The sequence below is a fragment of the Mesoplodon densirostris genome, chromosome 3, assembly GCF_025265405.1.
Source record: "Mesoplodon densirostris isolate mMesDen1 chromosome 3, mMesDen1 primary haplotype, whole genome shotgun sequence".
Lineage (NCBI taxonomy): Eukaryota > Metazoa > Chordata > Mammalia > Artiodactyla > Ziphiidae > Mesoplodon > Mesoplodon densirostris.
Genome location: NC_082663.1, coordinates 114,419,791 through 114,480,036, shown reverse-complemented (window position 1 = coordinate 114,480,036; position 60,246 = coordinate 114,419,791). Strand labels below are relative to the sequence as shown.

Here is a 60,246-nt window from a genome sequence, read left to right as displayed (position 1 = left end):
TGCCAACTTTTTCTTCCCCCTCCTTTTTGGCTGCCCCTCAAAGATGGTCCAATAATTTCTTCACCTCACCTTTGGCTTTGAAGGCACGTGGGTGAGTTGTGAACTGGGACAGAAACCACCTTCCCTCTCCAAGACTGAAGTTTGTTTATTCTTTCTTTTCCCTCCACCCCTTCTGTGGAAAGATAAATATTCAATTTACATAAGATGACATTTATGTGACAATTAAGAAGATCCCCCGGTGGAATGTTGTGAACACATTTGCTTATAGGAGAAATAAATCTAATAATAAACAAACTCATAATAACAGCACAAATCCTCTGACAGGGCGGATTGTCTACACAACAGAGGGAGATGATGGATGCTGAAATAAGCACTTTTGCAACAGGAAAGAAATACGAGCTCAAAGAGAGTCACTGCAACATTTCCTTGGCCTTCATTCACAAAGTCTGGGGAGGCTTGTCTGGCAAGACTGAGGGGCTAGGTATCACCTCCCAATTAGACCTGTTCTAGCTTTTAGTGGTCAGTTGGTAGGATTTTCCCACCCTCAAGCTCAGTGCCTAGAAACAGATGTTGCAGGTTGTGAGCATGTAACAAAATGGTTAAATACCTGGGCTCTAATCCTGGCTCTGCAGTTCAGAGGTTGCTTCATGTGGGCAAGTGAATTCATCTCTGGGTCTCTTTTTCCTCTTTTGTAGAATGGGGTAGTTGGAGGCTTCCCGAGGCCGTGTGTGTGTGTGTGTGTGTGTGTGTGTGCGCACACACACTATATGTGTACAGCAGGGCCTGGCTCAGAGTACGCAGTGCACATTAGCACTTTTTCCTGGTGCCTACATTTTGGAAGGGTGTGAATACACTCCCTGAAAGCTCTTAGCACTGAGAAACTGAGGGACATACACAAGATCTCCCAGTGTGGGCAAAAGGGAAGACCAGGAGAAAAAACTGTAAATGATTGTGGCCTTCATGGTCAAGATCCAGATGGTAGCCACACATATGAGGTGAGAGTGGAGGTCCCAATTTACAGTGGCCCAGTTCAAGGGGACCGCTCTTGTTGGGTCTAGATGCAGAGGGCTTACATGCAGGCGAGGACTGGACAGGCTCCTCCTCTTAGCCATCAGGATCCCATGGCAAGCAGTTATAAAATGACCTAGAGGAAGAAGAGGGAGTGGATGACCATTTTTAGGGCACCTGCTCTGTGCTGTGGACTGTTAGTCATCCCATTTCATCCTCACAAAAACCATGCTACCTATTCAGAAAGGTTTAGCAACTTACCAACAGTCACACAGCTAGCAAGTGGTGGCAGAACTGGCACCTAGTCCAGCAGACCCCATGACCTATGTGTTTTCCATTTTACCACACTGCCAGAAATAAAAAGTATTAGTATTGTTGGTTTGATCGGGGATGGGAGCCTGATCGCTATATTGGCAAGAAAGAATTTTATGAGCAGCACTTTGTTTCTGAGGTACTCCCCTGAGTTTGGGTACGATCCAGATCACCTAAAGAGTCCTTGGAAGACACTTCTTGTTTAGGATCGGGCGCTCCATCAGAATCCTTGACTTCCCACAGCTCTCTGCTACTGTTTAAGGTTAACCTTGGAAATGTAAATAGAATGATAGCATTAAAGCTAATTATAACTCCTTAATCCTTCTTAAAAGTTTCACAAATCATTCATAAACTTTTTACAGAAAAAAAAAAGAGAAGAAACATGGTGTCCTTAGAGATGTAATCATTCATTTTTTTCAACAAATATTTATTGAGTGCCTTCTGTATTCCAGGCATCATTCTGGGTGCTAGGAACACAGCACAAACATGACAGACAAAACTGCGTATTCTCATGCAACTCACTTTCTAGTTAAAGGAAATACACAGTTTTTTTTAAAGTTAAAAAAATATTATATTTGAAGGTAAGTGCTGTGGAGAAAAATTAAGTAGAAAGGGGGATAGGGAATGTGCAATTTAAATAGAGTCCTCAGGGAAGAGCTGGCTGAGAAGGTGGCTTTTGAGTAAAAGGAGGTGAAGGAATGAACTGTGAGAGTTTGTGGAGGAAGAGCATTCTAAGCTAGGGATTCTTAACCTGGAGTCATAGACACCTCCCTCCAGAGGTCTGAGTATAGAATTCAGGGGGTCTCAACCTTAGACAGGAAACAAAAACTATATTTTAATTTTCACTAGTTAAAATTTGGCGTGTTCTTTGATTATGAATGCAGACAGCAAATCACAGTGATATTAGCAGCACCTGTGACATTGTTGCCAGCAGAAATCACAAATATTTTCATATCACATTATAGTTGTTGCAAATATCTTAAAATATCATGACACTCATCACTACTTCAAACGTATGCTGCTAGCTCTTGTAATTTAATGAATTAATAAGAAACATATACATTACTATATTACACATTTTAAAAATATTTTGAGAGTTGTATTTCAGTATAGTTGGTCTTCTTTATAATTTATGAAGCTTACTTTATGGATTTAAAGATATTATACTCAGGAGTCCACAGGCATCACAGGCTGCCAAAGGGGTCCATAGCATGAAATAAAAGTTAAGAACCACTGTCTACACTGTCTAGACCAGTGAGTGCAAAACTGTAAGAACTACACTGTCTACACTGTCTAGACCAGTGAGTGCAAAAACCTTGAGGCAGGAATGTGCTTAATATGTACACGTACAAGGAAGAGACTATATAGGGCATTGTTAAGAATTTGGCTTTTGCTAGGGATAATATGGAGGGTTTTGAGCAGAAGAATGACATGTTCTGACACTGGGTTTTGCAGGTCACTCTGCTGCCAGATGAAGGACAAACTGAAGGGGAAAGGCTGAAGCAGGAAGATCAGTTGGAGGTCATAACAATAAAACAGGTGGGAGATGATGTTAACTTGGACTAGAGTAGTAGCAGTAGAAGTGGTCAAGTTCTGTATATATTTTGAAGATAGCTCTGACAGCATTTGTTGATGGGGTGTGAGAAGACAAGAAGTCAAAGATGACAATAAGAGTTTTTGCCTTGAACCAATGCAAAGAGGGAGCTGCCATTAACCTAGATGGGGGAAACTGTGGAAGGAGTAGGTTTGGGGGAAGAATAAGGAGCTCAGCATTAGACATGTTAAGCTTGAGATGCATATTAGGTATCTAAATGCAGCCATCCTGTAGGCAGCTAGAAATGGCAGCCTTAGCCCAGGGATGAGGTCTGGGGAAGATACCATTTGAGAGTCTTCAGCAGGTGCATGGTATTTAAAGCTATAGGGCTGTTTGAGATCACCAAGGAAGTGGGTGTAGAAAGAGAAGATGTCCAAGGATGGCAACCTTGGGCACTGCAAGGTTAAGAGGTCTGGAAGATGAAGAAGAATCAGCAAGATGGTGTTAAAAAAGAAGTATCCAGATGTTTCTCCAAAGAAGAGATACAAATAACCAATAAGCACAAGAAAAGATGCTCAACATCACTAATCATTAAGGAAATGCTACACTGAGGTACCGCCTTACACCCATTAGGATGGCTACTATTAATAAAAAAAAAAAAAAAAAAAAACAGAAAATAACAAGTGTTGGCAAGGATGTGGAGAAATTAGAATGACTGTACACTGTTGATGGGAATGTAAAATAGTACAACCACTGTAGAAAATAGTATGGCCATTCCTCAAAAAATTAAAAATAGAATTACCATATGATCCAGCAATTCCATTTCTGGTATGTACTCAAAAGAATTGAAAGCAGGGTCTTGAACAAGTATTTGTACTCTCGTGTTCACAGAGCATTATTCACAATAGGTAAAATGTGGAAAAAACCCAGTGTCCACTGATGGATGAATGGATAAGCAAAATGTGGTATATGTACAGAATGGAATATTTTTCAAATTTAAAAAGGAAGGGGGCTTCCCCAGTGGTGCAGTGGTTGGGAATCTGCCTGCCAATGCAGGGGACACGGGGTCGAACCCTGGGCCGGGAAGATCCCACGTGCTGTGGAGCAACTAGGCCCCTGCGCCACAACTGCTGAGCCTGCGCTCTGTAGCCTGCGATCCACAACTACTGAAGCCCGCGCGCCTAGAGCCTGTGCTCCGCAACAAGAGAAGCCACCGCAGTGAGAAACCCGCGCACCGCAATGAAGAGTAGGCCCCTCTCGCCGCAACTAGAGAGAGACCGAGCACAGCAACGAGGACCCAACGCAGCCAAAAATAAATAAAAATTTAAAAAATAATAAAATAAGTAAAATAAAAAAGAAGGGAATTCTGCAATAGGCTACAACATGGGTGGACCTTGAGGTCCTTATGCTGAGTGAAGTAAGCCAGTCACAAAAAGACAAACACTGTATGATTCCACTTGTACGAGATATCTAGAGTAGTGAAATTCATAGAGACAGAAAGTAGAATGGTGGTTGCCAGGGGCTGGGGAAAGGGGAAAATGGGGAGTTATTGTTTAACGGATATAGAGTTTCAATTTTACAAGATGAAAGAGCCCTGGAGATGGATGGTGGTGATGGTTGCACAATAATGTGAATGTGCTTAATATCACTGAACTGTACACTTAGAAAAGGTTAAGATAGTAAAATTTATGTTATGTATATTTTCCCACACTAAAAAAAAAAGTGAAAAAAAAAAAGTGAAAAAAGGAGCGACAGCATTCAGAGAGATAGAAGGAATATCCTGGAGCCAAGTGAAGAGGGTTTCAGGAGGGAGGAAAGCCCTATGTCCAAAGCTGCAAAGGCGTCAGGTAAGATAAGGACTGACAATTGATCATTAGGTTCAGCCACATGGAGGCCACTGGTGATCTTGACAACAGCCATGTCAACAGAGTGGCATGAGCACAAGTTTGAATGAGTGAAGACAGTGGGAATATTTATAGTTGTTACAGCTTATTCCAAGATACTACCTGAAAATGAGAGGTAATCTATATATATATGATTGTAGAAATGGATAATTGTATATGTGTAGAAATGCAATTGAAACTACTTTTGTTGAGGACATTCCAGTTGCCAGGCATGGTAATGGATGCTACAGATACTGAGAGAAATAAAACACATTCACTGCCTTCCAAGATTTCCTGAGTTCCCAATCTAGCAAACTTTGTGGACACATGAAATACACACAAAGTGATATATGTGGCTAAATACACACAGTCAGCCTGGGCATCAGTTTTTCCAGTATAACAGACAATATGGTTAAAACTGGACTCCAGATTCAGGCAGTTGTGGGTTTGGTCCTGTCTCCACCAGTCACCAGCTCTGTGACTTTGCACAAATCAGTTTCCTTAATTTCCTCCTCTGTAAATTAAGGATGCAATAATTTCAAAACTTTAGTGTGCCTGGGATGCTTGTTAGAAATGTAGATTTTGGGTCCTCATCCCTAAAGGGTCTCAATGGGCAGGTCTGGGGCAGGCCCTGAGGATCTGCATTTTTAACAAGCACCTAGTCATGCTTGATGCTGTTGGCCTTGAACCACACTTTTTAAAACACTTAGAACTTACCCACATGGTACCAAGAATTGGCCTGGCATTTCACTAATTGCTCATTTGATAATAGCCATTCTTCCTGGGGTTCTTATTGGAGACAAAAAAAATCTTTCTAATAACCTTCAATTTATGTCCAGAAGCAGAGGTCCAGCATACTGTAAGCACCCTAAATTGAGAAAATAGCATGATTAATTATCAAATTTATCAAATATTTATTGAGTGCCTACTATGTTCTAGACAGTATTCAAGGACTGGAGAGACAGAAAATATCTGACTCAATAATTTGTCTGAGTCATTAAGGTAGGCAGAAGCCCAGATGTAGCTAGCCATGCTCTCTAGCAGCCAACCTCTGTGCCAGGTGAGAAGTCCTATGTTCACTCACTAGCTGCTTAAGGTAGTACTTGTCCAACCATAACATGCACATAAATCACCTGGGATCTTGTTCAAATTCAGATTCTGATTCTTTAGGTCTGGGGTGGGGCCTGCGATTCTGCATCTCTAACAAGTTCCCAGATGATGCTGATGCTGCTGGTCCATGGATCATGCTTGAAGTAGCACAGGTTTAGAGGGTTAGGAAAAGTGGATCACAAAACTTAACCTAACATTAGAGTTCCTGGAGAATTCCTGGGAATCCTGAAGAGAAAAAGTGAAATCTGGGAAGATTGCATAGATATAAGTGAGGTTCACTCACACTTTCTTCTGTCTCCTCTGTTTCTGGAATCTAATCCTTACCCTCCCACATATAGTTAGTGGCATTAGGTGGCCTCCCCTAAGGGAGGGTGAACATTCATTTTGTTGGCCATTCAGTAAATATTTCCTGGCTGCCTATTCTGTGTCAAGCCCTGTGCAAAGCACATAGTTTGGCATTCAAGAGAGGACAAATTCAGCAGCTTCTGCCTCCTAGGCTCTAAACAGGGGCTGCAGTTGGGGTTTGGAACAGAAAGAAAAGCTGCCCAGGGCTGTGCCTGTGGCTGAAGACACTGACCTGGCAAGATCCAGCCTTGGCTTTTTCTGTGGTGCTACAAATGCATGCTGGGGAGAGGAACCCCTCTGGAGCCTTTGCCAGCTGGTTTAGAGATGGTATTGACCAGCCCCAGGAGATGTCTAGATGATGTGCCAGCCAGGCCACCTGTCCGTTCTCAGACTTTCAGCCCCAGCCCAGTGGCCACAGATGGCAGAAGGCAAAGAAGATCCATGGGGCCTCCAAACACCTCCCCAGAAACTGGCAGCAGGCAGTAACTCCAGCCAAGTCAGGGGCCAGCTTGACCAGAGTCAAAGTGTGAGACACCCCACTCGGAGCTGAGGGGTCTGGCCCAATCCAAGAACTGCCAAGAACCAAAGGCACTGGCTCCAAATCAAGTTGAACAGTGTAAGAAAAACCCTTTCTACTTTTCCCAGGGTTTCTCATAAATCAAAGCACCCCCCTCCAACGTGGCAGCCTTACAAAGACCCTTCCCATGCATTTACTGATGAGTTCATAGCCATACTGGAGGTAACTTGATTTTATTAGAAATAGCAAGCATTTTACAAGCACCTATACAAACAAGGCTCTGTCTTAGGGCAGTGAGTTCTAGGTCAAGATCCTGTCTTCTAGGGATCTAGGCCCATTTAGGAAGACAAGTCCTTAAGCATAGATGGGATGGTCAAGGTAAAACAAACTGTCTTGGAGCCTGTGAGGTGTAATGGTCAAGAGAGTTTCTTTAAAAGAGCCTGTAGATGGACCTACATATAGATGGCAATTCAGATGATGAGAGGATGGAGGATGTTCCAGAGAGATGGGTAGTGTCTGCTTGGTCTATAGCAGTGCAGTACGGTATACACCATGATGCTCATAGCTGGCCCCAAGATTCTTCCTGAAAAGGGAACCACCCTTTGTACAGGAAAATATACTAGTATGCTTCTTGAGGGTGAAAGGTGAGACCCTATGGTTGTCCCAAGTTGGAAGGAGGAGATGAGAATGTACAGTCTACTTCCAGGAATCTCCCCCAGAGAGATCCTCTGATGTGGGCACAAGAGGATCTGTTTAAGAGCATCATTACAGTATTGCTTATAACAGTGAAAACTTTAAATAGCTTGAATATTTGTCACTAGAGAACTCACTACATAAACCAAGAGCAAAAAGAAGAAGGCATCAAACTAAGAAGCATTGTGTGTCTGATGTAGGAAGAGCCCTAATAAAAGTGTTAAGTGAAAAGAAAGTTTCAGGGTAATATGTACAGTATGATCCAAATTACTTAAAAATTTACCTACAAAAGTCTAAATTTTAATCTGAACACAGAAACACAGATATATGTAATTTCATAGAAAAAAATGAAGTGTCTGGTGATGACCAGTTGCCTATGTTGGAGCATAAGGAGTGAGGTTGGGAAGGGGTAAGGGCCTGGGGTAGGGCTGTGGAGATGCAGAGGAAGAGGTGACCCTGTGGTTGTTGGGGAGTCTCAAGAAGCCCTTTGCACTTGGGCAGTGCTGGTTGCCCCATAGGTGCTTAGAATTCTCCAAGAACAGAAGCATCAGTGGGGTGGAGGAATGTGCTCCCCAAGCCCAACAATGGTTAGACTGTGGTCCTGGCAGGCAGGGACAAGAAGCCTGCTCTCTGGTCTAACTCCAGTGCTGACTCCTGGATGGCCTGGAGCCTGTTTGGACTTCTCCAGCTGGCCCTGTCTGAGATTCTAAGTCTATTCCAGATGCTTCCCATGGAGGTTGAGCTCCAGGAAGGGCATGGTAAAGCCCTACTTGGCCTTTGGCCTGCTGAGACTTGGGCATGAGTCAGACTGCAACTGGGAACCAGTGTGGGAAGAGAGAAGTTTCTGAGCAGCATGGCCTCTGGGAGGAGCTCCCTCCTCTGACAGGTAGAGCACGTTTTCTTCTCACCACATCTGGCGTGAGGATACCTGATCCAGCTTGTCTCCTTAGGGAACAAATGTAGGGATAATTCATTACCTGGTGGTAGCTAAACAGTTAGTGAAATCCACTGAGTGAGGGCTCTGGCTTGGGTGAGAGAAGTAGATGGTGCCTGAGGCCAGGGCTTGGGCTCTGGGCCTGTGGGATGTTGGTGTGATCTGTGCACAGGTGCACACCTGTTCTGCATACAATTCCTATGGTTGGTCTGGGCTGGCTTCAGGCTACAGGGATGTGTTACATGAGGTCCCTGACCTGAGGATACCACAGATGTAGAAGGGGCATACATAGGGCATACATAGTCATACATCGGGTTTGCATAGGGTCAAATACGGAGATAGGATTAAGGCTCAATGTGGAGCCAGAAGCAGCAAAGCCAGCTGGCTCTGAGATGCCTCACCGCAGTCAAGGCTTCATTAATGGTGTCCTGACCTTGACCAGCCTCCCATCGCCAGGAAGTATTCCAGGGTGCAAGGTGGCTACCTTAGAGCTTCCTGCAGGCACTAATGAGCAAGCTATTCCTCCTTTAGGACTATGGACAAAGTGACTTGTGAGCCTGGGGTGACCTTGGGCACTATAACTGCTGGACATCTAGGACCTACAGCTCTGGCAGATGGCGAGCTGCTTCCAAATGTGCTGGATCTCCTGCCAGGGCCCTGGGGAGAGGCTTGGACAGGAATTGGCGCTGGATGCCTGTGCAACAGAGATGCTTGGAAACAAGGGTATTCTTGTTGAGCTGCTCTCCAGCTAGCCCAGCTCCAGGCAGTTTATCCACCTAACACAGGTCCTTTAGAAGAGTTCTACAGAAGAAGGAAACCCTGCATTACCCTGGCATCCAGCTAGGGCAGGAAAGGCAGTTTCCTAGGGTGCAGGGGGAACTGTGTTTAGCAATGGGGACTCCCCTGGAGAGCTTCTGCCATTGGGCATCTAGTTCCTTATCTCCCTGATCCCCAACTGCCTTCAGAGTTCAAGGAGAGGCAAGCAGTTCTTAAGTACCCTGTCCTCTGGCTAACCAGGCAGGGAGGGTAGGCCCAGGGAAGAGCAGGTACCATCCTTGCCCCAGAAGATCTCACAACCCAGGTAAGGAGGTGAGATACCTAGAGTGGAAACAAGATGAGGCAGGACATGACTCAGTGCAGAAGTGTCTGCTTTGGCCCTGTGTGTGCGTGGGGGGAAGGAAGGAGCCGTTATGTGGGGAGAGAGGGAAGGGAGAGGGTGCACATGTGCTTATGTGTGCATTTGTGTGTACCCATGTGTATGTGTATGTGTGTGTTGTGTCATTGTGTCTGCATGTACCCACACATGCTTGATGCCACATTTCTGGAGTTCCTGTCTTTTGTGCTATTTGCCAAGACAACCTAAAAATAATTTCCACTTAACTTTAGGATTTGTTATTTGATACATAACATGCTTGCCCAGCAGATATACTTTTCTACCCACATTTTATCTAAGATCAAGTTAAAATGAGTCTGCATTATTTATGCATACACGGGATGGCTAGTGAGCAAAAGTCAGACTAGAACACCTTGGATTTGTCTGGAAAGTTCATATAAAAATGGTCCCTATGGACTTCCCTGGTGGTGCAGTGGTTAAGAATCTGCCTGCCAATGCAGGGGGCATGGGGTCGATCCCTGGTCCGGGAAGATCCCACATGCGGTGGAGCAACTAAGCCCATGTGCCACAACTACTGAGCCTGCACTCTAGAGCCTGCGAGCCACAACTACTGAGCCCACATGCCGCAACTACTGAAGCCCACGCACCTAGAGCCTGTGCTCTGCAACAAGAGAAGCCACTGCAGTGAGAAGCCCATGCACCAAAACGAACAGTAGCCACGGCTCGCAGCAACTAGAGAAAACCCGGCAGCACAGCAGCAAAGACCCTACACAGCCTAAATAAATAAATAAATAAATAAATAAATAAATAAAATTTTTAACAAAAAGTCCCTATGTGGATAACAAATTTGAACAGTGCACATGGATTGGCATTGATGGCATTGATGGTGATGATGATGGTAAAGTGAACCAAATATAGCTACTGGGGGGGTGTCATCAGCCCTTTATCTCACCGATACACAACATAAAATTGGGCACATAGCAAGCACCCAGCGAATATTCATTGAATTTATTTGCAGACGTTGAGAATGTCCACATATGTGACACATGTGCAAATATGGAGGTAGATGATTGATAATTCATCATGGACAGAGGACAACTAAATGGTAGATTGACTATTTATTTATTTATTTATTTATATGTTGGCTGTGTTGGGTCTTCATTGCTGCGCACGGGCTTTCTCTAGTTGTGGCGAGTGGGAGCTACTCTTCGTTGCGGTGCACAGGCTTCTCATTGTGGTGGCTTGTCTTTGTTGCAGAACACAGGCTCTAGGCTCATGGGCTTCAGTAGTTGTGGCACGTGGGCTCAGTAGTTGTGGCACGCGGGCTCTAGAGTGCCGGCTCAGTAGTTGTGGCACATGGCTTCACCGCATGTGGGATCTTCCCAGACCAGGGTTCAAACCTCTGGTGTCCTCTGCATTGGCAGGCAGATTCTTAACCACTGGGCCACCAGGGAAGTCCCTAGATTGACTTTAAAAGTCAGTTTATTAGATTGATGGCTGAGGGGTGATGCAATTATTAGATTGAAAGATTAAAGCCAAGGAGGAATGACAGATTGGTAAATAACTTGCTGATACCTGATAAGGGGTAGGAAGAGAGATAAATTGTGACCAGGTGACAGGTCAATAGGTCCATGGCCAGGTCCAAATAGGTAGGTAGAAAGGAAAACAGAAATGAAGTGAAAGAGTGAAAGAGACAGAGACGAGGATGAGAGAGATACTGTTAGGCAGAATAATGCCCCCTAAAGATGTCTATGCTGTGCTCCCCAGAACCTGGAATATGTTACTTATATAGCAATAGGGACTTTGCCAATATGATTAAATTAACGACCTGAGATGGAGGGAGTATCCTGGATTATCCAGATGGGCCCAATCTAATCACATGTCCTCCCACTGACCTCTCTTTCATCACGCTTCAGCCTCCCCTGCCTTCTGTTCAGTTCCTCATCATGTCAAGCTAATTCCTACCTCAGGGCCTTTGAACACACTGTTTCCTCTGCCTGCTCCTTTCTGTCACTCAGATCTCAGTTCAAATGAGAGTTGCTTCCCTGCTTCCATATTTTTGTCCTGAAGCATTGAGAACACTCCGTTCCTGGGACTGGGCTGGGGCAACGGGATGTCCAAGCTCCTAGCCTGCTCTGGTTGGCATTATCCCCAGCCCTGGGTCCCGCCCAAGGCTGCGGGATGGAGCAGTGTGCATGAGTCATCAAGCCACAGACACAGTCCCCTTGTTGGAGGGACCTGAGCAATGATGTTGCGGCAAACTCCTTGAAAGAGAAGGCTAGGAATTTCCCCAAGTTCTTCAGACTCACGTGGGACCAGGAGGGAACTGGAGAGTGGAGGAGCTGAGAGCGGTCTGCGTGGACGATGCTCTAACCTCTCTGGGCAGCTCTGTGCCCACCTGAGCTGGGCTAGGCTGTGAAGGGGCAGATGGCATGTGCCAGTCTTGATGACCCCTCTATTTACCTCACACTGATGGAGCACCCACTGTGTACCAGGCCCCTGCCCTGAAGAAGCTAACTGTCTAGTCTGGGAGGCAGGCTGGCCAGCAAACCTTACAGATCTACTGGACGAGGTCTCAGTATCAGGTGACAGAGAAGTCACATTAGACTCTGCCACGTGGAGCAGGTGGTGGCACTTGAAGCCAGTAAACAGGCTAGCTAGAAGGGCACAGACAGGATGGAAGGGTAATCCAGGCAGCAGAACCAGCCTGGTGCATTCATTTCCTGGGGCTGCTATAACCAAGTACTGAAAACTGAGTGGCTTAAAACAATGGAAATTGGTTCTCTCACAGCTCTGGAGGCTAGAAGTTAGAAATCAAGGTGTTGGCAAGGCCGGGCTCCCTCCAAAGCCTCTAAAGGAGGATTCTTCCTTCTCTCTGTTCCTTGGCTTGTGGCACCATAACTTCAATCTCTGCCTTCAACGTCACCAGGCTGTCTTCCTTCTGTGTCTAAGCATGTCTGCGTCTTCACGTGGTGTTCTTCACATGTGTCTGTGTCCAAATTTCCCTCTTCTTACAAGCGTATGCATTGTACGGGATTAGGGCCCACCCTAATGACCTCATTTTAACTAAATCTGCAGAGACCTTATTTCCAAATAAGGTCACATTCACAGGTGGGGTGGGGGGGGAGGGAGTTAGGACTTCAGTATGTCTTTTTTTATTTTATTTATTTATTTATTTATTTATGGCTGCGTTGGGTCTTTGTTGCTATGCGTGGGCTTTCTTTAGTTGCGGCGAGTAGGGGCTACTCTTCGTTGTGGTGTGCGGGCTTCTCATTGCGGTGGCTTCTCATTGCAGAGCATGGGCTCTAGGTGCGTGGGCTTCAGTAGTTGTGGCATGCGGGCTCAGTAGTTATGGCTCACGGGCTCTAGAGCTCAGGCTCAGTAGTTGTGGAGCACGGGCTTACTTGTTCCGTGGCATGTGGGATCTTCCCGGACCAGGGCTCGAGCCCATGTCCCCTGAATTGGCAGGTGGATTCTTAACCACTGTGCCACCAGGGAAGTCCCCAGTATGTCTTTCTGTGGGGACATGATTCAACCTTAACAGTGGGCAAAGGCTTGGAAGGACATGGAGCTCAGGGCCAGAGCTCTCAACTGTTTGCTGCCTCATCACCCACAACCTTTGTACACATTTCCCCCGGGTGTCTCACTGGTCCGGACACCTGCCAGGCAAGCTCCCACCGCCAGACTCTTTGCTCCCACAGCCCCCTGTCTGAACAGCTTTTCTTTCTATATTGGCACGCCCACGTCTTCAGAAAGTGCTCTCAGGCACTGACCTGGAAGTGCCAGCACCTTCCTCTGAAGTCTGAGACTCACAGTCTGAGTAAGGGCTCATTTAGTCTGTAACACAGTGCCCAGGTGAGGGCCTTGAGGCCAGCCCCTCCGCCGTTTCCAAGTTCCCTCCTCACCACCCCTCACTGTCCCCAAGACAGGGCACTCAGTACCTCTGGAGCAGAACCATCCCACACCAGCAGCCCTGATTGTGGCCGTCTCCCTTGTTCTGGTCACACGGCATCTCCCCGGAGCTCCCTTGGAGTTTTGAGGTCCTTCCACTCTCGCCACTTGGCCCCACCAGTGACCAGGGTTACAGCGGAGCCCCGGCTACCTGAGGCAAGTGGAGGGGCTTGCAAAAGGCTCTCTCTCTCTTCTTCTTCTTTTTTTTTTTTTTTACTTTTTGGCCTCACCGCACGGTATGTGGGATCTTAGTTCCCAGACCAGGGATCGAACCCACGCCCCCTGCAATGCAAGTGCAGAGCCCTAACCACTGGACCGCCAGGAAAGTCCCACAAAGCGCTCTTTGACCCAATCCCCATCTCCCTCACACACCTGACCCGGGTAAGAAATTCCACCATTGGCAAGTCTGACAGCGTTCACCCCTGATAAGGACAAATGCCTTGAAGGGGAGACTGTTTGCCAGGAGTGGCTGGGCAGGACTTGCCTCTGGAGCCTGGCAGCCTGGTGATATCTCACTCAAGTCCTACAGGAGACGTGCCACCGGAAGCAGGAGGAGCCGAAGAAGGACTGTTCTGCAGAGCTTTGTCCAGACTGCAGGGTGAGGGAAAGCCTCGGCACAGATGCACTCAGGCCCCACGATGGGCCCTGAGCTCAGCCTCTTCCTTCTCTCCAGCCCGCCCTCCTTTGCCCTGCACTTCCCTGGCTGAAGAACAGCCTCCTCCACACACGGCCCCTGGGCTGTTAGCGGCCTTTGGACTGGGAAGCACTAGGGCCTCCTGGGCCCCACACCCAGGCTGACACAGGAAGCAGGGAGAGGCCCAGAACTGTCCCTCCCAGGGCACGGTCCCACAGTGTCCTCAACCGGCCAGTCCTGTTCTGCCCTTTCTCCTGTGGGGAGGAGCTGGGGGCAGGGAAGAGGGCAGGGCCCAGACCAGGCCAGAAGCATTGTGCTGCCCCGGTCCTCAGTCCCACGTGTGCCCATGGAGCTCCGATTCTGTCTGGAGGCCCTGGATGAGGCTGGGCTGCCTGGGCTGCTACTCCATTTGTGCCAGAGGGATCGGAGGGTAGGATGAGGGCTGTGCTCACCATAAGACCCCAAGGGTCCTAAAAAGGCTCTTTGGAAGGGTGAGCCAGCCACATCTAATATGGAACTATTTCAGTTTTGCCATAATCAAGTCTAGCTCAGTGGGGCTGTCTAAAATAGCCAGGTGACAGAAGTCAAATGTCTGCAAGGAGAGTTTGGCTCCTGAGGCCTATGTGGCGGGGAGGGTGGGGGTAGTGAAAGTCCAGTACAGGTCCCAGTGTCAGGAGGGTAGCCTCAGCCCCTGCACGCAGACTCCAGACCCCCTACCTCTACACCAAGGCATCAGTCTAGGCCTGGCCCCTAGTAGGTCCTTAAGCTAATGAAGCTTCTAAAATCCCTGCTCTTACCAATCCAGTCACTGCCCACATAGCAGACATCAATAAAACCGTTTTTAGATTAAGGGATTCGTGCAGAATTTCATGGTGCCCCAGAGAGGGTAAGGTATGCTCAGAGGTTTGGCTAAGCCTAGCTTGGAACCTACTTGCTGATCAGAGAAGGCATCTCTAGGCCTGGCCTGAGCCCATGTTGGGGGTCCAGTCAGTGGCTTGGATAGCTGGGTTGGTGTCTTTCCCCAGGACTGTCTATCAGCTGGGTTACTGAGGACACCTAATTTGGGGGCTGCCTCCACTCCAGGAAGTACATCCTGTCAGTGGCCCCTCTTGGGCTTGGTCCTCTGCTATGCACGCTTAGACCTGCTGATCTCCCATTGTCCTCTTCCTTGCAGAGGAAAAGGGAAACCCAGCAAGGCATGGCATGGACCCTGTGGCCCACCATCTGAGCCCTGAGTATGGCACCCACACGCAGGCAGGGAGGGGCATACAGAGTATCCAGGGGGTGCCTTTGGAGCTGGGCCGGCTGTCTTTGTTCTTTGCTTCTGCTCTGCAGCAAACGCTGCTGTGTGTCCAATTTCCTCACCAGGCCCATGGAGACCTTCTGGAGAATCTGTGGGGTGTCATTTATCTCCTCCAGGGGCTTGATCTCCCAGCCCAGCAAACCCCAGACTTCTAAGTATTCTCTGGAGGTCCTTGTGCAGTATCAGAAAGGAAGAACACTTTCTCCCCCCACCCTACCCTAGACTTCTCTGGGAAGCTCATCCCTCCCCACTGCCATCTGTGGGCTTCCTGAGTACAGCCCACAGCCCCTGAACCTCAAAGCTTCAGTCTAACAAAGTGGTTAATGCCTGCTCCACCACTTGGCAGCTGTTTGAACATGGGCAAGGTATTTGACCTCTTTGGACCTTATTTACCTCACTTATAAAATGGAAATAATGATAGTCGTTATCTCAGAGGGTCATTGTGAGGATCAAATGAGATCATCCAGGGGCTGACACATAGTGAGTGCTTAATAAAGAACAGGTGGTAGGGCTTCCCTCATGGCGCAGTGGTTGAGAGTCCGCCTGCCGATGCAGGGGACACGGGTTCATGACCCGGTCTGGGAAGATCCCACATGCTGCGGAGCGGCTGGGCCCGTGAGCCATGGCCGCTGAGCCTGCGCATCCGGAGCCTGTGCTCCGCAACGGGAGAGGCCACGACAGTGAGAGGCCCGCGTACCGCAAAAAAAATAAAATAAAATAAAAAAGAACAGGTGGTAGAGAGTATCACTGTTATTACCTGTGGGTATCCCTCTTTAATCTGCTATTCCTTTGCCCCTCTCCTTCAGTCCCTTAAATCCAATCTTGTCACCTTCCTAAAGCCTCTACAGTCTGAACCAGGGTAGCTGGTCAGGTCCTGCTCCCAGGTGAATGGGATACAAGGATGTGTATCTGAGTATCCTTCATCCCTGGTCGTAAAGCTAGAATAAGTCCTCCAGAAACCTAGGAAGCTCTCCTAGGTCACCATCCACACTCTTAATTCAAGGGGATTTCAAGAATCAGCATTTTTGTGGTAGAAGCCAAAGCCAAGAAACAGAGAGGGTGAGAGAATAACTGAAGGTCACACAGCAAGCTCAGGCCAAAGCTGGGTGAGTGCCCCAATGGACCTGCCATCCAGCTCTCCTCCCCCACCTGATGTAACAGCTTTCTTTTCTTCAGAAACCTCACTGGAAGCCTCCTTCTAGAGCTTTCCTTTCAGAGAAAACAGCAAACAAAGTGTGGAGCCAGCCCCCTGGGCCTGGAGCCCTGAGCTCCCCAGGCCGACCCACAGGCTGACGGAGACGTTACCAGAGCTGATGATTCAACTTCCTGCCTTTTGAGAGCTCCCAGACCACAGAGGATTTCTCGCTTGGAGGAGGGGGCATCTCCCTGCTGAGGGCCAAGCAGAGTGGGACAAGGCCCCACCACAAACCGCAAGGACTAGGCAGTGCATGGGGCAGGCTCTAAGGGGCCACTCTGGAATCCTGGCCAGCTGCTTCCTGAAGCCCATCTCTTTGGGTAATTGACTACTACCTAGGATGACCAATTGTCCTGGTTTTAGCACCCAAAATCCCACATCCTGGGAAACCCCTCAGTTCTGGGTAAACCAAAGGGTTGGTCACTTTATTACTACCCATATTTCTATAGGACATGACCGCCTCAGTGACTCTGGGAGTCCGGGCCTCAGGGTGGCACATTCTAGAAGAGGGAATTGGCAAACTATGGCCTGAGGGCCTCATCTGGCCCTCTGCCTATTTTGTATAGCCCACGAGCTAAGAATTGTTTATATATATATATATATATATATATTTTTTTTTTTTTTTTTTTTGCTGTACGTGGGCCTCTCACTGTCGTGGCCTCTCCCGTTGCGGAGCACAGGCTCCGGACGCGCAGGCTCAGCGGCCATGGCTCACGGGCCTAGCCGCTCCGCAGCACGTGGGATCTTCCCGGACCAGGGCACGAACCCATGTCCCCTGCATCGGCAGGCAGACTCTCAACCAGTGTGCCACCAGGGAAGCCCTGTTTTTATATTTTTTAATGGTTGAAAACAAAATTAAAGAAGAACAATATTTCATGACAAGTAGAAATTATATGAAATTCAAATTTCAGTGTTCATAAACAAAGGAACACAGCCAAGCCCATTAATTTATGTATTGTTTCTGGCTACTTTCATATTACAAGGCAGAGTTGAGTAGCTGCAAGAGACAGTATGGACCTATGGACCACAAAGTCTAAAATATTTACTGTCTGACCCTGTACGCAAATAGTTTGTAGACCACTGTTCTAGAGGCAGGCAAAAGGTATGGATGCCTGACCTGGGCTGGGTGTGAGTGTGTGTGAGTGGGCAGTGAAGCTTTTGTGAAGAAACTTAGAACTGAAGGAGAGAGAGTCAAGGCAATGTCTCAACCCATTTCTTAGGCTACAGATACTTGCCAGCGCAATTCCAAAAGTGACTCAGAAATGATGCCCCCATACCCACAGGTCCACAAATCCTCCCCTCAGCCTGCTAACAATTCTGCGGAGCTTGGGCTTTTGGGGGGCACTGGGGCTTGCAAGGTACACGCAGTACCAAATCCTTGGCCCTAGAGGTAACAGAGTCCTTTTCAGGCCCATCAATATGGGCCCTACCATTTCAGAAGCCCAAATTGGAACATGGGGTCTGACAACTGGACAGCATATTTGAAGCTGGGACCATTCTGGGAAACCCATTTTTCTGACTGTGGGTAAGAACATTGAGATTCCATGTAGGGTTAGGCAACCCAACATTGTCATATGGTGCCATAAATACAACAGGGGCTCCACGTGCCTGATCAGGTCTTGTCCAGCTGTGTAACTGACTTAGCAGCTCAGGACTGCTAGGGGGCTGGCAGGCTGTTCTCAGAGCCTGGTGAGGAAGGTCCCCATCTGGTCCCTTACTGAGAAGTTTCTAATTCATGGGACCTCCATTCCATGCTACTGTCAACACCTTCAAGCAGGGTTTCTCAGAGGTAGATTCTGCCCTCAAGTCACACTCCCTGGTCCAGGTCTTCATTCCCTGGAATGACAGAGCTGACTGCATCTCTGAAAGAAGCCCCCCTCAGTATCTTGGGAAAGAAGGTGGCTCCCTTAAAGTTTGAGTAATGCTTTCCACGCTTTGAAGGCTGGTCGTTAAGAGCAAACGCCATAGTTAGCTTACTGCTCACTGCTCAAAGCAATGACGGTCAACCAGCCCACGTGGCTCCTTTGGGGTGGTGGTGGGGGTGCCTTGTGAGATAAAGCCCTAGAGATGTCTTTGAGAAGACCTGGACAGGTGCGGCCAGGGGCCCTCAGTTTAATTATTACCCTAATGCCAAGAAGAATTTTATAATAGACCTAGGTTAGCTTCTTGAACTCTACATAGACCATGTATGTTCTTGGTTGGATATCCTACCAACAATTGCCTCAGCCATATGATCAGCTCGTTTCTAGCTATATATCCTCAGACTGGCTTCTGAGATTTGGGGAGGTTGGGGGATGGTACCAGAGTCCCCTCATTCATAGGCCTCTAGGTTGATGCTGTGTACCCTGGGCTGTTGGTTAGTTGTCCCTCTGTGTTCCTATCTGTAAAATGGAATGATTTGGGAGACTTGCCTTATCATGGGGCTCTGAAGAACTACAGTATCAGAGAGAATGCCCTCTGTTGATTTCATTGTGGGTATTCCTAAGGAGTTGGCTCAAGGCTGGTGCTTTAGCAGAGTGTGTGTGTAGGGGGGGAATCAATTAGGACTTTTTTAGCTTTAAGTAATATGAAACTCACCCAAACTTGCTTAAGCAAAAGGGATCTATTTATTTGTTTGGTTGGTTGGTTGGTTTACATAATGGAAAAGCTCAGGGGCTTCAGGCACAGCTTGGTCCAGGGTCTCAAAAATGCCATTAGGACCAGGTTATTCTTTTTTTTTTTTTTTTTTTTTTTTTTTTTTTTTTTTTTTTGCTGTACGCGGGCCTCTCACTGCTGTGGCCTCTCCCGTTGCGGAGCACAGGCTCCGGACACACAGGCCCCGCGGCCATGGCTCGCGGGCCCAGCCGCTCCGCGGCACGCGGGATCCTCCGGGATCGGGGCACGAACCCGTGTCCCCTGCATCGGCAGGCGGACTCTCAACCACTGCGCCACCAGGGAGGCCCTCTTTTTTTTTTTTTGAAGTATAGTTGATTTACAATGTTGTGTTAGTTTCATGTGTACATCGAAGTGATTCATTTATACATATATATATTCTTTTTCAGATTCTTTTCCCTTATAGGTTATTACAAAATATTGAGTATAGTTCCCTGTGCTATACAGTAGGTCCTTGTTGAGGACCAGGCTATTCTTCATTTCTGCTTTCTTTAGAATTGACCCTGTTCTTAGACTGTGATGGCAAGACAGCTGCAAACAGCTCCAAGATGACACCCTCACATCTCCAAGTCCATGAAAGGACAACATTTTTTCTAAGCCACTCAAATACCTGGTATGGCTCCAATTAGAACTCATGGCTTGGCTTGTGTCACATCCCATCCCTAAACCAACTATTATGGAACTCTGAATAGCGCACAATGCATTAGGCTGCTGTGATTGTCCAGGCCTGATTCACATGTGACTCTCAAGACAAGGAATTAACCACCTGAAGTACCCAGGGTGAAAATGACAAGAGTAGTTCCTCAGGTGAAAGTTGGGTGGCTGTTACCAGAAGAGGAGAAATGGATACTAAGCAGGGGAACCACAACAGTTCTCAACAGGGAATAGATGTGTATAGGCAGGAATCCTTGGGCCTGGGTCTATACAAGACCTCGGGGGACTGATGCATAGCTCTAGGATACAATGAGAATATGAGATACCACCCACTTCCAAGAAAATGTTGGATTGCATCAGAAACCCCCAAATATTGTCCACTTCACTGGGACTAGGTACATCATAGTTAATCAGTGTATAATCTGGGCACCCTGAAATTCACAAGAGTTACCAGCCCCTGCCTGGAGCAGGGGTCATCTGGCCCATGCCTCCTTACTTCCTGATTGTTCTGTGTTCTCTCTGAGGGCAGAGACCACAACTTTCTCCCCTCTGTATCTGCAGAAATATTTTTAGAATGAATAATAACTTTTAGCAGGTGTGTGGAGCTTGATACCTTTTCAAGCCTCTTTAACATCTACTATCATATTTGATTCTTTGTTCTTCTTTTTGGCTACCCAGGATCTGAACCCTCTTCCTGTGATGGGGAATTCCCCTCATTCTGAGGCAGAGCCCACTTCCCACCAGAGAGGCTGAAAGTACCACGTGCATTTGTTTCCTAGCCTCCCTGTGGCTGGGGAAGGGCCCGTGACCTGGGCTCTGACAATCAGACACACAGGCTCCAGGTTGTGACCCAGGAGCTAGAGGCCCAAAGAAGCCCTTGGTTGTTGTGGGTGCAGCAGGCCCGTGTTTTGGGGTGGCGGAGATTGTGATACCCGAGGGCATGGACAGGATGTTGCAGCCCAGCCTGCACAGCCTACTGCATGGTGGTAGTTTTGACAGTGATAGCAGCAAGGTCCTGGCTGAGTACTGCAGTGTGACCTGGGGCCTTGTTCGAAGTGGTGTAGTCTGTGGAGCTGCTTCTTCGTTCTGCCCAGAGATTCTCGACTCTCTCAGCTGCTCAATATCCTTATTATTTTTTGGCTTAAATCAATTTAGCTTAAGTCAAGTAAGTTGATCTGCTCAAGTTAAGAGTCAATTTCTGTTGCTTGCAGCTAAAAAGTCTGACTGTTATAATCCTTGAGATAAGACAACTGCATGATTCCCTTTTTCCAGATGGATAACTTGAAGCTCAGAGACTGGCCCAAGCTCATGCAATGTGCCAATTTCCGTATTGAGACCAGAACCCTGGACTAAGTGGGACAGACATACAACTGGCAGGTGGGAGCCAGGCAAGGAAGAAATTTCTAAGGAGAGCTGCCTCACCTGGTAGAAGCCCCCTGTTACTGGAGGTATACAAGCAGGTCTGGGGAGAGGGAGGGAGAGGCCAAGCAAAGTAACCCCAGTTCCCTTCTTCCTCAAGGGTTACACATGTTATTATCTGCCCAACTTAGATTCCTCTTTGTGAACACAAACGTATTAAGGTGAAAACACAACTCCTGGTGCTGTAGCTTCAAATCCCCACAGTCTTTCTGCCAACCTGCCTGTTTCTGGCCCAAGACACAACAGCTGCTAGTCCTATATCCCAGAGCAAAGCCATGGCATTTATTGGCCTCCGTCACTTTAATGAAAAAGCCCCTACACCAAACAAATACAAGCACAGACATTTGCAACTAATTATGGTATTGATGATCAGTCAAATTTCATTGCAAATTGCATGTTGAAATTGATAGTGGGCAAGTCATGAATAAACTGGTTGTCTGGAAAAGTGACACGGGCACAGAGGACTAGATTAATAATTCAATTTAGACTCAGCCAGACACTCTGAAGAAGCGGAAGAAGCAGATTAGCATTGCCTCAAGATTGCTTGTTTACCCGGGTACCTCCTGCCAATGTGCCTTCTAAGGGAAGCTGATCCTCCTTTAGGATCCTCCCACTTTGGGAGACCACAGGGCGTTGAGCATTGCAGCCTTTAATTCTTGGTTTGCAAAATTGCAGCCTTGAGTAGTGTGGGGAGGAGAAGACTGCCCTATGTCTCATCCGATGTTAAGAAGCCCACTCAGGAGGCTTCTTGGAAAATGGATGCCTCCTGCTGCAGTGAACAGTGCTCTCAGCCTCCCATCTGTGGGTACTGGTCTGGGAGGACCCGTAACCCACCTTGAAAGCCCAGGTGGGGAACTTCCCTGGTGGCGCAGTGGTTAAGAATCCGCCTGCCAATGAAGGGGACACGGGTTCGATCACTGGTCTGGGAAGATCACACATGCCTTGGAGCAACTAAGCCCATGCGTCACAACTATTGAAGCCCGTGTGCCCTAGAGCCTGCGTGCTGCAACTACTGAGCCCACATGCCACAGCTACTGAAGCGTGTGCCCTCTAGGGCCTGTGTGCCACAACTACTGAGCCCACGTGCTGCAACTACTGGAGCCCACGCACCTAGAGGCCGTCCTCCACAACCAGAGAAGCCACTGCAATGAGAAGGCCGTGCACGGCAAAGCAGAGTAGCCCCTGCTCGCCACAACTAGAGAAAGCCTGTGTGCAGCAACAAAGACCCAACACAGCCAAAAATAAATTAAAAGAAAAATTAAATAAAAAAGAAAGCCCAGGTGGGTTCCCTAGGTTAGGTATGGCTCCAGAGGAGTAAGCCCAGAGAAGGTAGGAAAGGAGCCAGAGGGGTCTTACAGAGCTCCGCACTTGTCCTGGTCACCACGGGGTTCCGGAGAGCTAAGGAGTCCCAAGGTGAGACAATGCATTGAGGACACAAGGTAGATGGGCAGTGTCCTCAGGATTGGGCCTTCCTGGAAAGTCACTATGTCCCTGCACCTGGGGAGGAAGGCAGGAAGGAGACACAGAGCAGGCAGAGTGCACTGGTGTCGAGGGGCAGGCACAGGTATACTTGTAAGATGCAGCCACAGTGGCCACCTTGGCCCACCCAGGAGTGCTTCCCCCTGAGCTGCTCAGCCACTCCAACTGCCCTGGCTCCAAAGGCCCATGCAGAGGGAAAGTCTTAACTTTCATCCTCTAATGGGGTTTAAAACTCAAATGTCTACATGGGATGTGGGCGAGCTCTGGACCAGGCAGACTTGGTAAGCTTGGGCCTGATTGGAGGGGGACAGCCATGATTCAGCTTTAGGAGACTGCCTAGAGACAATATGAGTGGGAATTCAGAAAAAGATTTAGGCCAGCGATATAAATTTGGAAGTTGTCAACAACCGAATTATATTTAAAGCCAGGACACTGGGGGAGATTAACAACAGAGTGAGTGGAGATAAGGGGTCTAGGGATTGAGCCTTAGAGATGAAGAAGTGCCAGCAAAGGGGCTAGTGAAGGAGCAACCAGAGAGGCCGGAGGGAAACCAGGAGAGGGGGGTGATAACCCAGGCACCAAGGAGGGACAGATGAACTCTCACATTCTATGAAGAGGCAAGGAAAGTGAGGCTTGAGATTCAACAACATGGAGAATCCTTGACAGAGGCAGTCTTGCCGTAGCAGTGAGGGCTGATGGGAGCGGATGGGAGAAAGGAAGGGAGGAAAGGACTTGAAGGTGGCAAGAAGAGTCAGTTTCCTCCAGGAGTTGTGCCATAAATAGGAGCAGAGAAATAGGGTGACAGTTTGAGGGGGATATGAGGCCAAGAGAAGGTTTTTCTTTAAGGTAGAAAAATTACAGTATTTTTGTGTGTTGATGGGAATAATGCTGGAGAGAGGGGAATTTTGATGATGCAGGTGAGAAAGGTGAATAAATGTTGGACTGAAGTCCTTGAGAAAACAGGTAGAGATGGCATCTGGTGCACAAAAAAGGGGGCTGTCCTTAAATAGGAGCACGGAAGGTTCACCCACATTAGCGAAATGGAAGGCAGAGTTGATGAGCACAGATGCAGGTGGGTGGAGGAAGTAGTGGTGGAGCCCATGGAACTTCTCTTCTATTTTCTTAAGCTAGGAAGAGGTTGTCAGCTGAGAGTGAGGTGGAGGAGGAGATCTGAGCAATCCGCTGGGAGAGAGGGTGTGAGGAGACTTTGGGATGAAGTATGATTGCTGGGAAGCTTTTAGGTCTCACCTAGGGAGGGTTGTGGCATTAATTTAAAGTGAGGCTGTGTAACAAAAAAGAAGCAGACTCACAGATATAGAGAACAAACTAGTGGTTACCAGTGGTGGGGAGGGGCAACATAGGGGTGAGGGAGGAAGAGGTACAAACTACTGGATGTAAGACAGGCTCAAGGATGTATTGTACAACACAGGGAATATAGCCAATATTTTGTAATAACTGTAAATGGAAAGTAACCTTTTAAAATTGTATACAAATCAAAAAATAATAATTTTAAAAGGTTTTTAGGGCTTCCCTGGTGGCTCAGTGGTTGAGAGTCCGCCTGCCGATGCAGGGGACACGGGTTTGTGCCCCGGTCCGGGAAGATCCCACATGCCGCGGAGCGGCTGGGCCCGTGAGCCATGGCCGCTGAGTCTGCGCGTCCGGAGCCTGTGCTCCGCAATGGGAGAGGCCACAACAGTGAGAGGCCCGCGTACCGCAAAAAAAAAAAAAAAAAAAAAGGTTCTAAACAACTTTAATAAATAAATAAATAAATAAAGCGAGGCTGGTCAGCTCAGTTGTGGGTTTTTCTTCAGTCCTGGGCAGCCTGTGGCTGCAGGTGGAGAGTAGCTAGAGGGTTGAGTTTAACCAGGGATGTGGTTTTGCCAGGTGACTATAGTGCAGTGAGGGGCAAGGGAGAGAGTATAATACTGGATCATGAACTCTGAGCTGGGTGAGGAGGGAAGTGGGGCAATGAACACCTGCTTGGTTCCCCAAAGAACTGGCGGAGGTGGGTACTAGAAGGAGTGAGCTGGAGAGAGAGGCAGTGTTTACTGCATGAAACTGAGGTGATGAAGGGAGTGCACTGACAGATCACAACCAGTTTAAAGTCTGGGTATGGGAGTGAGAGGCTGAGGCACTGTGGAAGCCAAGATCATGAAGAGGAGGCCAAGGGGTCTGTTTATTTACATGAATGCTGAAATAAAAAACCAAGGCAGGAGTGGCCTTGGAGAGGGTGACTGTGGGCCACGAGCTACAATCTTGAAGGAATGATGGAGCGTGACAAGGAGGTCTATAAGTGACTGCAAAAAGGGGGAGAAATGGGTGGTCTTCTCTGATGACATGGCTTCCAAACATGGGTGTTTCTAAGGAGGAGGGCAAACTGTCTAGAAGTGGCACTGAGGAGCAAAATGGGCACCGCCCACTCCTAGACTCAGGGACACAAGGACCATTAGAGGGAAAACAGCCACCACTTGAGAGGCTGTAGGGAGAGCGGAGTCCTTACAGGAGAGGCAGTTTTTCATTAGAGCAAGAAAGCAAAAGGGACATTTCGAAATGAAGTTGAGGATATGGGGGAGTTTACTGATGCCAGATCAGGAGTTTCAGCGAGTCCAGTGAAAGGGTTTCTGGACATGGGGTAGGCTGGGCAATGGGGTCAAAGAGGGAAATACAGAGCCATATGGGGCTTAGAGTCCTGGGGTGAGGGATGCCCTGAGAACTCTGGGCCTCTTGTGGGGACTGATACGAACGGGGATGAAGGGACTGATGAGAGCAGCCTGAGAGGTCTGAGGCAGGGGGTTGTGGCCAGGTTGGGTTTGTCGGGAGGTGGGAGGAGACAGTAAAGGTCAGGAGCCCTCTTCACTCCTGCTGACGATGGTCTGGAGGTCTGAGGAGAGGCATTCTTCCCAGAGCAGCTGGAGCTCTGGGCTCCCTCTTTACTCCCAGGTAGGAATATTAGTCAAAACACTCTCCACAGAACTGAGAGTAAAACCACAGACATGTCAATGAAAGAGAACTGCCCAGAAATAGACTCTTATATAGGGTATAATCTGTATATAATGAACTTGGCCCTTAAAACAGTAGAGATGAAAGCATATTCCCCCCCCCCAGGGACAACTGGTTAACTGTTTGAGAAAAAACAAATCCAGATTTTAACTTTAGGTCTTATACTAAATGAATTCAGGTAAATTAAAAAGCTAGTGTAGGGGCTTCCGTGGTGGTGCAGTGGTTAAGAATCCGCCTGCCAATGCAGGAGAAACAGGTTCAATCCCTGCTCCGGGAAGATCCCACATGCCGCAGAGCAACTAAGCCCATGCACCACAACTACTGAGCCTGCGCTCTAGATCCCGTGTTCCACAACTAGAGAAGCCACCGCAGTGAGAAGCCCACACACTGCAACAGAGTAGCCCCCACTCGCCGCAGCTAGAGAAAAGCCTGCACACAGCAACGAAGACCCAACACAGCCAAGTAAATAAATAAATTAATTAATTTAAAAAAATAATAAGAAAAAAAATAAAAAGCTAGTGTAAAAAGTGAGATATTAGTGTAAAGACAGAAACAGACCCACACCATACCCGATCAATTGGTTTTCAACAGTACCCAGGCAACCCAACGGGGAACAAACAATCTTTCCACCAAATCATGCTGGAACTATTGGATAGCCATATGCAACGTAATGAATCTTGACCCTTACTCACACCATAGACCATATACAAAAATTAGCCTGATATGGATTGTAGGCCTATATGTATGAGCCATATACAAAATTACACATACAAAGATACAAAAATGATATACAACTCAATTTTAAAATGGGCAAAATAACTGAATTGAAGAAGACTTTACCAAAGAAGATATTTAGATAACAAACACATGAGAAGATGCTAAACATCATTTGTCATTAGGGAAATACTCATTAAAACTACATGCTAGAAGGATTAGAATTTAAAAAGACTGTCCAAATTAAGTATTGACAAGGATAGGATCATTGGTTGCCCTAGAATAGATGGGCCTCAAAGGTACAGGAGGAAACACTGGGGAATTATGGGTATGTTGTATGAACATAGCAGAGTTTAACCTCTCTTCAGTTGACAGACATTTAGGTTGTTGCCAGTTTGGCCTTGTGTCAGAAGCAAAGATGTGCCACCCAGATCCCTCCTCAAGGAAGGATTTGCTGTCCAGTTGCAGGGAGTGTGATCAGTCATAGCTTCTTCAGGGTCCACCTGAGCTGCAGATAGTGCCTTGCCTGTTCCCAGAGCAGACTGCATGGTGTGACTGAACAAAGGAAGGCTTATAGAGGCTGGGCCATTTTTATCCACTATAGGAGTATTCAGATGCAGAATATTTGCTCCAGAGTTCCCTAACAAGATGGCCTAGACTTCACTGAACCTGCATCACAGTTTGACTTCTTCTGCTCAGTCCTGCTTCTCTCCCTTTCTTTCATAGATGCTGATCCCTCATATCCTCAATAAACTTCTGGAACCCCAAACTCCATCTCAGCATCTGTTTCCTGGGAACCTGACCTATGACAGGGCTATTACAACACAGCTTCTATGATCATTCTTGTCCATGTTTCCTGTCCTATAAGCACTCTTTCTGTAGGATATTTGCCTAGGCATGGAATTGCTGGGCCATTAGAGTATGTTATTTTCAGCTTAACTGAATAATGCTGAACTGTTTTCCAAAGTGGTTGCACAAGTTTGTGTAGATTTACATGGATGAATATTTCTGCTGATCCTTGGTATTGTGACTTCTAAATTTTATTCAATTTGATAAGTGTGTAATGGTATCTCATCATGATTTTAATTTGCATTTCCCTGATTATCAAAGAAATTGAGCATTGTTTTTTAACATTATTGGCCTTTGAGTTTCTTATTTTTCAAAGTACCTATCTTTTGTCCATTTTTCTTTTTCTTTCTGCCAAGTTATTTTTAAATTATTATTTATTTCTTTTAAAACCACTTTATTGAGGTATGACTGATATTTTAAAAAGCTGTACATATTTAATGTATACAACTGGATGAGTTTGAATTGCCCATTTTTCTATTAGGTTGTCTTTTATTATTAATTCTAATGAGTTCTGTATATATTCTGGATAAAACCCTTTGTTAATCTTATCTTTTGCAGTTATCTTCTGCTATTCTGTAGCTTGCCTTTTAACTCCCTTAATGTCTTTGATGAATGGTAATTCTTCATTTTATTCATCTTTCTTTTGTAGTATTGCTTTTTGTGCTTTGTTTAAGAAAACTTTCCTTACCCAAGATTATGAAGCTATTCTTCTACATTATTAATTTAAAACTTTACAGGTTTCCCTTTTATATTTAGGTCCATATGCCCCTGGAGTTGATTTTGGTGTATGGTGTGAGATAGGGGTCCAGTTTCATTCTTTTTTAAATTAATTAATTAATTAATTTATTTATTATTTTTGGCTGCATTGGGTCTTCATTGCTGCGTGCGGGCTTCCTCTAGTTGTGGCAAGCAGGGGCTACTCTTAGTTGCGGTGCGCAGGCTTCTCATTGCGGTGGCTTCTCTTGCTGTGGAGCACAGGGTCTGGGCGTGCGGGCTTCAGTAGTTGTGACACATGGGCGCAGTAGCTGTTGCTCGAGGGCTCTAGAGTACAGGCTCAGTAGTTCTGGTGCACGGGCTTACTTGCTCTTCGGCATGTGGGATGTTCCCAGACAAGGGCTCAGACCTGTATCTCCTGCACTGGCAGGCGGATTCTTAACCCCTGCGCCACCAGGGAAGTTCCTCCAATTTCATTCTTTTTTGATATGGATATCAAATTGTTCCAGCCAACTTTATTGAGAGTCTGTCTTTTTGCCACTGCTACACGTGCCATCTCTGTCACAAATCAAGCATCTGGATATGCAGGTCTGTTTGCATAACTTCCTCTCTATTCCATTGAATTGTCTATCCCCCAATCAATGCCATACTCTCTTAATTACTATAAATGTATAGTAATCTGGTACAGCAATTCATTTAGCCTTGTTCTTCCTCTAGAATGACTTAGCTATTCTTGGCCTTTTGCATGTCCATATAAATTTAAGAATCATCTTGGCACGTTCCACAAAAAAATACTGTTGAGTTTTTGAGTTTTTATTAGAAATAAAATTGAATCTGTAGATCACTTTGGGAAGAACTGACAATATTTGTAATACTGAGTCTTCCAATCCGTGAACACTATATCTCCACTTATTGAGATCTTTAATATCTGTCCATAATGCTTTCATTTTTTCTGCATTGGAGATTTACTCAACTTTTATTAGGTTTATTCCTAGTGATTTGGCATTTTTAATTGATATTACAAATGCTATCCTTTTAAAATTTTCTCTTTGTTGCTGCTATTAAGTACATTGATTTTTTTAAAGTCCAGGACACTTGCTGAACTCTCTTAATAATTCTAATTATTGGTAGATTATTTTTTATTTCCTCTGTAAACTATCCTATCATCTATAAATAATGGTAGTTTTATTTCTTCCTTTTCCAGTCTTTATTCCTTTTCTTTCTTCACTGTGCTGGCCATAAGCTCCAGTATAATGTTGAAAAAAAGTGGTAGTAATGGATATCTTTGTTTTGTTCCAATTCCCAAAGGGAAAACTTTCAATGTTTCACCACTAAGTATGATGCTTGCATTATTTTTCAAAAGAAGCTTTTAGAAAATTAAGGAATTTTCTTTCCAGTTCCAGTTTGGCAAAATTTTTTTGAATTATTCATCCATTTGATTCTGTGGATGTTGAGTTTTATCAAATGCTTTTTCTGCATCTATTGAGATAACCATAAGATTTTTCTCCTTTAATCTGTTAACATGATAAATTAATGTTTTTGAATATTAAACAAAACTTGCATTCATAGAATTAATTATAACTTGATCATAAGATCCTATTTTTTTTCCTTTGGTTGTTGTAAAACACCTCAAATTTTACTCACGGTACAAAAGTATTTAATAAGCACCACGTTGGTACAGAAAAACACACAGCCTATAGTTCATCCTTTAAAAGCAGAACAGCCAAGTGAAAAGTCAGTAGAGGTTCTTATTTTCACTTGAAATAAAAAATAAAAAACAAAACAAAAAAAGCTAAGGTACACATTAGGAACTGAACCACTATAGTTTTTCTTTCTAGAGATGTGACATCCATGTTTTCTGGTCAGTAATGTTCTGTCAAACACTGTACTAAACCAGTGTACTAAATCCAAGCAGACAGATGGCCAGTAAAGCTGTTTGCTATCTCCTACTGAGCTAGACCAGTGGAACACTGTCTTGGTAGGATTATTTTGACAGCAAGAAGGAAGTGCAGAGCCCCAACCCCAACAGAAAACCTAAGGAGCTGATTTACAAAGAAAGGGTTTTAAGCAAACCTGCACAAATACTAACATGCTCTAAGAAAAGGAAACCTTTTAGACCACTTCCAGCATACATTCATTGGTGCCCGGTAAAATAGGAACACCAACATAGAAAGCATTTTTGCTTTCATAGCACTAATAGCCAAAAAGCACACAGCATATAATACTTTGATCTTGAAGTGGATAATCGTGGAAGTTCTAAGATTATATCCACTAGGTTAGCCTGAGTATTCATCTATAAAAATATTTTTCCAAAAACATGCAAATGGGCTTCCTTGGTGGTGCAGTAGTTAAGAATCCGCCTGCCAATGCAGGAGACACGGGTTCAAGCCCTGGTCCGGGAAGATCCCATATGCCACAGAGCAACTAAGCCTGTGCGCCACACCTACTGAGCCTGTGGCTCTAGAACCTGCGAGCCACAACTACTGAGCCCGTGCACCACAACTACTGAGGCTGTGTGCTGCAACTACTGAAGCCTGTGTGCCTAGAGCCTGTGCTCCACAACAAGAGAAGCCACCGCAGTGAGAAGCACGTGCACCGCAACGAAGAGTAGCCCCAGCTTGCTGCAACTAGAGAAAGCCCGTGCACGGCAATGAAGACCCAACGCAGCCAAAAATAAATAAATAAATAAATTTATTAAAAAAAAAAACATGTAAACGAGAGTTATAGAAACAATGGAACTACATCAGGAGCAGCAGAAAGCGATACAAGGACTGTACATGTAAGACTAGGAATTGATTTTCACATGTACCTTTTAGGTAAGGGAAATCTCTCTAAGTTGATTCCTACAGCCAAGATGAATTGTGATAGTAGGATTTTCAAAAATCTTGAGATGGTCAGCTAGCTTGAGTTAAACCCTAGATAAATACTCCCAGTCAAAAACCCCATTGAGACTGCAGGACTGAAACTTTGACCCATATAAAAAGCTGTGAGTGCACAAAAAGTCTCGTGGGACATGCAAGGCCTGCTGGGCCAAGACAGTTGATGATGGTGGGTTCCTCCAACATGGACACACCAACATGTATGCTGGGGAAGTGCCCCTCAGGTGGAATGCTGGACTTGGGCTTGATGCAGGAGCCATACTCAGAAGCTCCTGAGAGAGGTGTCTACTCGGGGAGGAGTACTAGGGTTACTGAGGACAAGAACGTGTCCCAGGAAAGTCAGCTAATTTTCTTCTGACCCATCAATACTTAACATTAACGAAGAGTTGCAGAACAGAGTCAGTCTTTCCAAGATGTATTCTTCTGACATCATTAGCCAAAGCCTCTCCCAGTCTATTGGGCTGGTGATATCTAGAAAGATCCCATTACCTGGAGGTGGGACCTAGGACCAGAGATTGTTCTGGGAAGCTGGCATAGAAGATGATTTGCACAATGAAGTCACCACTAAACCACTGCTTAAGTCCAGTCCCCGGCCTTCTTTTTCTGCTCAATAGTCCAGAAACATTTCTTTAAAAGCCAGAAGATCCGTAAACGTGAGCAGGATGTTGAAAATATCACCGGTCACTTCATCTATGGTGCTGTAAAGTTGTAATGAAAGCTGCCATATTAAATCCAGGAATTTGTTCCAACAGCTATTCTTCTATATAGTTTTCTACCAAAGAAATAGATTCTATAAAAATAGGTGTGTAGGTGAGCTTATTCTCTTGTGTCTTCAAACTCCTGGTAGTACTTGTCCATGAAATTCCTCTGTAATAACTGGAACTCATCATCCATGATAATGTCCTCTAAATATCCAACCACAGCATCAAATTCTGCATCAGAGGCGAAGAGATGGACAGCACGAAGCTCTCTTCCTCTAGGGCATGAATCACCGTGGCTGCATCCACCGCGCACAAGGGAGCGGTCCACTGGCCTTCTACCCCGCCCGCAGCCCAGGCGCAGCCTCCGCTCTGCTCTGAAGAGCCCCAACCGGCATCCGGAAGGCCTCGCTGCAGCTGCTGCAGCTGCCGAGGCTGTGGCCAGCTTACGGCCCAGCCCAGTAGGGCCTGTGCACGACTCCCTGGCCTCAGGTTCCCCGGCTGCTGCCAGCCAGGCCTCTAAGCCCTACCAGGCCTCACTAAGCTTGATGCTCCTAAATTTTTTAAATAACACTTTTCGTATGATCCTAAATTTTGTTTAATAATACTTTGGTTAGCATTTTTTATATCTGTGTTCATAAGTGAGATCGGGCTTTAATTTTCCTATATTGATCCTGTCAGATTTGGGGGTTAGGGTCATATTAATTCCATGAAATGAGGTGAGAAGGATAGCTTTGGTTTTCTGGGAGTAGAAACTTCTAAACTTCTAGAATAGTTTGTGTATGAATGAAATTTTATTTTCTGTGAATGTTCACTATAATTCACAGGTAAACCTATCTGGATTTGAAGTTTTCTTTGTGGGAAGATTTTAAATTACTGATTCAATAAAATATCTAGGAATAAACCTACATAAGGAGGTAAAAGCCCTGTACTTGGAAAACTATAAGATACTGATGAAAGAAATTGAAGATGACACAAACAGATGGAAAGACAGCTGTGTTCATGGACTGGAAGAATTAATATTGTTAAAGTGACCATAATAACCAGGGCAATCTACAGATTCAGTGCAATCCCTATCAAAATACCAAGGGCATTTTTCACAGAACTAGAACAAATAATTTAAAATTTGTATGGAAATGCAAAAGACCCTGAGCAGCCAAAACAATCTTGAGAAAGAAGAACAGAGATGGAGGAATCATGCTCCCTGACTTCAGACTATACTACAAAGCTACAGTAATCAAACAGTATGGTACTGGCACAAAAACAGACACACAGATCAGTGAAGCAGAATAGAGAGCCTAGAAATAAACCCATGTACTTATGGTCAGACAATCTATGACACAGGATGCCAGAATATACAATGGAGAAAAGACAGTCTGTTCAATAAGTGATGCTGGGGAAACTGGACATCTACATGTAAAACTATGAAATTAGAACATTCTCTAATACCATATACAAAAATAAACTCAAAATGGATTAAAGACCTAAATGTTAGGCCAGAAACCATAAAACTCCTAGGAGAAAACATAGGCAGAACACTCTTTGACATAAATCATAGCAATATTTTTTTGGATCAGTCTCCTAAAGCAAAGACAATAAAAGCAAAAATAAACCAATGGAACCTAGTTAAACTGAAAAGCTTTTGCATAGCAAAGGAAACCATCAATAAAACAAAAAGACAGCCTACTGAATGGGAGAAAATATTTGCAAATGATATGACTGATAAGGTGTTGATATCCAAAATATATAAACAGTTCATACAACTCAACATCCAAAAAACAAACAACTTGATTAAAAAATGGGCAGAAGACCCGAATAGACATTTTTCCAAACAAGATATGCAGATGGCCAACCTGCGCATGAAAAGATGCTCAACATCATTAATCATCAGAGAAATGCAAATCAAAACCACAATGAGATATCACCTCACACCTGTCAGAATGGCTATCATCAAAAAGAACACAAATAACAATGTTGGTGAGGATATGGAGAAAAGGGAATCCTCCTACACTGTTGGTGGGGATGCAAATTAGTGCAGCCACTTTGTAAAACAGTATGGAGGTTTCTCAAAAAACTAAAAATAGAACTACCATATGACTCGGCAATTCCACTCCTGGGTATATATACATAAAAAACAAAAACACTAAATCAAAAAGATATATGCACCTCAACGTTCATAGCAGCATTAACTACAATTGCCAAGATATGGTAGCAACCTAAATGTCCATCAACAGAAGAATGTATAAAGAAGATGTGAGATATGTACATATTTACATATACATGTATATGTACACATATACACCCAGTGAAATACCACTCAGTCATAAAAAAGGAATTAAATTTTGCCATTTGCAATAACATGGATGGACTTAGAGGATATTATGCTAAGTGAAATGTCAGACAGAGAAAGACCAATACTGTATGATATCTCTGATATGTGGAATCTAAAAAAATAAAACAAGCTAGTGAATATAACAAAAAAGAAACACACAGATATAGAGAATAAACTAGTGGTTACCAGTGGGAAGAGGGAAAGGGGGGAGGGGCAATATAGGAGTAGGGGATTAAGAGGTACAAAGTATTATGCATAAAATAAATAAGCTACAAGGATATATTGTACAATGCAAGGAATATAGTCAATATTTTGTAGTAACTATAAATGGAATATAACCTTTAAAAATTGTGATTTGTGTAACTTATGTAATATTGTGCATCAACTATACTTCACTTTAAAAAAATAAATAGAGGGCTTCCCTGGTGGCGCAGTGATTGAGAGTCCGCCTGCCGATGCAGGGGACATGGGTTCGTGCCCCGGTCCGGGAAGATCCCACATGCGGCTGGGCCTGTGAGCCATGGCCGCTGAGCCTGCGCATCGGAGCCTGAAAAAAAAAAAATAATAAAATAAATAAATAAATAAATAAATAGATAGATAAATACTGATTCAATTTCTTTAATATTTATGAGACTATTCAGATTTTCCATTTCTTCATGAGCCACCTTGGATAAATTATTATTTCTAGGGATTTTTCCATTTCACTTGAATTTTTTACATTTATTGGCATTGTTGTTCTTAATATCTTCTTAGTATCTTCTAAATGTGTATTGATCTCTAGTAATATCCCCTTCTTCATTCTTACTATTATTTATTTATTCTCTCTTTTTTCTTTATTTTCTTTTTTTCTTCATAATAGAGTTATTTCAATTTCCTTATTTTTTTTTTTTTTTTTTTTTTGCGGTATGCGGGCCTCTCACTGTTGTGGCCTCTCCCGTTGCGGAGCACAGGCTCCGGATGCGCAGGCCCAGCGGCCATGGCTCACGGGCCCAGCCGCTCCGCGGCATACGGGATCCTCCCAGACCGGGGCACGAACCCGTATCCCCTGCATCGGCAGGCGGACTCTTAACCACTGCGCCACCAGGGAGGCCCAATTTCCTTATTTTTTTGAAAAATAAATTTTAATATTAAAAATTTTATTGTATGTTTGGTTTTTATTTCATTAATTTCTTCTCTTATGTTTATTATTTCATTCTTCTACTTTGAATATAACTTCCTGAAATGCATCCTTGGCTCATATTTTCAACAATTCTTTTCAAATATATACACTTAATGCTATAGATTTTCCTCTAAATACTACCTTAGGTATACTCAAAAATTTTTATACATAGTACTTTTGCTATTACTCAGTTGTTTTTCTTATGAATTTATAGAAGTTCTTTATATACTCCGGATACAGCCATTTACTAATTATATGTTTTGCAGATATTTTCTCGGACTCTGTATCTTGCCAGTTAACTCTTGTAATATTTTAATGAACAGGAAATTTTAATTTGAGAATAATTCAATTTATGTATTAATTTTATGATTTTTTGAGTGTGTCTAGCTTAATAAAATCTTCTCTCTCCTGAAATTGTGAAGATATTCTCCTATACTATCTTATAAAACTTTATATTTTTGCCTTTTCTGGCAAAGATTTATTTAAAATATAATTGCTGAAGCTGTGTAAAAAAATTGGCAGTGAACTTGAAGAATCTTACACATGTTGATTCCTCCCTTTTGACCCAAACACTCACTTCTAGAAATCAATCCTAAGTAAATGACAACTCATTTAGGAAATAGTAACTTAGGAAATAATAACTCACTTCTAAGAAACAATTTTAAGGATATTCATTATAGCATAATATAATAATAATTTTAGATGACTTAGATATACAATAAAACAAAGTATATCTCTAATGAAATATTTGTAGCTGCTGAGAAATCATTATGGGATTCTGGGATTTCCACATAAACCTTAACTATTACTTTACTTCATAACAACAAAATATGTACATATTTTAATTTTAAAAGTCTAATAAAATATTTTAGAATCACACTTTTAAATAGCTTTAAATCACATATACTAATGCTCACAAATGTAATTTTTCTTATTGGGGTCAAATTCACATGACATGAATATAACCATTTTTTTTTTTTTTTTTTTTTTTTTGCGGTACACGGGCCTCTCACTGCTGTGGCCTCTCCCGTTGCGGAGCACAGGCTCCGGACGCGCAGGCTCAGTGGCCATGGCTCACGGGCCCAGCTGCTCCACGGCATGTGGGATCCTCCCAGACCGGGGCACGAACCCGTGTCCCCTGCATCGGCAGGCAGACTCTCAACCACTGCGCCACCAGGGAAGCCCGAAGATAACCATTTTAAAATGAACCATTCAGTGGTATTTAGTATATTCACAATGTTGTGCAACCACCACCTCTAAATAGTTCTAAACATTAGCCTCACCCGAAAAAGAAACCCTGTACTCACTAAGCATTCCATACTCTCCATTCCACATTCCCCCCACCTCCCAAACACATACACTCTCTAGCCCCTGGCAACCACCAATCTGCATTGTTTCTACGGATTTACCTTAGTTTATGGACATTTCCTATAAATGGAATCATACAATATATGACGTTTTGGGTTTGGTTTTTCACTTAGTATGATGTCTTTTTTTTTTTTTTGCGATATGCGGGCCTCTCACTGTTGTGGCCTCTCCCATTGCGGATCACAGGCTCCGGACGCGCAGGCTCAGCGGCCATGGCTCACGGGCCCAGCCACTCCGCGGCACGTGGGATCCTCCCGGACCGGGGCACGAACCCGTGTCCCCTGCATTGGCAGGCGGACCCTCAACCACTGCGCCACCAGGGAAGCCCAAGCATGATGTCTTTAAGGTTCATCTATGTTGCAGAATGTATCAGTATGTCATTCCTTTTTATGGGTGAATAATATTCCACTGTAGCTCACAAATGTTACTTTATTTTATTTTATTTATTTATTTATTTTGGCTGTGCCGGGTCTCAGTTGTGGCGTGTGGGATCTTTAGTTGCGGCATGTGGATTTCTTAGTCGTGGCATGCATGCAGGGTTTAGTTCCCTGACCAGGGATCAAACCCAGGCCCCTACACTGGGAGCATGGAGTCTTATCTACTGGACCACCACCAGTCTTATCTACTGGACCACCAGTCTTATCTACTGGACCACACAAAAAAATGTAATTTAAAAAAAATAAATTTACTTATTTATTTATTCATTTTTGGCTGCACTGGGTCTTTGTTGCTGCATGCAGGCTTTCTCCAGTTGTGGTGAGCAGGGGCTACTCTTCATGGCGGTACATGGGCTTCTCATTGTGGTGGCTTCTCTTGTTGTGGAGCACAGGCTCTAGGCACGTAAGCTTCAGTAGTTGTGGCACATGGGCTCAGTAGTTGTAGCTCGCGGGCTCTAGAGCACAGGCTCAGTAGTTGTGGCGCATGGGCTTAGTTGCTCCATGGCATGTGGGATCTTCCCAGACCAGGGCTGGAACCCGTGTCCCCTGCATTGGCAGGCGGATTCTTAACCACTGCACCACTAGGGTAGTCCCCACAAATGTAAGTTTAACATTAAAAAAAAAAAAAAAGCAAAACAGCATACCAAACTCCATATAGAGCATGATGCCAATTTTGTATTTTAACATGTATAAGCGTAGGAAAAATGGGAAGGAAATGCACTTAAATATTAACAGTGGTTACCTCTACTTAGTGGGATTATAACTAACTTTAATTTTAGTTGTACTTTTCTGTATTTTCTTATTTTTGCAATATGAAAACCAAGTCATTAAAAAATATAAACATGAGGGAACACTTCCCAACTCATTCTATGAGGTCAGTATTACTCTGGTATCAAAACCAGAAAACTATAGACCAATATATTTAATGAATATAGATATAAAAGTCCTCAACAAATACTAGAAAACCAAATCCAATATCATATAAAAAGTTTTATAAACCATGACCAAATGTGATTATTTCAGGAGCACAGGTTGGTTTAACATCTGAAAATCAATTAATGTATATATTATAGCAATAGAATAAAGGACAAAAACCACATGATAATCTCAACAACTTCTGACAAAATTCAAGAGCCCTTTATGCTAAAAACACTCAACAAACTAGGAATAGACAGGAACTTCCTCAGCCTGATAAAGAACATCTACAAAAAACCCTAATATCCTATTTAATGAGGAGATGCTGAATGCTTTCCCCTGAAGATCAGAAATAAGACAAGAATGTCCACTCTCATCACTTCTATTCAACACTGTAATGGAATTTCTAGTCAGGGCAATTAGGCAAGAAAAAGAAATAAAAGGCTGCTGGACCAGAAAGAAGTAAAACCATCTTTATTCACAGATGACACAATCTTGTATATAGAAAATCCTAAGGAATCCACTAAACATCTATTAGAACTAATAAATAAGGTCAGCAACTTTTCAGGATATAAGATTAATAACAGGGACTTCCCTGGTGGTCCAGTGGGTAAGACTCCATGCTCCCAATGCAGGGGCCCGGGTTCAGTCCCTGGTTGGGGAATTAGATCCTGCATGCATGCTGCAACTAAGAAGTCCGCATGCCACAACTAAGACCCGGCGCAGCCTAAATAAATAAATATTTAGAAAATATTATCTTAAAAAAAAGATCAATATACAAAAACCCATTGTATTTCTCTATACTAGCAACATAATCCAAAAATGAATTAAGAAAACAATTCACAAAGAATAAAATACTTAGGAATAAATTTAACCAAGGAAGTGTAAGATGTATACTGAAAAGTACAAAGCATTTTTAAAAGAAATTAAAGATCTAAATAAATGGAAAGACATCCCATGTCCATGGATCAGAAGTCTTAATGTTGTTGAGATGGTAATCTATAGATTGAATGCAATCCCCATCAAATTCCAATGGGCTTCTTTGCAGAAACTGACAAGCTGATCCTAAAATTCATGTGGCAACACAATGGAGCAAGAACAACCAAAACAAGCTGGGGGAACAAAAAAGGAGGACTAACACATCCTGCTTTCAAAACTTATTACAAAGCTACAGTAATCAAGACTGTGTGATACTGGCATAAGGATGAGACATACAGATCAACAGAATAGAACTGAAAATTCAGAAATAAACTCTTACATTTAAGGTCAACTGATTTTTTTTTTTTTTTTTTGGCCACACCACACGGCTTGCAGGACCTTAGTTCCCCAACCAGGGATTGAACCTGGGTCGTCAGCAGCAAAAGCACAGAGTCCTAACCACAGGACCACCAGGGAATTCCTAAGGTCAACTGATTTTTGACAAGGGTATCAAGACAGTTCAACAGGGGAAGAACAGTCTTCAACAAATAGTGCTGGCACAACTGAATACTCACATGCAGAATGAAGTTGGATCCCTACCTCACACCATATGGAAAAATTAACTCAAAACAGATCAAAGACTTAAATGTAACAGGTAAAACTCTTAAAAGAAGACATAGGAATAAATATTTATTACTTGGATTAGGCAATGGCTTCTTAGCTATGAAATCAAAAGCACAAGCAACCAAAGAAGAAAGAGATAAACTGGACTTCATCAAAATAAAAAAATTTGTGCTGCAGAGAGCATCATCAAGAAAGTAAAAAGAACACCCCAGATGATGGTAGAAAATTTTTACAAATCATGTATCTGACAAGAGACTTGTATCTAGAATATATAAAGGACTCTTACAACTCAATAATAGAAAGACAAATACTCAGTTTAACAAAATGGGCAAAGGATCTGAATATACATGTCTTCAAAGAACACAGAGTGCAAACGGCCAATAAGCACATGAAAAAAACATTCAACATCATTAGCCATCAGGGAAAAGCAAATCAAACCACAATGAGATCCTATGTCACATTACTTGGATGACTCTAATCAAAAGGACACATATGGAGTGAAAGTTTGGGGTTAGTAGATGCAAACTATTATATATAGAATGGACAAATAACAAGTCCTATTGTATAGCACAGGAAACTATATTCAATATCCTGTGATAAACCATGATGGAAAAGAAGATAAAAAAATAATGTATATATACGTATAACTGAATCACTTTGCTGTACAGAAATTAACAGAACACTGTAAATCGACTATACCTCAATTAAAAAAAAAGGACAGATAATAATAAATGTTGGCAAGGATGTGGAGAAATTGGAACCCTCACACACTGCTGATGTGAACGTAAAACAGTGCAGCTGCTTTGGAAAAACAATATGACAGGTCCTCAAAACATTATACATAGAGTTACCATATAACCTAGCAATTCTACTCCTAGCAATATACCCAAGGAAATGAAAATATATGCCCATACAAAAACTTGTATATGAAAAAAAAAAACTTGTATATGAATTCCATAGCAGCATTATTCATAATATCCAAAAAGTAGAAACAACCTAAATGGCCATGAACAGATGAATGGATAAACCAGATGAAATATATCCATACAATGGAATATTATCCAGCCATAAAAAGGAATGAAATTTTTTTTTTTTTTTTTTTTTTTTTTTTTTTTTTTGCGGTATGCGGGCCTCTGACTGTTGTGGCCTCCCCCGTTGCGGAGCACAGGCTCCGGACGCGCAGGCTCCGGACGCGCAGGCTCAGCGGCCATGGCTCACGGGCCCAGCCGCTCCGCGGCATATGGGATCCTCCCAGACCGGGGCACGAACCCGTATCCCCTGCATCGGCAGGTGGACTCTCAACCACTTGCGCCACCAGGGAGGCCCAGGAATGAAATTTTAATACATGCTACAACACGGGTGAACACTGAAAACATTATGTAAGTGAAAGAAGCCACATACTGTGTGAGTCCATTTAAATGAAATATCCAGAATAGGCAAATCCATAAAGACAGAAAGTAGATTAGTGGTTATCTAGGTCTAGAAGTGGGGCGTGAGGGGAAAAGTAAAATGACTCCTAATGGGCATGGTTTTTTGAGGAGGAGGGTGATGAAGCGTTCTGAAATTGATTGTGGTGATCATTGCACAACTCTGAATACACTAAAAACCACTGAATTGTATACTTTAAATAGGTGAATTGTACGGTGTGTGAATTAGATCTCAAGCAAGCTGTTTATTTTTTAAAACTTCAATGGATCTGGGACTTCCCCGGTGGTGAGTGGTTAAGAATCCTCTTGCCAATGCAGGGGACACGGGTTCGATCCCCAGTCTGGGAAGATCCCACATGCTGCTGAGCAACTAAGCCTGTGTGCCGCAACTATTAAGCCTGAGTGCCACAACTACTGAAGCCTGCGCACCTAGAGCCCGTGCTCCACAACAAGAGAAGCCACCGCAACGAGAAGCCCATGCACCATGACGAAGAATAGCCCCCGCTCACTGCAACTAGAGAAAGCCCTTGCACAGCAAAGAAGACCCAACACAGCCATAAATAAATAAATAAAATTTAGAAAAAAAAAAAAAAAACTTCAGTGGATCTGACAGGAGGACTCCGGTGACACCCAGCCAAAGCCATTTCAGTGCCATGTCGGGGTGTTGGAAAGTGACAGGCTGGGGAGTAACGTGAGCGAGGAAGAAAGGAAAATACATGGAGAAGACTCAGGAGGCTCATCTGTCGACGAGCAGGAGTGAGGCCTGATGCAGGGGAGGGCTTAGGGGTTTGCAGGCCCCCATGAGACACATTATATTCCTAAGCCTGAGATCCAGTTCCTCAGAGAAGTTAGTGATGATGACTCTGTGGGCCTCTCCAGCCTCTATCCTGATGCTGGCTGGACTGGCCAGGCCAGGCCAGTCCTCTCTTCTCCATACCACTAAAACTTAGCAACCTGGAAAGGCTTACCACACACCCTGCCTCATCTTGGAGCCCTTCCCTGGAGGTGCTAGCTCCCACTGACCTCTTGCTTCTCAGCATGCTCTCACACTACACACAAGATGTCCTCACCATACTGTATCTTACAGTTTACTGGAGCAGCTTCCAAGTATGGGGAGGATGCAGGTACACACACATTGCTTCCCTAGCCTGTGAGGACAAGGGGACCCAGGCATGGTTCCAGCTTACATATCCCTGACTCTTAACTCCCACCTGCTCAAGCAGGGCTTCTGCGGCCCCCTGCTTGGTGCCCCAAGGATTTCTGGGAGCCCCAGGGAATGCTCTGGAATAGTCCAGGAAGGTCCCATGCAGGGTCTGCTGTCTCTTCCCTATGCTGTTCTTCTGGTCACTCTGTCTCCCAGTGAGGATGCAGGTCTTATTGGTGTTGGCTACGCTTTGTCAGAGGGGTCCCTGAGCAGCATAGCTTGGATGTCACTACTTCACTAAAGCAGTGAGAAAGCCCAGTTTTTAAGGACTACCTTTGCTCTTGTGCTTTCTATGGAGTCAGACACTTGGCCATATGAAGCTTACTCAGGGTATGTCCTAGTGGAGGAACTACATTGGAGTGCAGCCTCAATCAGCCTTAATGCTGCAGCTTATAACCTCAAAGTCAGTATGTTCTCTACATAGGCCATGGGGTTCCCTAACGATGACCAGGTATCCCTGATTCACTGATGCTAACCTGGGGACCTGATATGAGGAACAGGATATTGCCTGGAGCCTGTAACCCAGAATCGTGAATCTGCCAAACTCATTCATAAAGATTTCTCTTATGACCATCGCCCTTTGCCTGGGCTTCTACAGGTTGACCTCCCTTTGAGGAGATGGTCATTGAATCTGGGTTTCTAGGAAAACCATGTTTTCCTTGGTGACTACATGTGCCATCCATTCCACCTGGACCAGAGCCAGCGAGTAAGATACACTTGGGTCCTAATGTTTTCAGAAGAGCACCAAGTCCCATGGGGCAGGGCTTATGGTGGGAGAGGGCCTTCTGCATACCCTGTCCCCCTCTTGAAGAACAAAGATGCTTATTAATTAGCATATGAAAGAAAGGCTCTGATAAAGCCTACAGTAAATGGTATTTAAGTCTTTTGAATGCAGTGCTTCCCAAACATATTTTTCCATGGGACCCTTTTTTTGTCCACCCCACCCACTATCATCCAGGGGCACATCACCCTAACCGTAAAGTCCAGAACTTATGACTGGCATTTGGGGCCCACCCTACAGATTTCATTGGTCAACCTCTCTCCTCTCCTGCCACCAGTCCTCTCCACATCTTGCATGTTCTTCTCCTCCAAGGCATAGCCCACAGCTGGAGCCACCTGTTCCCTTAAACACCCAAAGACCCCTTTTCCCACCTCATACCCACTGCTGGCTATTGCTTCCAACCTTGAGTATCCTTGAGTACCCCTGGATGCCTGTCCTCTCTCCCTCCTTTCCAGGTCATTCCTTGCTGCGTTCTGAGTTGCCCTTGTGAGGTTATGGGAATGGGATACCACACCTGACAACAAACCAAGGGGGCAGGACTGGGTCTTGAAGAGTTCTCAGAACCTGAGCCCCCTCACTCAACTTCCTACCCCACAGGGACTCTGCCTCAGGCAGCAGAAGAGCAGAGGGCGGGTCGGAGGTGAGATGGGGGTGGGGTGACAACCCAGTACCAGCTTCTCCCCTGGGCAGGGACCAGATGCTGTCCCCATGCCTGAATCTGACACTTGGTGAATGAACGATCAATGATGGTTCTTAGAGGGAAACCCCTACCCCCATTTCGGACACATTTCCCACGTGGGAACTGGCCAACTTCCCCAAACTCAAGACACATCCTGGCTGGAGCTGGCTATGGGCCGGGCACCTCCGGGGTTAGCGGGTCAGGGCGGGGTGTCCTGGAGAGCCGCGGATGGGCCTCACACCCAGCCTGGGCCAGGACACCCAGTCCTTGGCCAAGGCCCAAACCAGCTCTGTTTACAGAATCTGTCAGCTCTGTTTCCCCCTCCCCCTCCCACCACTTCCCCTAGAGTCCAGGGGGCTGGGAGACGGCAGGCGGGGCCTGAGGGAGCCTAGGCGGCAGCCAAATCCCAGGCCGGCCTCTCAGTACTCCTCCCCTTCTTGGCTCCTAAGGTCTATCCGCCCCGTTCTCCAGTCTTCTGGTTTCCCCTTTAAAGCACTGAGTGGGAATGAGCATTTTAAAAGAGAAATCTGCAGAAGACAATGCTTACTCCCAAGGAAAGTTTAGCTAATGGTGGAAAGAAAGGAGCAGTGCCTGTAGGCACAGGGAGACTTTTCTAGGCAAGGGGCTTCCTGGATACCTCCAGACAGCCTGGAAGGAGATTCCCTCCTTCCTCAGGACCCCAAACCTATGGGACCCTGGGAGTTTTTCCAGGACTGCCGGAGGGACTTGGTGCAAATTAGCTGTAGCCGGGCGGGTAGGCCGGGGGCTTTCGAGGGGCAGACACGTCTTGAGATAACGCCAACGGCCGGCCGGGCCGCAGTGACTCAGCTGCGGCGGCTGCAAGGAAGCTCTGCGGGCCCCGAGGAACGGGACACAGGAGGCGGGGCCCAACCCGGGACGCCCCGCCCAGCCCCAGGGCTCCGGGAAGTTCCGTCCCACCACCCCCAGCTTCCCAGAGGCGCCCGGATTTCCCACGGGTTTCCCCATCTGCTGCAAATAGTAACAAAGGCTGGCACTTTCAGAGCGCTCACTAAGTGTTAGGCACTTTGCTGGCATCGTGTCTTGTTACCTCCATCAGGGTTCTGAAGCAGGCGCCACTATTACCTCCATTAAGAGACATGGAATCAGGTTCAGAGACGCCCAGCGACTTGCTCAAGGTCACACAGCTACTGAATGGTAAGGGCTAGAGTTTCCAAACCCCCAGACACCTCTTGCCCCTTCCCAGCTCCCATGTCTCTTATGTCCTGCCCCTCCAGGTGCTAGCAGGTCCCCTGGGGGGTGCCTCCCTCGGCAAAACCAGAAACCTGGACATCCCCTGGCCTGGGGCTAACTCAGTTCAAATATTTATCATTTTGAGGCAATTGCAGTGGTCTTGATTACGTGTCTGCTGAACTCCCAGCCTGGTTTCAGGTGGCCGCAAAGTTTCCCAGCCCTAAGTTTCCCTTTGACCTCCACTTTGAGGGGAAACTCCTAGGAACGGGGCTATCCCCGGGAAACACTGCCCTGACAGCACCCAGCTCTGTCGTCTGGAGAGACGCAGTCTCCAGAAAGGCCCTGCCTTGCTCACAGATTAGCTCCCCAAACCTGGGACCTTGCCAAGTGAGAAGCTGCTGGCTGGCCCCTACCTGTGTGGGGTCAGGGCCAGGACTGTGCCACAGAAAGCCAAGTCTGAGCCCCAGAAGGGGTGGAGGAACAAAGAGCACCCTGGGGCTGCCCTGGAAGGTAGTGAGCTCCCTGTTATCTGGGGGGGGGGAAGCACCTGAGGAAGAAATGATTCAAAAAGAGGGTGGGATGAGATGACCTTTAAAACCCCGAATTTCTCTATTCTATGAGTCAGGCAGTGTCCAAGTGAATGGCTTGTTCTGACAGCTGCTTAAATGGAAACTTTCCCAGACTCTCCCACTTCCTTCCCCTTTGACCTCTTTCTGCTGTGCTCCATGATCTTCCTTCTGGAGACTCAGAGAATATTGGAAAGAAGATGACGCCCATGCATCCCTGCCTCAGTTTGCCACTCTGTCCCAGTGGCCATTGTGTGGGCTCTGGGAGGCTCTGATTCATGGGAGAAAGGAAGGAGGAAAGGAAGGAAGGAAGGATGGAAAGAAGGATGTATTTTAAGATGAATGACTGCCTCTGGTTGAGCTGGTTTGACCTGGGTCCTAGTCCCAGCTCCAACCTCCTCTCCCAGATATGTGACCTTGAACAGTGTCACTTTACCTCCCAGGTCCTCTACAAAATGAGAGTATTTTAACATCAACTAACCTTCCTGGGAGAGTAGGTGGTAGCAACAATGAGTGACCACCGTAGGTAAAGTCTTCCCAAGCACAATTGTGTGATGGCGCTCAGCGGGCAGCCCAGCTCTACAGGCAAACGTCATTCTTCGTGGTTCTGGTTGAGGAGGTAAGTCCGCAAGGACAGGCAAGTTTTGGTGGGAGAGAAGGGAGAGAGAAGGGCGCCTGAGCAGGGGCTGCAGGGGATGGGTTTCCTGCAGTGGGAAGAGCTGTCCTAAAGATACTACTGTGTATCACCTCTGCGTGCCAGGCATGGTGCTAGGGGCTTCACACACATTGTCACATTTAGTTCTATCTATAAGGTAGGTACTAGTATTATCTCATTTTACAGATAGCAGTATCAAGGCTTAGAGAGGTTAAGACACTTGCCAGTGGAGGAGCCAGAATTCACAGCCAGACTGGCTGACTTTGGAGCCCTGTCCTACCCAAGTCCTGACTTGGGTCCCTTGCCCCTTCCCCACAGTTGTCTTGGAGGCTGGTACCCAGTGGCCTGTCTGATTGTGCCTAGTCCTCCAAGATCCCTCCCCTTGCCTGGCACCCTCCTCTGCCAGCTGTCCTGTCCAGTCAGAGTGGCTTTGGCCAATGATGCCAGAGACAGTCTGGCATCATGGCTGTGTTGGACCTTGTACAGAGAGACAAGGGTTGATAGGGGCTAGGATCAAAGCCCCAAATTACAGGAGATAAATAAGATGTGAGGGATGGCTCCTGGCTGGTGCTGAATCTTGCACAGCAAAGGAAGAAAGGAAGACTGGGAGGCAGGCAGCCACCTCCGCCTACCCTGCACCCAGAACTAAGAAGTGACCTTGGGCACCTGAAACCAGCTCTGGTTCCGTAAGGGTTGAGGAAGGTTTTAGACAGTTATTTAGGAAAGCTGTAAGACTTGAGGCTGCCCTAACTATAAGATGATATTGGAGGACCCCAAGATCTTCCCCAAATACCCCTGCACACATATACACACACTCTCCTATCAGAGTCAAGTCTGGCCTGGGGCATTCCCCTGGTCAAAGTGCTGCACTGCAGTCCTCCTGGCCATCCTGGAAAATCTCTGTCCAGTGGCACAGAGCCCCCAAAGGGGGCCCCCTTCCCCTTTAGTAGAAGAGTCCCCTCCTTGCCCTCTCACCTCCACTCCCAGTCAACTCTTCATCTTTTCTTGGAAACAAATCGCTCCCAACTTCAAAGCATCATAATTTCCCCCAAGGAGCAACCTCAAGAATGTCAAGGGGAAATTATTGAATTATCCTGGTTGGCAGAAAAATCTAATTTATAGCAAAGCATTTCTCCTGAAATTTTAATAGAGTTTTTTTTCTTCCAATGGATTTTAATGCGCGATTGTTTCCCAGGCTTGGAAATTTAGTTTGAAGCACTGACATAGCTTTTCAGTTCTTGATTTATTGCCAGCTCCCTGCTTTTGAGCCTGATAGTAAACCCAACATCCTATTTTCTCTTAAATGTGAGAGGACTGCTCTCTCTGTTCAGCCTGCTGGACCAGACATCTGATGGCACTGCCACCTCATTAAGGGTGTGAGGGGGTCTGGAGACCTGGCTGAACCCTCTCTGCCCTCCTTGACTGGCTCTCAGGGGCAAGTCCCCACCTTGAGGATTTTGCTAGCATGGAACCTCAATGCCATGTGTATGAGGATACCACTGGTCTCTGGGGACCAGTCGGGGCAATGGAATGGCTAACCTTCCTCTCTGCCCACTCCCTGCCTCCTAGCCTATCAAGGTGCCTGGCGCAAAATAAGGACTCAGCCAACAGGTGTCAGTTGAAATAGAGGGTGGTATGGCTGAGTGTCAGAGTCCTGCTTGGGCCAATGACAGCTTAGGCTACCATTAGCAAAGGAATGTTGTGTTGACATCTTTGCCCAGGCTGCAGTCCGTTGGATTGGAATCATCTGGGCATAGCACAGGGTGCTGGCAAGGGTGCTGCCTAGAGGTCTCAATTTATGGGGGCATGGCCAGCACTGGGGAAAGGGGCTAGAAGGCCCAATGGCATCAGAAAAATGCATCCTCCCCAAAAGATGAGAAACTCACTGTGCCCCCAACCACCTTTCAAGAGTATCTGACTAGAGCAGTGCTTAACCAGAACTCGCTAATAAGGAGAGTGGGCTTTTGGAATGAACGACTGGCAGAGAAGGGAGATATTTAGGAACAAAGCCAACTTCTTTTGAGCCCTTGGAATGATAATATCGATTTTACAGATGCAGAAACTGAGGCTCTCAGAGAGGGGCAGAAGCTCACGAAGCTCTGGCAAGTAGCCAAAGTGACACTGAAGACCAGATGTTTGACTCCCTGAGGGCTCATCTAACAGCGTGGGAGGCTGTACCAGGGTTAGTAGCCTGACACTACAGGACCTAGCAAAGATCAGGATCCTTTGGGAGGGCGGGGGTTCCTCAGGCCCCTATGGAGGCTGCCCCCCATCCAGTTTTAGAGCAATCTGACAGGCCCATGAGGACTCCATCCTAGGTCATGGATGTTCTCTGGAGGTTACTTCTAGAAGTCCTCCTATCCCTGACCCCATCTTTCCAAATATCCAGAGACCCTAGAGACTTCAGCCTCTTTCCTCCCAGAGATTGCTGTGGTGGCAAGTGGGAGAATCACCTGGCCAGACAAGGGTGGTGAACAAGGGGCAAGGGGAAGAGGGTCTGCACCTTTCCACTCACTCCTCTCGGTAATGTGCCCTTCTCCGTCTCTCCCTGACTGCCTGACCTTCTATCCTCAGGGAATTTGGGTTTCCTCTCCCAGGGCACTGCCAGGAACAGACAGACAAATGGCATGACCCCTGAAAAGCACTGAAGGGCTCCCTAGGCATGGAGGGCACACCCTGGCCAGGGTCTGGACATGGAAGTAGGGGGAGCACTAATGCCCCCAGGAGAGCCACAGGGCACAATCTCATGGGCAGAAGGGGCCTGGCATGTGGGTTACATTGTTTACCACACAGAGTAGGATGGCAAGCAGGGATGGGCACTTCTGTCCCACGCCCAGAACCTGAGGCAGAAGGGTGGCGGGAAGGCAGGGGGCAGTCCCGACTTCGCTAGCTCACCTACCGGCTCACCCTTGAGAGACCAGGGCTCTTGGCAGTGGCTGAGAATGGAGATGAAGTGACAGTAGGATTTAGGGCAGCCCTTGGAGCCGTCAGAGGTGGCTACTGGGAGAGCACACTGGCTGAGTCTCCCCCGATGGCCCACCCCTCTAGCCATCAGCCCCTCTCTTGACATCTCATGCGGGTCCCGGGCCGGCCTCACCCCACAACACTTCTGCACACGGCCAGGCCCAGCCCCTGCCTGAAGTGGACCCTGGACACTTAGTGAGGCCCCTCCTACCCCATCCAGCTCTCTGGAGCAAATCTAGGAGCCCAGCCAGGAGTGGGTGGTTTGAGGGAGCTCACAGGATTGTGGGGAGGAGGATCGGGGGCAGGCGTTTCTGTGTGGCTTCAGGGCAGAACCAGGCCTGGGGCTGAGCATCCTGGAGACCCTGCTCCCATGAGGAAGGCATCCTCACCACTCAAGCTGCGAAAGCACAGAACAGGAGGCATCATGGGGAAAGAGCGCCCTGCCAAAGGGCTCCTCCCCTAGAGGCCTGCCTCTCAAGGCTACACCATACAAGCTTCTGCTCAGGAGAGGGGGAGCTACCACCCAGGTGAATCCCCTCTGTTCCTCCAGATTTAATGACTCCCAAAATGTCATCTCTGCTGGGACAACTCCCTGGCTCTGTCCCAGCCAAGTGGAAGCCCGGTCACCTCTTCCCTCCCCAGTGCTTGTCCCTTTACCCTTTGGCAGGCCTTAACACCAGACATGGCTGTGACAGGCCCAGGAGAGCTAAGCGGTGGGTGGGTAGACAGGAGAAGGAAACCTGAGTAGGCTGGTCATCTGATCCCAGCTCCTGGGAATGGGAAGCTCATGAGAGGCCCATACTGGGACCCTTCCCTGAGGGTGTCAGGGAGCAGGCTTCCAGGATGGGGGCCGCTGCGGCACTGATCGACACTTTCCGGAAGGGCACGATAGGGATCCGGGATGAGGAAGCCACTGATGGGACCCCAAACGCATGGCAAGTCAGTCTCGGGTAGGTCTGGGGGCTTTGAGGGTCCCAACTGGTCAGCTAGGGGGGCAGATCCAAGGGGGTTGCTGCCTATGGCTCCCTGGTCGCAGCTGTAGTTTGGTAAGATGAGGTGAAGGGCAGCCCAGCTCTGGAAGGAGCTGTGCCTGGTCAGGGCCTTGGCCCCAACCTTGAAAGCCCCCTGTGCCACAGCCCCTGCTGACCAGCTATTCTGATCAGACTGTGGGGCAGGGCCCTTTTCCGGCGGTTCTGAAGCTTTGCCCTCTGGTGAGTAATTTCTTGGAGTTTGTGTCTGGCATCAAGATCAGAGGTTTTGCTCTCCACCTTCTACCTCTGAAGGAATCATGAAGAAGAGCCCTTCTTGAGGGCCCTGGGGGATACTTCTGATCTGAGAGAGGGCTCCAGAGGCAGGATGAGGGGCATGTATGGACCTGAAGTGCTTGGGGCAGGAGGCTCCTGTACCGGGTCCTCCAGCCCACGCACCTTGGCATGGGCTCCCTAGGTCTGAGTCTGACAGGCACCACAGGTTGATATGCTTAATAGCGGTCATGAAAAAGGCACACCTGCCACCCAAGCCCTTGGCCGCTAGCCCATGCCTCAGTCCCACCACCTCTCAGCACCGAGCAGACTAACCAAGGGCAACCTGGAATGGCTGGAGCTCCAATTGCAGCTGGAAGGTCAGAGTTAGACTCGAAGAACTTCCTGAATATAAGAGCTGTGATGTGTAACCAGCAAAGGTGAACTGACCACTCATCTCTCAGCAACCAGGTGCCAGACTTGTCCCTTCAACCTGTCCCACCACTGGTTAGAGCTCAGTAAATGGTATTACCATCCACCTATCCACCCAAGACCCCTGGCCAGCAAGCCCCTCAGCCCCATGTCCAATCTAGCCACAGGCCTTGGCATCTCTTCCTCCCAACACCTCAAGAATCTGTCCATAGCCCTCCACCTCCACTACCACCACCCAGGCCAAGCTACCACCACCTCTCTTCTGGATGCCTGCAGCAGCCTCTCACTGTCTGCCTGCTCCTACCCATGCCCCCTGCTGTCCATTCTTCACCCAACAGCCAGAGTGAGCATCTCAAAATGTAAGTCAAATGGATCTCTTTCCTACTACAAACCCTCCAGGGTGCTATGATCCCCTTGGGTAAATGTCCTGCCCAATCTGACTCCAGCCCCATCTCCTGCTACCTTGACCACAGAACTCAGCTACAGTGGCCTCATTCTGTGTGCCCCTAGCTTGACTATGACTCTCCCATCTCTCTGGCCTCTTAACTGTCACTTACTCCTCTTTTAAGACTAGGAAGACTTTTCAATCTGCCAACCCCCTCCAAGGCTCTGAGAATCCCTGCTGAACCTGAATCTATCCCCCTAACACCTGTCACCTCTTGCTGTCATATTTCTTTATTCTTGAGTCTACCTACTTGAGAATGACAGTCACAATCTAGACAACACACATAGAACAAGACATGTGAAATGACCACAAGTTAGAGAGGCAGAAATAAACGGAGGTTGGTAGTAGAGGTGGGGAACAGACAGCCCCCTTCCTTTGCCCCCATCCCTTCCACTATCTCCTAGGGTCATCAGGAAGATCTCAGAAGAGGACACTTACAGATTCAGGTGCCTACTCCCGTTCAACTTTTTCTTTTTTTATTGTGGTAAAATATATATAACATAAAATTTACCACTTTAACTATTTTTAAGTGTATAGTTTAGTGGCATTAAGTAAATCCACATTGCTGTACAGCAATCATCACCATCCATCTCCAGGACTTTTTCATCATCCCAAAATGAAACTCTGTACCCATTAAACAACAATTCCCCATACCTTTCTCCCCCTAGCCCACAATGACCATTCTACCTTCTGTCTCTATGAACTCTACTCTAGATACCTCATACAAGTGGAATCGTACAGTATTTGTCTTTTTGTGTCTGGTTTATTTCACCTAGCATAATGTCTTCAAAGTTCATGGATAGTGTAGTATATATGAGAATTTCCTTCCTTTGTAAGGCTGAATAATATTCCATTTTATGTATATACCTCATTTTGTTTGTCCATTCATCCACTGACGTACATTTGAGTTATTACCACTTTTTGCCTATTGTGAATTATGCTGCTGTGAACACAAGTGTACAAACATCTGTTCAAGTCCTTACTTTCAGTTCTTTTAGGTATATACCCAGAACTAAAATCACTGGATCATATGGTAATTCTTTTTAATTTTTTGAAGAACTGCCATATCATTTCCCACAGCAGCTGCATCATTTTACATTCTCACTGGCAATGCACAAGTGTTCCAATTTCTCCACATCCTCACCAACACATGTTATTTTCTGTTCAGTTTAGTTTTTTTGTTTTTTAATAGTAGTCATCCAAATGGGTGTGAATTAGTATCTCATAGTGATTTTAATTTTGAATTTCCTAATAATTAGTGATGTTGAACACCTTTTCATGTGTTTACTGGCCATCTGCCTATCTTCTTTTTTTTTTTAGATTTTGTATTTTATTTTATTTATGTATTTATTCATTTATTTATTTGGCTGCGTTGGGTCTTCGTTGCTACACACGGGCTTTCTCTAGTTCCAGCGAGCAGGGGCTACTCCTCGTTGCGGTGCACAGGCTTCTCATTGCGGTGGCTTCTCTTGTTGCGGAGCACGGGCTTCTCATTGCGGTGGCTTCTCTTGTTGCGGAGCACAGGCTCTAGGCGCGCGGGCTTCAGTAGTTGTGGTACACAGGCTCAGTAGTTGTGGCTCGTGGGCTCTAGAGCACAGGCTCAGTAGTTGTGGCGCACAGGCTTAGTTGCTCCACGACATGTGGGATCTTCCCGGACCAGGGCTCGAACTCATGTCCCCTGCATTAGCAGGCGGATTCTTAACCACTGCACCACCAGGGAAGTCCCTATCTGCCTATCTTCTTTGGAGAAGTGTCTGTTCAAGTCCTTTGTCCAATTTTAAATTCGGTTGTTTGTTTGTTTTTTGCTGTTGAGTTGTGGGAGTTCTTCATATATTCTGGAAATTAACCCCTTATATGATTTGCAAATATTTCTCCCATTCCATGGGTTTCCTTTTCACTCTATTGGTATTGTCCTTTGATGCACAAAAGTTTTTAACTTTGATGAAGCCCAATTTATCTATTTTTCCTTTTGTTGCCTGTGTTTTTGGTGTCATTTGCAAGAAATCATTGCCAAATCCAATGACATGACATGGAGATTTTCCCGTATGTTCTCTTTTAAGAGTTTTATAGTTTAGCTCTTATGTTTAGGTCTTTGATCCATTTTGAGTTAATATTTGTGTATGGTGTAAAGTAAAGATCCAACTTCATTCTTTTGCGTGTAGATAACCAGTTTTCCCTGTTTGTTGAAAAGACTGTTCTTTCCTCGTTAAATTGTCTTGGCACCCTTGTCAAAAACCATTTGACTATATATGTGAGGATTTATTTCTTGTATTTCTTGTATTATATTTCTATTATATTTCATTTGTCTATATGCCTATATGTCTGTCCCTATGCGTGCCACACTCTTTTGATTACTATAGCTTTGAAGTAAGTTTTGAAATCAGGTGATATGAGACCTCCAAGTTTGTTCTTTTTCAAGATTGTTTTGGCTATTCAGGGTCCCTTGAGATTCCATATGAACTTTAAGATGGATTTTTCTATATCTGAAAAAAACATTGTTGGGATTTTGATAGTGATTGTATTGACTCTTGTGAGTTTGTTTAAGGAGGGCCTGGGCCAGCTAGGGTGTCCCAAGGTGACCAGGAACCAGCAGTGCAGTAAGGATGAATGGTGGTCTGAGCTGAAGGAGAAGGCACAGACTTAGCACATTGAAGAGTGGGGGCAAGGGGCTACCCTTCTTTAAAATACTGAAAGCTTTGGCTCTTGCCAGGTATCCGTCAGAGACAGGTCTCCATGGCAGGAGTTTACCCATTTGTATAATGGGCATTGCATTCCTAAGCCACTGAAAAGGCTCCTCCAGAATCAGATGCCTCCTCCTTTTCCTCGTTTAGGTTTTTCAGCTCTTGAAGAACCTTACTGATTTATTAGGACCTGGTACTCCCTATCCTGGCTAGGGATATTAGCACAAATTTTGATGTGGCCAAGACTCTGTCTCACTCCAACCCCTGACCAGGTCATCCTTCCAGTCCAGCCAGCTACCCCTTCCAGGAGGAGCAAGTTCCCTCAAGACTGTGGGGAATAGGAATGTGTAGTTATGGGCCCTCAGGGAGAGGATGGCTGGGCAGAATCTCTTTGTGAAGATTATAAAGATGGTGTCCTCATCCTGGTGCATCTTATAAGCAGATCTGGACCTCAGCAGGTGAGGTCCACCTGCAGCAGTGAAAGCAATGGTGGACACAGGCAGCCTTCTTGTGTAGCCTAGACTCTTGGGAGATGATTCACTGGGCCCTAAGCTATACCTCTGGCTCTGCCTCAGAAAAACTCCTACACTCAGTCCATCACTGAAGACAGACAGAAGGATAAATGAGTAGACTCTGAGCCCCTGATGGGGCACCATTCCCAGTTCTGAGCTGTGACACGCATCCACCCTGCCTGCCGGGCCATGGGAACACAGGAGAGCCTTTACCGCCCTAACTCTAGGAGGCATGGCTGGGGCTTCTGGCCACTCATCCTTCTCTGGAAGGGGTTGTCTAACTCCAACTCTGACAGAGGGCCCTGGGGTTTCTGGCACAGCCTGAATTTCTCTCTCAATGTTCATATATATGTGACTAGGGGTCAGAAAATAAGCTCCTTGAGCCAAATAGGAACCTTTATCCCAGTTGTTTTTAAAGCATCCCAAACTTTATCAGACTAACTGGAGTCATTTTAGATACAGAAGTAAAGCAGCCAGCAGGGAACATTCTTCCTATTTCAGAGATGAAATGATAGAGGCCCAGAAGGTTATGTCAATGCTGGGAAGGGTCTCATCCAATTGAGCTTTTGTTTTACCAAGTGAAATCTATCCATCTGTTCATTCATGCATTCATTCAGTACCTACTACTGGACAGGTCCCTTGCCAGGGCCTGGGGATACAACAGTGAGTAGGACAGAACCTCTCTCTCATGGAAGTCTGCTGGGGGAGGCAGATGGTAGCAAACAAACAAATAAACAAAAACCCCTAATGAAGGGAAAGAAGTAATGGAACATGAGTCTATGGGAATATTTAACTAAAGAATCGGACCTGGATCAAGAAGTCAGTGAGATGCCGCAGAGCAACTAAGCCCGTGCGCTACAACTACTGAGCCTGCGCTCTAGAGCCCACGAACCACAACTACTGAGCCCTTGTGCCACAACTACTGAAGCCCACGTGCCTAGAGCCCATGCTCCGCAACAAGAGAAGCCACCGCGATGAGAAGCCCATGCACCGCAACGAAGAGTGGCCCCCGCTCACCGCAACTAGAGAAAGCCCGCGCAGCAACAAAGAGCCAACACAGCGAAAAATAAATAAAACAAAAACATAAATTTATTTTTTTAAAAAAAGGTGTTCCCTGAGAAAGCAGAGACCTGAAGGACGAGTCAAACAGACAAAGGGGAAGGGAAGAGTATTCCAGGCAGAGGGAACAGCATGTGCAAAGGCCTGGGGGCAGGAGGGACAGGCCCAAAGAGGAAAGGTCACCTGGGGAGCTGGAGACCATAACCAAGGGTTTGGGATTCCTACCTGTATTCTTCCACCATACCCCACAACCCAATGCCCCCATTTTTCATGGCCTCAGATAACACCCTCAGCCCCGACTGGGCTGCTCACTGCACCTGCAGGTGCCCAGGAGAGCTCAAAGAAGGACCACAGAGTATAGAATATCAGAATTGTGCGAAGAACATATAAGGTGTATCCAACTTTGTTGAAGCCCCTTCAGGCCCTGTGGCTGGTGGAGGCCTCTGGCTTGAGTTAAGATTAGAGGCCAAAGATTGAGTGCTGAGTAGAAAAGTTTTACTGCCAAACAAAAAACTGTTCCAGCAGAGAGTCTAGGTTGGGGAAGGGGGAGAAATGGGGTTGGTCATGAACTATCTCTGTTCTGTATTCAAAAAACAAAGTTTCTGAGTGTTGCTGATTGACTGGGGATATCTGGCTTGTAGGTCAGGGGAGCACTGGGTTGGCTGAGAGTGGTCGGCTGTGGACCTGGGGTGTCTGCTTCAGGATTATGGTGTCTAGCAGCCTCTGTGTGTACATGATATGCCCGAATCAAGATTCGGGTGCCCAATCAGGTCTGCACTGATGTCAGCAGGCTAGATGGCCAGATTGGGGCTTATCACTGGCCACTGGCCTTCAATTCTTTACGTATGAAAATGTGTGGGGACCTCCAGATCCCTACACCCTGAGTCCAGTCCAGTTAATAATTGTTTGCTGAATGTGACTGTCAATCTGTGATCTATATCCTCAACACCTAAGCCAGGGTCGCCTTCCTCTTCCTCATCCCCACATGCTGTGTTGAATTCTACTTCCTCTCATCTTCCACTGTGCCTACCCTAGTCTAGGCTACCATTATTGCTCACCCAAAGGCATTCATTTCCTCCAAACTTATCACCTCCAGCTCATGGTCTATGAGTCATCTGTCTGAAATGTCACTTATCTTCTTAAAACCTTTCCTTGACTCCCTTTGGCCACTGGGACAAAGCCCTGAGGTTTGCACACCCAAGCAGTCGACCTCTCCAAGCCCACCCCCTCCATGTCCCCCTCACACACTAGGCTCAGCCACAGTGAATTTCCAGTTTCTCCAAAGTCATGCTCCCTCTCACTATTAGGCCTTTGCCAGTGGTGTTCCTTCTGTGTGGAATGCTGTTCTCACCTTCACCTGGCCACATCCTGATTATTTTTTAAGTGTCAGTTTATATGCCAATACCTTGGAGCCTTCCCTGACATCTCTAAATTGGGGTTAGGTGTTCCCACCTTGGTGTACCGCAGTCCCTTCTCTTCCTTAAATATTTATTTGAATTGGAGTGTGGGGGAGAGATGTGGTACCTTGGGTTATTTAGGGAAGACATCTATCCCCTGTTGCTCAAACTGCCTAGAAACATGGGCTGGAACCTCTGGAGAAGGAGATGCCAGCACAGCCCCACTTCTTCCTCTAGTTCCTACTCTAAGGAGGGTGAGTAGTCCCTTGGGCAGATTCTTCTCCTGAGCCATGCTGTAAGGAGACTCACTGCTTCGCCATCAGGGCACACGATGGGTAGAGGGCTCCAGGCTGACCAGCCAGAACATTGGACCTACAGGGGCCAGGCAAGGGCCCAGGTTGGAGAAAGGCAGGCCAGCGTTCAAACTCTGCATCTCTCCATCTGACCGAGTGACCGTGCCATTAAAGCTGCCTGACTTTCCACTCAGCTCAGCCCGGGCTTATAGTGGGGGTTGTGCTAGGCCAAGAGGATTCTCAAGCAGCCTGGCTGCCTTTTGAACTTGAGTTTCTGGCTCTTGGGTGAACAGAATGAATATCTTCCTGTGAACTAGAAATGCCTGCCTGGGGCTCTGTTCTTTGAAAGAAATCAAGGGGTCCCACAGACTGACCTCGAGGCCAGTGATGTTTTCCAAAGTCAACACAAGTCACCACTCTCTGAAGCCTTCCACCATCTCTGCTCCTCACCACCACCACCCTGCCACCGCCATGTCAAGTGGTGATGGAAAGTTCTCAAGGGCCCCCTCTCCTGTTGTGTAAAATGGGCACCCATGTGCATGCCTGACTGTTGACTGGGGTGAGTTCTAGGGAAAGGAGCGTTGGGATGACACAGTCATTTTACTGTGTATGCTTCTATAATGTGGGGATGTTTTTACAAGCATGTATCACTCCTATAATTAACGATACAAATCTAGTAAAAAGTTCCATCTTGTAGGCCATAGGTTCAGAGGGCAGAGGGTGACAAGGAAGACTTGATAGGTGAGACGGCACTGGAACTGGGCCTGGTCAGGAGGGCAGCAGCGGCAAGGGGACCTTTGGACCCGGTAAAGGCAAGATCCAGGGCTCAAAGATGAGAGAGCTTTAGGGGACGAGGACAAAAAGGATGGGCACACACTGGGCTGGAGGAGGAGTTTATGGAAGACTGGTGAGAGGTGACTTAGTACTGTAGTGGGTAGGGCCTTGGATGCCAGACCAAGGAGTTTATATTAAGGGGTTTTTGAACCAGAGAGATGTGACCTGAGCTAGGCCTTGGGGCTGGAGCTGGCATAGGTGAGAGAAAGGCCAGGCCTGCCATGAGGCTATTTGCATATCCCAGTGAGAAGAGCAACAGTCAGGGGAAAGGGGTTCCTGGATGAATGAGCTGGGCTGGCCAGGACCTCAGCACTGATGACCCACCCTCCACCTGCACCACAAATCCTCCCAAAGCCTCGCTGGGCACTGGCAGCTCTGCCTGAGGTTCCTGGTCCACCTGTAGCCAGAGACAGGGTGGCATCCCAGTGTAACTCTGGTTCAGTCTCACTTGCCCACCTTGACCCAGAAAGGAGGTGGACCTCTTGGGGCCTCCAGTTCCTTTTACCTTCACAGAAGAACTCCAGAGCAGCTGTTTGATTCTGGGTCACCTGGTGATTCATTTGCATATCATGTTTTCCTGGGTCCTAGAGGAAAAGCAAGCCTGTACACCACCAAAAAAGCTACTAGGATGTGTCAGCATGAGCCAGATGACGATTCTCACACTGTAGGGCCACCTGCAAGATGCAGGACGGTGCTTTGGCAATGCTGGGGGCTCCCAAGGGTTCCAGAGAGGCCCAGACACCTCAACGGACTGGGTCTGAAAGCAGGGAGGGTAGGTTAGAGTGCCCCACCCAGTGCACCTCCCAGCCCTGCCTCCTGCCCCATCAGAGGCTGCTGGGGACAGTCATGCCTAAGGGGCCATCCAAGGTCACGTGAGGACCTACATAAAGATGGACTGGGCCTTGGGCAGGTTCTTCAACATCAGAGAACCCTTCTCCTCTTCATAATTATGGTTCCCCCCCTGTTATGACCAGCTACCAAGGACTCAAAGTTGAAAGAAAACCCAACGAGCAGGGAGGGAGCATCTTCTCCCCTCTCTGACTCCTCTGAGTTGTTTAATGGAAAGAGATCAAGGCTACTGCACCCTGAAAGGGCCCAGAAATTTCAGTCTAATGAACACATCAGGCAAGGAAAATCTCTTCCTCTACCGCTGGTGGTCTCACAGCTAAGAGCTCTGGTGCTTGCTGTTCCCTTTGCCTAGATTCCCTTCCTCACCTGGCCCCATCGTGGCTGAGGAACTCCTGTTCTTTCTTGCAGGTACCACCTCTTCTCTGAAGTGAAGCTTCCCTTTACCACTCTACCAGCACATTCCCCTCCTCCACTGTGTCTGTGTCTTGTATTTAACCTATCACTGCATATTGCACCCTCTGCTGTTTTGCTTTATTTATGGTCTGGTGTGATGTCATATGAGCCTTCCTCTGCTCTGTGTCCCCAGGGGGTAGCCAAGTGTCTGCCTCATTGAGCAGGTGCTCACTAAGCATTGCTGCAACAGAGCCACAAAGCACAGTCCTGGATTTCCGAAGCCAATTCCAAGCCACTTTGGGATGCTTTACCCTTCCTAACTACCCCCTACCAGCCCACCCTTAGCCTCCAACACCCCCCTACCCCCACCTGAAGTTGGAGCCTGATGTCAGCCACACCTGGAGGTGTCTTTCTTGAAAGGGTCCTCAAACTAGCAGTCTGTAGAGTTCCCCCAAATTCTCGGTGACCTTGGCACTTGGGCCAAGGCAGAGTGGGGAAGGCTGGAGCTGTGGTGATCCCTTACTGCTCTGGAGGTTGACCCTTGCGCAGCAGCAATGTGGTGATGATTGACAACCCATGTACAATAAGGAGCATGGGTTGTGACCCGGGTGAGTGAGCATGCTGCCTACCCAGGGTGTCCTGACACCCCATCTGGAGATGGCCTGGTGTGGACTCAGGACCCAGGACGTTATCCAGCTTGGGCTATGGGCAGGGCACACGAGACTAGCCAGGCAGGTAGGAGATTGTAGTCACCCTCCATGAAGCGAGCACCTCTGAATCCTCAGTCCATCTCTTCCACCCTCAAGATAAGGATCCAAGGTCCAGGCAGGCCTTGGCAGTGAAAAGAAAGCCAGCCCCTGCCACAGGGGCCTTGGCAGTACCAGCTGCCCCCCTGGATGCCCCAGCTGTAGGCCTCTTGCTCCAGACTTTGCATTCCTCTAGGATGACAGTGCCCTCTGTCACCAGCCACTCAGCCAAGTCAGAGCCTTGCCCTCCTTCTGCCAGGGCAGCTTTTCTGTGGGCTTCTCAAGCCTTAGAATTCTCTGGCTGGCTGATGGCTCATATTCTGCTTAGCCAGGCTCCAGTGTCGGGCTCACCCCCAGCTTGAGTCAGCACCCAGCTGGCTGCTCAAGCCTTGGCTCTGGTCTCTAAGAGGTCTCTGGGCAAATCTGCAGCTCAGCTCTAAACACTTTTGCATTTGGTCTCTTTGGTTCATTGATCAGGAATCATACGATCTTTTAAAAACACAGCTTGTAGAGTTGCCCATCTGGGCTTCTG

The 60,246-nt window shown here is 46.5% G+C and overlaps 1 pseudogene; it reads right to left on the bottom strand.

The window, feature by feature from the left end:
• Window positions 1-31,154: 31,154 nt before the first annotated feature.
• Window positions 31,155-58,951, bottom strand: LOC132486838 (uncharacterized; annotated as a pseudogene).
• Between the last annotated feature and the right edge of the window lie 1,295 nt (window positions 58,952-60,246).